Below are 70,792 nucleotides of genomic sequence, written 5' to 3' on the forward strand. Positions count from 1 at the left end.
ATGAGCCAGGAGATCCATGGCTCCCTTCTGGTCTAATAATACTGTGGAAGTTAATATCTTTTCCTAAAGCACCATATATTGTCAGCAAAGTGACCGTTCCTGAATACACTACTGTAGATATGGAAACAGACTCTGCAAAAAGAGTATCCTCATTCATGATTTTTTTTAAAAAAGGGGGTAAGCACTGGAAATGGATAGTTAGCAATTTAGATTTAAGCCTTCTCTCTTTGTCTTCCAAGACCTCCCTGTTCAGCTTTTCTGAACTAACCCATAATTGGCCTTTCTTTGTTGTGGTTTAATTTAAATTGCATTGTTCAAGACCCATTTTTGAACCTGTCCAAACAAACTATGCAAAATGTCTCCATGTGAGAACAGGTCTCCTGTTTCACTCAATGGGAGTAAGACTGTACTGTTCCCAACCAAGGTTGGAATAGGAATGGTTTCCTGCTGCTTGATTTCTAATTACATAAATGGAAGGGGAAAAAGTGGAAATTCTAAGTACCAAAAGGAATGTTAAATTTAGTATAATACGCTCATCTGGAAACTATCACATTTTTCCTTCTTCCTTAAGCCTGCTGAAATCATTTCTTCATCTAGCTGTAAGCATGATTTGGATCAGTACCAAAGACTGCAAACAAGATAGGCTTAAAACACTCAGGTGTTCCCACCCAGAACTTAAGGAGGCCTCTTAGTGGAGAAGTTACTGTGTCATCCCTAGTGTAATTTTAATAGGAAAATAGAGGGTGTGAAGTGAATAAAGAAACCACATCTCCAACTAAGAAAGTGCTATTTGCTGAATGGAACTCGTTTTGTGTGCTTAACAGCTCCCTGGGTGCCTGACCAGCCACAAATCTGCCTCTTAGCAGCTTGATTAGATGTCTGCTGAGGCTTGGAGATGGATAAACAAGTCACAGAAAAGCAGACTGCAGGAGGGGAAAATATCAAGCTGCTTTTGGATTGTTTATCTGGGTTCCTGGTGTGTTGATCAAAATATTGTAATTTATTTGTATTTCACTCATGCCTAGAAGCCCCGACCAAGATGAGCATCCCACTGTGCTTGATGCTGTACATACAAATAAAGATTAGTCCCTGCCCTGGAGAATTTGCAAATTGAATAAATGATGGTAGGAAAGCTTATCATTCTTGTTTTACAGATGGGGAACCCGAGGTGGCTGTTATAAATGATCTTGGCCAAAGTCACCCAGAGAGTATGGCAGAGATGGGAATTCAACTCTGGTCTTGAGAAGCTGAATTAATCATCCCTCCTTTCTGACTTGTTAGGCCAGGGAATCTCAAGAAAAGTATGTTTGCTTTTCATGCCCCTTCCAGGGACTCTCAGGATAGGCACTATAGCCCTTATGGCCTTCTGACATTGCCCTCCCAAGTTTGTCATAGTGAAGTTGCATACTAAATATCAGAGAGTCCTCAGGTAGTCACAATCTCAGCTTTCTACTAACAGTTGGGTGAGATGTTAGGTAAGACTCCTAACTTCTGTGTTTCCCTGGCAAGTATTTCTATTTGGTCTTCTTCACAGGAGCACTGGGAGAATGAGGTTATAAAACACCTTAAGAAAAGGAGAGGAGCAAAGTCTGGTGGAATAATCCCTACAGAATCAAGGGGGGGAGAAGTAAGGAGGGCCCTCTATGGGGCAGGCTGAAGAGACAGAAGCCAGAGGAGGTTAAGATCTCAACAAGAGGAGGATGGGGAATATGTCCAAAATCTCTGATGGTTTGAAGGTAGTGGTGCTGTGTATTGATGAGGAAGAGAGTGCTCCTTAGAAACTGCATTTGGACTGCAAGGCACATCCTGGATCAATGAGTCCAGTCCTTTGCTATCATAGGCATCGTGTCAGGAAATCCTGTTAACAAATGAATTGAAGTCTGTTTTAAAGGAAGCCATAAAGCTTGTCTCCACTGCTTTGATTGAAGGGCTCTTCTACAACCTCTCTACACTAATGGTGTAGAATCTTCTGATTGCCAGCTTACATCTATCCATGACTAGTATATACCCATTTGTTACCATGCCAGCATCATAATTCAGCTGAAATAGCTATTCTCCCATGTGTTTACACCCTAGTTGAGTTTATGGAAAGCAACCACATCCCGCTCAACGTTTAGTTTGCTAATATTGGACAGTCCCTGGGAACAGTCTTTTGACATCAGTTAAGGGTCCTAGTAGAGGCTAACCATGTCACTTCACTGGTTCTTGTTTCTGTCTGAGGGTAATAGTTGGGCAGCTGTCAGCCAGGTTTTGTAACGCCTGCCTCCTTACTGAATGTATGCTGTGCGGGGGGCATTGCAGGATCAAAGAATGAAGAGGTTGAACGCTCATCTGGAATACTGCTGCAATACAATTTTGGTCACCCGTGTGCAAGAAAGATGCATTTGAATTGGGTCAAGAGCAGTGAAGGTCTACTAAAAGAATCTCCACAGCCCCATTTCTTTAGTACCCTTCCTGATCTTCGAGAGTGGCTCTGCGAAGGTGCTACAGCACGAGGGGCAAACTGTACTTTCAGCACATTTCTCTGGGCAGCTCTTTCAAGAGCCGGACCTGTTACCTTTGTCCAAGGATATGCTACGGTAAAATGACTCTGGCCACAAGTGTGGGAATGAGTGCGGCCAGGCTGGCTATATTGCATTGTCACTACATGTAACTGTAAGATTTTCATGTGTATAGTGAGCATAATCATGTATCTCACATGACCAACTCTCAGACTTCCCATTTTTGAGTGGATTGCCAGATTACCTCATCCCCTTGTTTATTCCAGCAGATCTAACTGAGAAAGGCCCTTGCTACAGACTTCTCTGCAGAAGCTCTGGCCAGCTGGTAAGCACAGTGATACCAGGCTATTAAAACAAAGTATTATTTATCCATAGGAACGTAATAAGCGGAGAGGAAAAGGTTGAAAATAGCCAAAACAGAATGCATATTTTCTTACCCAGTTTTTAATTGTTACTTTTAAGCTATTTGAAAGTTCCTGCCTGAAGTTCCTGGTATTTCAGTCTGAGACTTTCCTCCATGTTCACAGAGATCCTGAGTTTACAGTAGCGAAAAGAAGATCAATTTTCACCTCCATGTGGGCAGCCCCAGTGGACAGTACTCACAGCCATTTTCCTTTGGGTCCCAGTGACCAAACTTAGCAATGCCATAACCACCAAACCCACAGATGTGTGGTTGTGTGTGTATATACATAATACTGTATAACATTAAGTCTAATATAGACTCCCACATTTTTCACAATGGGGAAAGAGTAATTCCTGCTGAGTCCAATCCCAGCTGTTTTTACAAGTGTGTCCCTAGCTGATGTGTTACACAGATGTGTGGCCTAGGAGAAAACCAATAGTTTTGTGAAACAATTCGTGTTTTTGTCTCTGCCAGTCCTGCATGAATTAAATGGTGGGGTTTGGTTGGTCCTCCCTCCCCAGAAGGATCTCTGTCTTCTTCCCCCGCTCCGTCTTCATGCGCTAACTAACATTTATGCACAGTCGTCCATGATTACCCAAGAATGCAAGAAGCAAAATTGGATTGAGCCCCTAGGTGTCCCTTCCTCATCACCCCACCTGCTTGAATCATCTGATGGCAGGAAATAAAAAAACTCGCCCCTCACTCCATGGGGCAAATGCTGAATTTGGCAAATGGGCCTAAAGTTCTAGTAGGCATCCGCATGTAAAGCGTATCATGTCCAAGTGCTCTGAGAGCCCAGCTGATAGGCCACCCATGGTGAAATGCATGACAGAGTGAGATCAAAACTAAATGGGAGAATAGTTTATAGAAATTCAGCTGTGGAATCCTGTTGTCTCTCTCGTGACTGCAGGCTGTCAAGTACCATTGCCAGCTATTTTCCTCGTGACAGCGAACTTTATCATCTCCAGCAAAGATGCTGGGTCAGTTGCCAATGCTTAATAAAAAGCATTCAGCCTGCAATCTGTTGACTGTTGGTTACAGAAGTCCTCGAGGGTGGGTTTGGAGTATTTGCTGCCCACAGTAAACGGTTGTGCCCAGTTTGGACTCCATTTTATAAATCTTTTGTGCTTACATGTGAGGAATGTTGCAAGCTCATTCATAAGCTATAGTGTGTGCCCGTTTTGGGTAACAACCATCACTTAAAAAGGTCAGGGAGGAGCATGAACCCTTAGGTTGGATCCAAGGTCTTGCTTTGAGCTAACAGGCAGCAATGAAATCAATTTGTAGATCGGAGCACGCCCAAGAAGACAGAACAGCTAACTTCCATTTCTTCCACAGGGTGGGGGAGTAATGTTAAGGGACAGCCATGATAGGCGAAGCAATTGGAGTCCTGTGGTGAGACTGAATTTTGCAGAATGCACAAAACCATAAACCCTCCCTAATCCTCAAGAACAATTACGTTAAAGGGTAAATGGAAGGCTTCTGCAGTCCACAGTCATTAGGGTATCAGCAGGCTCTCGAACATGAAAAATGGGAGGAGTATAACTGCGACCTCAGATTCATGGGCAAGCCCTTTTCTGCTCTTGGCCTTTCTGCTAAATCTCCAAAAGAGATGACGAGCATGGTGGTGGATTTTGTTGAGTGGGCAACTGTGCTTTGGGGAACTAGGCTGAATCTGCCAGCGTATTTCGCCAAAGTCATCAAGTAGCCATCTGATGTTAATGGTATTGTCAGTGCTGACACAAGAAAATCAGAAAACTGCGGTAAAAAAATCAGCAATTTCTGCTTTTCGTAGAAATTTTCTGTCCAGCTCTGCTGTCAACTTGGAGTTGGACAGGAACAGCTAGCTTACAGATGAACAGAGTAATACCAAAAGCCATTACCACCCCCTTGAGCCAAGTATACCCTAATGCTCATTGTTTAGCTCTAAAATCCTAGCAAGGAGCCCTAATCATAAATGAATATCTCCAGTGAGCTAGAAAGGAACGATAACGCACTGAATGATAGTGCACTGCTACCTGGAGCACAGTAATTACTCTGACAGTTTTCACACTGTATCCTAACAGCCCTGAGGATTCTGCATGGCTCCTTGCTATGGCTGTGTTCTGCTCCTCCTTTGTGGTTTGCAGCAGTGACTTCATTGCAAACCAAATGTAATACAAGCTCAAAGTTGGGTGTTGGAAAAACTAAATCCTGCTTCCAGCTCCCCCACTGACTCATTGTGTGGCTTTGGGCAAGTCACTTAATCATTCTATACCTCCACTTCGCTATCTGAAAAATGGAGATAATTATAATTTATACTGACTGAACCTCCTAGGAATGTGGGCTGCTGGGTGATGATGATCATGAAACCATGGGTTATTTTGTATCGCAAGTGTTTAAAAGTCTGCCCCTACAACGTCCATTGTAGTCAGTGGAAAAATTCCCATTGATTGCTGTGTGAGTTGGATCTTGCCCTAAGTGCTTCTGGGCTAGCCTCTGTGCCTGGCTATGACACTTGTAACCTCCAACAAGTCCCTGAGCTTTGGCATAATTCAGTGTATTCCTCAGTGAAGAGGGAACCATCATGTCTGCCCATCTTGCAAGGCCATCAAGGCCCAAGTCATTCATAGGCAAATCCACCTTTGTGCAATGGGCTGGCAGAAAATGTGTGCACCATTTAAAGCCTGTTGTGAGTATTAGCCATCTGCACGGGGTTGAATTTCACCCGAATGCTTGCAAAGATCTTTGGGCTGTCCCACTGGAAGGTGCTACAGAAGAACAAAGTATTCTATGAGTGCCACATGCACTTTTGGGCTGTATTTTGTAACTATTTTTCAACACTACATTTGACTCTGAGAGCCCCTGGATAATATAGCACTGGTGTAATAATTCATTCCCCTGCCAGCAAGAATTGGGAGATTGGGTCTCTTCTCCAATGTCATTTTTATGGCGTGCAGATACTAATGCTGCTTATTAGAATGGTGTCCATTACAAATTACACAGGAAGGCGTCTGTCACTGGGGATGGAGGAGGGCAGAGGTTTGGAGGGGGAGGGAGGTGTTTAAACAGCAGAAATGTCGTAGTTTGTGACCTGGCTGAACAGTGATAGCACCATAACTTTACAGTCAGGAATCTATGGTTTGATCTGATGCTTCCTTGGGCAGTGCAATGTAGGAGCACTCTAAAGGGAATTTGGTGTTGCCACGATCCCTGCCTTATATCTGTTCTGAAAAAGCACAGCACTGTGGAGTCTGAGATGGGCGGCAAATCTGTGTCTTCTCTAATGCTTGAATACCATCTCACATTTCCATTTGTGATCTGAAAGAAAATATAAAAATGACTGCTGATAAAACTTGGAGGAGGAGTAAACAATTCTTCCTTTCTGTATGTCTCCGCATCAATAGTTATTGCCTTTCTGGAAGATGTCTGTTAGTCAAACTCAAGCACAAGTTGTTGGGCTTACAAGCGGAGTGACTGAGTGGAACTAATGGCTTGTAATATGCAGGAAGCCAGCTTAGGAGATCTAATAGTCCCTTCTGGCACTAAACTTTACAAATCTTCTTCCAGGGCCATTAGTGTTGACTGGTTTGTTGTTGCTCCCTGTCCCATAGTTTCATCTACACATACAAGTCACTCCCTGCAGATGCCTTTGGCTCCCTTTGTGCCAATATGAATTCAGAGGCTGACTGCTTTTCCTCCCTAATGATATCTGTTCTTTCCCTTCGGGATGATTTTTTCTTTCCTAGCTTTCTTTGAGGGAATCTCTGATGGTGTTCTATCACAGGAATCAGCCCCAATTTTTGTTTAATTATTTCTAAAGACTGCATGCTATCCTGAAGAATCTGTCTAGAGGCATTTCATATTGTCAGTAAATACATTTCTGAATAATGGGGATGAAGGCCCATGGCTGGAAGACAAGAGACATTCACAGGTCAGGACTGGAGGTGCCTTGCGAGGCTGTGTGGGAAAGTTTGCATAGCTCACTCTACCACATATGGAGAAATTGGGAGTGCAATTTACTGTTGTTTTATGCAGAAGGAATAAAACCCTTAAATCCATGGGAGCGTGTTACAATAGGATAGGCTAGTGAGAGGATCCAGTTCACTATCTGCTAAAATGTGAATTTTATATCCATATTAGGTAGATTGGCAGATAGAAAGCAGGTCATTGTGACATCTCTGAGTACAGGATGAACCAATAATATTACAGAGGCTTCTTTAATCTAGCCCATGAAATAATGTGAATGTTAACTCTTGTAATACAATGTTGAATAGTGGTTCTGATGTTTGTGGAGTGGTTGTCTCTATTTTTAAACCAATATTGTATCCAGATTAGGAACTGCATTAATTCCATACTGGCAGCTCTAGAACAGAATCAGGAGTGGAAAGGGCTGCAACAGGACAACACATGACAGGAATTGGCCTCTCAAACTCTACCTTTTTAGTGATATTAGCTGATTAACCAGACTTGCTTCAGATATGCTTCAGGTGAGACAGAACCTGAAAAAGCCCGGTTCCAATCATGCATAGAGATTATATGCAGTAGGAAAATATAGCAAGTTAGTTATTGTTAATGTACCGCTTGATCTTATCCCTAGTGTAGAAACCTGTTAATACCATCTACATGTAGACAGGTGGCCATGGCCTATTCTGGGTGCACCAGCTCTTATGAGATGCACAGTGTTTCTAATTTCTCTATGCTGAGTGACTATGCTAGAGAAAAGGTCCAAGAGTACATGGGAATAACTAACTTCACTGTATCTTACCAGCACAAGGAAGCCCATCGTTGCTACTGATCCATCCTCCTTTGCAAAAATGTGTTAAGCTAAATCTCCTGGTCAAATCTTTTGGCATATTATGTTAAATTCCCAATTGATGAAACAGTAGATTTCCAGCAGGTGGTAAAGGTCGCTACTAGTCCTAATTCTATAAATCCTGCCCTCTAAAAAAAGAATAATGAGATCAACTTAAAAACCACAGAATTAATCCCCTCCTCCAAAAAACCCGCTGCTTTTAAAATAGGAGTCATATGTTTCAAAACTTTTTCCATAACCATGAGAACTATAAACATACTCTTTTATTCCTGTAATACAAAGTCTGAAATTCTCCTGTAATAACAGACTTGAGAAAGCAGGTCTGTGAGGAAAGCACCCACCATCCTAAAAGCTAATCATAAAATCATGGGAGTTATACACCATATACAGTAGCCCTGTCCTTATCTACTGTACTTTTTCTTCTTGGCCGAGTCACCAATTTCAGGCCAGTGCTAGTTGATGAAGTGGACTAGTAGTGGATGATGTGTCCCCTGCATATATGCATACTTTACTAGCTTGTACAGTCAGTTAACAGTATGAAAGCTTTTCTGTGCCAGATTTTCTTCTTACTTTATGCACATTCGGTACCTAAAATGGTGGGGTCCTGGTCTTTTCCTAGGTTGTCCAAGTGCGACTGTAACACAAATAATTAAGCTAATAAAATGTTTGTGAAGGTTTCTCAGGGGATGTCTTGCAGAAAAAAAGTAAGATTGTTATTTGAAGGGATTTAATCAGTCATAACTAAGTGAAAGGAAACAGACATTTCTGATATGGAAGACAAAGGCTTGAGCTCTAAGGAAAGAGGGCACCTGTGAGTTAATCCTAACACCCCATTCCCAGCCCCACCCCCGAGAGAAACTGTCCCCGTAGCCAAGGATTTAATAGAAAAAAAGATTCTGTGTGACCTGAGTTACTGGGAGGAAGCAGGGAGAATGGGGCCTTGGATGCCTGGGAGCAAGAACACATGGGCAAGGTGGAAAATAAAGTGATTAAACACACTTGGACTTGCTCAGAGATAGGAGGGATGCATTTTTTTTAATGCTGCCCCGGGGCCCCAAAATGTGTTGGCACTGCACCACAAAGAAACCACTAATCCTAATCACCACAGGGAGGGAAAGGGGCTTTCTCTCTCTCCCTCTCCCTCTGAGTTCTTGGACCCCTGTTGAAGGAAAGGCTGATGGGATTAGAGGAAACAGCTGGCTCGAGTCTTACCCTGCGGGAGCTCACATTCTCAGCACTCAGGAAGAAAGGAGCTCCCCACTGCTGAGTCGCATTCCAGGTCATTTGCCGAGCCCAGATGTTTTCTAATGAGTTCTATGATAAATCCTTTTACTTTACCACCAAGCTAAGTCCCTGCCAGCTGGGTCTGCCCCTATACTGCTGGCTCTGCTCCTGCCAAATTGCTCTATCCCTATGCACCAGGACATACCCCAGTGCCATGCAAGTCTGCCCATATGGTCCACATCCCACCCATTACTGCCCCCTTCAGACTAGGCTTTGCCACCTTTTGTAACCAAACAGTTTGTGCCCAGCCACCTCATTTGCCAAGTTGACTCCAATGGGTCAGGGCTTTCTACCCTGCCCAGCCAGGCCTGTCTATAAAGGGAGCTTCAATAAAAGGCTTGTATCTGTCTGTCTGACAGCTGTGAGCTGCACGATGGTGTGCAGTCCAAATGTTTCTGTTGGCTGAGTCTTCCCTGTAACTCTTCCTCACTTGAGCGCCTTCCCCTCTCACTAAACCAACCATGTTGTTCAACTTGAACTGAGCTGCGGTTCTTCTTATGGGCAGAGGACTGCTGCGAAGCTGAGTTTTGCCCCCATCCCCTCACCCATGTGGCCTGGGGCTTATCTGAACCAATATAACATAGGAGGGGAATCTGTTAATGGCATGGCCCACACCACGGAGGGTGAGAGCCCTCTAATCAGCACAAGACTCCTTCATCTCTCCTCATCCACCTGAAGTCAGGACAGGAAATGCTGCCCCGCATGACTTTTCCATCCATTGTGTAGTTTAACCACTTGGTCTTCCAGCCCAAATCTTTTTACGCCTCTAAGTTCAGGCTCTTTTGCTAATATGTTAGAAATACCTTGAGGATTGATGTGGAACCTACACGCATTGTTGGTGCAACGCCATTGATCTCAGTAAATTCCTTGAGTCACCGAGAGGGCGCTTTGGACTATTTGCTTTGTGTTGCTGGATCCTGAAGAAAGCAGGCAACCACTGGAAGATATGGCAGGTGGCATGTCGCTACTTTGTTTTGGCACAAAGGGATTTTTGCTGTTGGTGCTGTCTCATAGCTACATTGGTAAGCTGCCTTTTCCTCCAACTGGTATCTGGAAAAGCAAACCCTTGCAATTGTCAGTGAGGGCAGAGTTAACAGAGATAAATGCCAAATCTGTGTGGGAGAGAAGCCGAGACCCAATGTCATCATCTGATGCAATTTGTGAGTCTTTTATTAGAGTCATGGAATCATGCGAGTATCTCAGCTTCCACTCCTTTAAAATTCAATTTCTAGTTCTCACAGATGCAGAGGAAAGCATTAAACATGACCTAAAGCCTCAAAAGCCAGAAGAAAAATAAAAAAGAATCCCAAATGCATTTAGAAAAACACCCCCTTTTTTAACCCATTACTTTTTTGATGTGTGGTGGGAAGCTGCCTCATAATTTTGGATATTTCAGGATGGCAGTACTGGCATCACAGCTGTGTGGTGTCAGCAAGGATGTTTCTTTCAATTCAGGGTACTGGGGTGCCAAAGACTACAAATTTCTAAGGACAGGGGAAGAGGGGGCCAAAGAAAGAGTAGTGATGGAGGAGAAACTATAGAGGAGACTTGCTACCTTTGAAGACTGCATGCTGGCAGCATGTCATAATCATACTTCAGCTGAGGATTTTTTCATGGGCATTAATTAATTGGTCCTCATGGCACTCCTGGGAGATAAGTAGCTGTCTAGTCCTCTCCTTTCAATCAAAGCACAAGCCACAGTAATTTTCTGTATGAGGATCAGGGCCTTCTCCTGCTAGACACTGGGCAAACACATAAAAAGACATAATCTCTCCCCTGAGGAGCAGACAGGCTCAGAGAATTTAAGTGATTTGCCCAAGGTCACAGAACAAGTTAGTAACACATCTGGGAACAGAGCCGGGTGTTTTCATTCCTCCTCTCCTGCTTTAGGAATTAGTTGGCATTCCCCCTGCAGCTGCTGGTGGGAAAGGAAGGAGGCTGAGAATCACAGTGGGGTAAAATATGGAGTCTCGGCGCAAAGATGTAGGGAAAAATTGCACTCTGTGTTACAGCAGCATACAAAACCCTAGTTGTGTTAGTTTTTGTATATACTCATAGGGAGATTTAACATGCCCTTGCACCATGGGGCTTACATTCTTAACAGATAAAGGAAAATATACTACTAGCCCCACTTTACGGATGGGCAGCTGAGGTCAAGCAATTGAATGTCTATGGCAGAGCCGGGATTTGGATCCACATTTCCTGGGTACTTCCCCCATAAAATCATTCTTCCTTACAAACATAATTTTGTACCAGCCAAAACCATGAGCCTCTGCCTCCAGAAGGTGAGTACCCCACAGAATACGGCTGGGAGCTGGTGATCAAAGTGCAGGTTAGTGCAGGGGGCAACGGAGACTCCTGCCATGGAAGTGTCTCAGAGAAGAACAATTGCTCCCCTCCTTGCCACTCCCTGCTCCCCTGACTTGCCCTCTTTGCAGCTGTCTTTTCCTAGCAGGTGTCTTCCAGAGCCCCAGCACTGGGCAGGGAGCCTTGGAATCTAAATTAAAAAAAAAATAAAAGCAACAGTTTTATTTTTAACTTCTAATGAACCCTTTTAATGTTCCCGCCCACAGCTTGGAGTCCTGTCCTGACAAGTTGGGAGCCCCTGGCACTGCAGGTCTGAAACAACAGCAATGGGTGAGGGAGTGAAGCTTCTGGAGGGAGAAACGTGTGTTCCTCATAGGCTTCAGTTGCCCAGCTGTGGTGTGTCAGGGTGAGCTTTGCAAGGCAGTGACAGGATGTGCATGGACGTGTGAGTATTAGGTAAGCCTGTGTGCACTGTATTCCCAGCCACATTGAGGCCAGGAAACAAAACAATGGGCCTAAGGAGCACAACCTCATCTGGGGGTGTGAGAACCGGCTGTTGTGTCTTAGGGGCCTGTTTGTGTTTTGCTGCTCAGCATTAAAAATAATCGGAGCGGTTTGGCAGCAGATAATATTTTTAAAGCAGGTGACAAGCTCCTAGGGTCTGGGAGTGGGAGCTGATGAGTGAAGAGCTGCAGCAGGTAAAAAACACAACAGGGTTACTCAAGTCAGTGAGACTGATCTAATATTGATTGAAATTAGTGCAGAAACTGGCACTGAGTTTCTCCTATTGGTGTTGAGTCAGGCCCCACATGACTGTCTCCTAATTCTGGCTTCAGCACTGAATTGCCAAGGACAGGAAAAGGAAAAGTTGAACCAAGGCCTATTCTGACCTCTTAGCAATCTGGTCTTCCTGGTAGTCACGTTTTCTGCTCTACTTTCTGTTTGTTTTCAACCCGGATAACCTAACTTTGCCCTCCATGACATACTAGTTTGCTGTATGTTACCTTCTTCTCAAAAATGATAGCAATTACTTTGCAAACCAAATGACACCTCAGTGCACCTCACTAACAATAGCAATACAACATGGTTTACAAACATCATAGTCCAAAAAGAAAACACTTCCTTAAAGCAGTAAACGTTCCAAAATGCAAAGACTCAGTAACAACCACACAAACTCGGACGTGCAGAATTATTCCACACAGGGCAGAGTAAGAGTAAAGAAGTTAGGGTGTCAGTGTGGTGAGACAGGCAGATTGCTGTAGATTTATGTAGGGTAGAGATGGTGTGCACGTGTGCACGTGTGTGCGTGTGTATGTGAGAGAGAGAGGGGAACGAGTAGGGATGTGTATATAGAGGTGATGTGACTAGAGGCATGCCTTTACTTTGTCTTCCGTGGTACTGTGTTGGATATGGTTTGATTTTAGGAGTCTTCACTTGTTTTTTTTCCTTTTGAACTAGTATTAAATCACATCTTACTGCCTGCAGTTTCATTCTTGCCAGACCATTTTGGGATTTAGATCTGTTATTTTGTGTCACCCTCTAAATTTGTGACATTTGGCCAATGTTGATTTAGGGGGACCTTTTTCCAAAGCGCCTGAAAGATTGAGTGCACTCAGGGGCTTTTGAGAATATTCCCTAAAAGAATTCAACTAGACATTATTAAATAGCATGGGTCAGAGTATGGTGCCCTAATAATACTCCAGCTGCTATGGTTCTTCCATGCAGAATTCTTCCCATTCACATCTTTCCATAATTGCTTCATTAGATAATTCTACACCAGTGCTAAGACATCGTTATCAATCTGGTACCTGGCCAGCTGTGCATGTTACTTTGGCGCTGCACTAAATTTAGCCCAGATTTACTGCACTTCCTCTGGCTACTGAGTCGGTAATATTTGTTATTAGCATCTTAATGAATCTTTTCTGCTACCAACAACAGGTGAGCTGCACGACAGTTCTCAAGATTCTTCACGTTTCCTTCACAGAGAATGCCTTGCACTGTTGCAATGTCCTAGCTGGGTGCTACGGCCCTCTTTTACAAATACTGCGAACATGATGAGCAAGCAATTTTTATTCTTCACAATCCAAAAGATCAAATCAAAATCAACTCCATTCTCTTTTAGAGTCATTTGACTAATACCAATGTTCTTGGACCTTTGAATGTGATAAAGCAGCCCTCAAAAGGACTCAAAGTTCTGCTTAACAATGAGCTAAAATTACCTCCCGTACAGAGAGCCAGCATATAAATCCCACTTGAACCATCCAAATATGGCTTGAATGAGGCATCAGCCAGAGTTAAGCCTGCTGCTGGCTCTAGCACAAGACTGAATTTCACCTTTAATGATTAGTCAGCTGCTTCATTCCTGCCCTTATCTAGCTCATATTTTCCTTTCTGTCATCTACAGGATCAACATGTTACATCCAAGTCTTTGATGTCTCTTTCAGTTGTTTTCTGCCTGAGACCAGTATTTTTTCAGCAGAACTCAGTAGGTGGACCAGGCAGAAATCCAACTGTCATAAGAGAGGCTGAGTCAACGCGCACATATAAGACTCTGATCAGAATCTCACCTCTGTTCTGGAGGAAGGAAGCGACACCCTTGTTCGCAACTAGGAGAGTAGGAGTGTACGGACACTGGTAGAGTCCAGCACCTGTTGGGCTAGCGGAACTGCTACTTGGTCATTATGGAAGTAAAACAAACTGTACTTCAAGTGCTCAAGAAGTCGTAAGGGCCATGTGCCAAAAACCCACGGGGAGGATCTCATGCTGTCAGCGGATGGGGTCCCCCATCGTGATGATCCCAGAGAAGATGCACATAGGAATATCATACAGTCTATTATTCTGTCTCTGACAGCAGCTAGTGCCAGCTGGCTCCAGGAGAGGTGAAACAGGCAGGCATAGGATACCCCACCCCTAGAAGGAAGTTCCCATTTAAGCCCTATCAGGTGAGAGGGTGGGTTCTGCCCTCAAGCAGAACAGCCTATTTCCCACCCAAATTTTGACTTATGTTTTGCTCCTTGTTACTTACGTAACACCTGGATCAAGTTACCTGCTTCCCTAATACCCCTGGAGCCCTGCGTAGTGCAGTGTGCCAGTACTGCATGCCACCTGTTTTTGCTCCTGGTGGTTTTGACACACTGGGGTGAGTGGTGGTGATGGAGATGAGAACAAAAAAAAAAAAGCCTCTGGATTGCAGTCTGCAAGCAGAAAGGCCAGAGAAGAGTCTGTTCTCAGGGAGAAGCGAGGGGGCCAATGGGGGTATTCTCTGCAAATTAAAAACAACTAGTCTGAGCTCAGATGGAAGGTGACAACAACAACAATAACACACCCTCTTTGTGTTTCTTGGAGGATCCAGAAGATCCCTCTGGCCCTGCAGCTTGGCTGCAGCTGGCCCTCCTCCAGGGTAAGTTGTAGAGGAGAGGGGGAGGGAGAGAGAGAGAGAGAGAGAGAGAGAGAAGCAGAAACCTCTAAGAAATTGGGCTGAGGGCACTTTAAATCTTTCTTGTCCCTGCTTGCTCATTCCTGTCTGGTACAATATAATCAGATCCCCTCCGAGTCAAGCCTCTTTCCTCACTGAGGGCAGCCTGGGAGCAAAGGGAGTGTTTTCCCTGGGCAGCGCTGCTGTCTCCAGGCTCAGCCCAGCCAGGAGGGGACAGAGTGGAGCCGCCTTCCCTGGCTGCCTGCACTGCTGTGCGCGGGGCCGGGGGCATTTCTCGGCGGGGAGGGAGAAGATGCACTGGAGGGGCTGCATTCTTGCAGTTCCCGGCTGAGCTTCCTAATGACTTTCTCCGTGTCCTTTTCTCTCTCGTGTCCTATTTTGGGTTGGGACTGCTGCAGCCGCCTCAGCCCAGCTTGTCTCCTCCGTTCTCTTGCATTGGGGTGAACCGGGACTCCTCCGACTGTTTTGTGCCGGATGCCCTTCCTCTCCTCCTGCCTCGGCTAGCGGATCGGGGACTTGTGTCTGGAAGGCTTTGCCCCTTTGGCCTTGTGCTGGATCCCAGCCGGTCTCAGAAGCAACTGCCCTTCGTTTTGCTCCTTTTCTACCTGTTGCCTGCTGCGTTTGGACGTGTGCGCCTCTGGGTTTGGAGGCGTCTGCCCCTTCTCTCTGCTCCGGGATGCTGCTGCTGCTGGGGACGAAGATGTTGTAAACTCCTGGAGGGGCCGATCGCTTCCCCCCACCCTTGATTGCCCTATTTGGAGAGGATACAGATCTGACGTTGGAGCTCCGCTTGCTCTTGTTTTCTCCTTTCTCCGCGGAGTTGGGTTCCTTTTTCATTGCTGAGATCATTGTCAGCCTCGGTCCCTGGGAGTGATCTGCATCGATCTGCTGGCTTCCCTTGGATCTGCTGCCTAAACACCTTATGGGATTTTCCTTCCGTCTACTTCAGGGTAAGTAACTCCCCCCGCTTCTCCCCCACGCAGGACACAAAGCACTTTTCATGCACACGCAGTTGCAAAGTTCTGAGCATTGTTGTAATCTTCTTTTTTTTCTGCTGAGTTAAATAACAAAAAAAAAAAAAAAAAACCCAAACCACAAACCTGCTTTTCTTTCTTCCTGATTTATCAAGACCAGATTTTTGCTTCTCTCTTCCCACCCCTCCACCCCTTCCCCAAAGTGATTGATGGCTTGAAGGATGAGAAATTGCCACAAACAGAAATCAGTTACAGATGAGGCAGACTTCAGGGGTATGCTTTGGAGTCATTAAAACATTTCCATTGCTACCCTGCTTCCCCCACTCCCCAAAAATAAAATCACCCCACCTTTTAAAACCTGTTCAGGAGCACTTTTATTCTGTATCTCTTGCCATTTTGGATGGCTAGCAGATTTTTTGATGAATTTCCATTTTTTTCATGTGTTTGAGCCAGAAGGAAATATTTAATCAAGAGAATTAAAATGTATTGATTAAATTGGGGTATGAAGAAAAAAATGTTTTATTTCGGACAAGATAATGAACGGAAATCTTCCTGGTGGCAAAGGAAGGAGCATATTTATCAATGTAACATACATGCATTGTTCCTTTGTTCATCAGAAATATTGTTCTTCTGATAAACACGTGCATATTCTCTACGAATGTTCTGAATATTTCTTTTACTGAGATATTACTGATACATTTACAAAGGAATGTGTGTTATACATATACCCATTTCCTGCGTTACAGATTAATAATAATACTGCTAATAATGTTTCATATTTTGTAGATGCCTTCAAAACAGCCATAGTAAAATGAGTCGTGACTGACATAATTTGCACATTTTCTATGATGACACTCCTATCGCGATCTTTAAGGATATTTTGTGAGAACAAAATTTGCTGTAACTCCTTTTCATGCCAGCTGATTCAAACAGCCCCTTACACTTTAACATGTCTGCTAACATTTATCTGACAAGAATGTAATCCGCATAAAGACAGAAGGGCCCCGATTCTTGCAACCGCTTAGTCATACATGCAACTTCTGATTATCGACACTGATGGGATTATTGCTATGGGGCCACGTATGCTAACTGTTCACAGGATTGGGGCCATGTATTTTATCGTATAGATTGTGTGTGTGAAATCCTGGCCTTGTGGAAGCCAGCGGTGGAGTTCCCAGCTTTGTCAAGGGAACCTAGGTTTCGCCTTTGACTGTTAGACAAAGGACTCTACATAATATTTGGAATTTGCAACCAACTACACTGTGTGCAGGCTTTTTAAACTGCAGTTTCCCTTCTTAAATAGAGAGCTCTTCCCCAAATCGAAAATAGCTTCAGCCTGGGAAATGGAATTGAGTAAATCTCATGTGCTTGCAAACCCACCAAGGAGGGACAGAAATCAAGGCTTGACCTTCTTGTGCTGGTTCCAGTTTGGGAGTTGTGGGGGGTCCATTGCAATAGTGGAGCTATTCTTCCTGCTGGCCCAAACCTGTTTTTGTTGTGAAATCAAAGCCCCTCAGAAGCTGATGGGAATCTTGGGTTCACAAGGAATGCAGGATTGGGCCCCAAGCCATATTTCTTTTTTAAGTGGAGTTTGCTTACAGCGTAGACTGCCATGAGGATGGCTTGTGTAGACACAGCCAGGTTAGCTGTGGACTACTGAGCTTGAGATAGGACTCCAGCCACATCAGTGTCATGCTCAGCACAGAGTGCAAAACTTGCCAGAGAAGGGCTCAAACTTCTTCAAGGGGGAGCCTGCAATGAACTCTCGTGCTACCACAGCTGCAGCTCTAGAGCGTATTTATCTGATCCTGTAATCTGGGAGAATTTATCTGAACCACAATGGCAGGATCAGGCCTCAAGGCAGTTTCTGGTAAAAATTAAAAAATACTGATTGGGCAGATGCCTGCTAAATTGCCCAGGAAATCCCATAGAAGTGCTGTGGGCTTCAGCACCTCTGCCACATACTTTCATAATCAGTATTAGTGATATTTCCATTAATACTACATCATTGGTCATGATAGTGCTGCAGCTTGGTCAGAGTTGCCAACATTTCCCAGAAATGAACAGACTGGTTCACTTCTCCCAAAAGATGGAGAATGAAATCCTGATCCACTGAAGTCAATGGCAGTTTTGTCAGCAGCACCCAAAATAGTTGTGAACAGATAGGGTTACAATAAAGCTTTACTGAAAGGGTAGGCCTTCAGCCCCAGATGGTTTCTTCAGTCAACTTAAACCTGCTTCTGAGGACACCTGTTATTCTGTATTAGCTGTGGATGTTTATCTGCTCGCTGGATCATCCTTGTCCCTTTGTGTGAGGTCTGTCATCAATGAGCAATGCAGATAGGGGCACATCTGTGATTTGCCTGAGAAACAAACCCCATCTCTGACTTAAGACTGTATTTTCAATCATGAATCCCAGTGTGATCATTTGTTAAAAATGGGTGGTGTACAGTTCCAGTAAGATTTGGTTTGATGGTGGACGTGTTGTGCCTGCTGGTTTCCGATAGCAGTTACACCCATGTAAACATGCAGTAATTCACAGCAGTGTAAATGTGAGCAAAACTGGACCTTCTAGGAGTAGACAGCCTTGCTGTTTCTGTATGGAAATGTCTGATGTCCTGTTACAAATCAAACTCTAGAGTAAAAGCAATCCATCTCGGGATCGCTCCTGAAGATGGTTGGGATTTTACTGTGATCCTCTTGAAAGGTACTGCTGGTATGGCACTGGGGGGAGGGCCTGTGCCTTTGGTAAGGATGATATGAGGCAAAACACAACCACGGGATGCAACTGTATCAGCATTGCGCTGAGGCAGGTGCTTTGTAAAGATATAATAGGGGAATTAATAGATAGACTGTTAATGAACAGGCCCTGAATTAAGGAATCAAGGGGGAAAGGAAAAGACCCTTTCAGCCCTTCCAGCTGGACCAGAAGAAACTTGGTGCCTGGAATGGGCAGTGGATTCAGAGCTCTGCAGTTATTCACTTGCATGTGCAGAGAGCTTTAAGATCCTCAGATGAAGGGTGCAAACTGTTACGAGATTTGAAAAGGTTTCAGTGTCATATCCCAGTTCCCCTCTGCTGCTTTAGCAATCCCTGCCATTACTATCAACACCAGGCCAGCTTGAAACACAGTGTCAGTGTCATCCCTCCACTTTCACTTCGCTGCAATTAGTATTTTGTATGGCTGGTTGGCAGAAACGAGAACGTGAGAAGGTGTTAACTTTTGTCTGTGCTTCTAAGTATATGTGTGCATTAGGCCTCGCCATGCCGGGACGGAAATGGTGCATTTACAACTGTGTTTAAAAAGGTTGCTTATGTGCTTCCTCATATGGACAGGATTTCAGACCCAGGACTTTTTGAGCCAAAGCTTTTGGTATAGACTAAACCTCTCTGTCTAGCCTTTATAGCATACGCCCAAGTGCCTGTCCACACTGCTAGGGAATCCAAGCATTATCGAGCAGCCGCTGCCCCCAACAGCCATTCCTGCTAGTGGAGTGGTGAATGTATGGGTATGTATTTTGTGTACTCAGCTCAGATTCTCTTCTTGCTGCCATCCAAATCAATGACAACACTCCTATTCAAGTTGATTTTGTGTCACAGGCTCATAGATATTACTGATGTTGATCATGTTCAACTGAAAAGAAACTGAGAAACTAAAATGAGGTATAACTTATTTGTATTAACTGCAAACTGGATATGTCATCCCCACTGACTTGCAGGCTGTTAGCTTATTCCCTTTCCAGCATTTTTGTCTTAGGACCAGATCTAAAGACTATGGGAGTGTTCCCAATGGGTTTATGAGCTGTTTTCTGCAGATGCATTACAGTAGTTTGTCAAGTGCTTGGTATATGGAACGGATGCCAGATTTCCAAAGGAGTCAAGCACCCTAAGTACTGGGCTCTTTTGAAAACTGGGCCAACCTGCAGGTCCGGAGCCCTCGAGAAAATTCTTCCCGGACTGCACAATTTTCCTTTGTATCGGCATTATTTTTCTCAGCCTCCCAAGCATAACTGGTTGGAAATTAAGGAAGCTTGAAAGGGGACGATGTTTAACTGTCTTCTGAATTCCCAAGGATCACAAACACCCAGCCACAGTGGTTCAACCCCCATCTTAGTTCAAAAAGATTATTTTGGGGTTCATTTCTTTTTAAAGAAATTTTCCTCGTTAGTTCTTTTTAAATAGTTTTAGTATTTAACTTTCTTCCAAATTTTTTCAGCTCAGTAGAGCAAAATCAAAGCTCCCAGGTCAAATGAGCTTCCTACACTGGGTTGAGCACTTGTCTCTCTTGCTGCACCTAAGAATTATTTCAAGGCATTTCCGTGCATACATACATCACTCCCTTTCCTCTTCCCCCTCTATTTTATCACAGCATTTATCAAGTGAATTTGGGAGTTTGCAAAAACAACTGGAGGAACCAAAAGTGTTGGCTTCCTAAACAAAGCTTTGCAGTTTGCATTTTGTCTGCCAAAGTTAAAACTATAAAAAGTTTTGGTCGGAAGCAACTTTTTAAAATAAAATGGATTTTATTTATTTATTTTTTTTGCAAGTCAGTTCCACTGTTTTTCTTTCTTTCTTTCAATGTTCGGAGAGGATTAGGAAATCTTTTTAATTTGGTCTTGTTGCAATTTGGTCTTGGTCTGTGTCATGCTTCAAAAAGCATAACATTTGGTCTCAGTCTGGCAGGTGAAGTCCATCAGGATGGTTTGATTTGGCATTGGTGAAGTGTAGCTCCCTGGAACAGCCAGGACCCAGTGCAAGTTTAAAGCTCATTGCTTAAGAAGACCCACGCTCATGTTTGCTGGTCTTGATACGCCGCCGTAAGCACTTGCATTTTTCAAGCCGCTTGGCCCATCGGACGCTGAATTCTTTCGAGACGCGGGTTGTAAGCATCGCCGTCGGACGCCTGGGCATTGAGCGAGCTTGAAAATCGACACCCTAAATACAGCAATCGAAAGGGGAGCCAAATTCTTGCGAAAATCTGGTCCCAAATATGAGGATCAAGAACCTGGTGCTGGGCAATTTGGGAAGACACCCCCCCCCCACACTTCAGAGGCGAGGCTGCTTCACTTTTCCCATGTACTATACTAAAACACAGCTTGACAAAAAATCGCATAACAAAAAATCCGATGCTGCTTTTGTTGCTGATTTTCCTTGCTGATATTTAATGGGTTCATATTAAAAAAAACCCAAACATTGACAGGAAAATCCCTGGTGTCACTGGACGATGCTGGGTTCGGGGATGGGGAAAGCGGGTGTTGTTGGGTGAAGTGTTTTGCGTCTTTTAAAAGCATCCGAACAACTGAAGTACGGAATTGAATTTAAAACAATAAGCAGGGCAGGGGAGGCGTATGAGCTGCCTCCAGGCTTGGGCCTGTGAGTCTTGACTCCTGTTCACATCAGCGGAGTCCCTCATGCCCACAAAGGAGGGATCAGACTTCGGTTTACGCTGGAAACCGTCGGCCCGTGCCCGGAGCTGTGGAGCAATCGGTTCCTGAAATCAGTGGTAGCTACGGGCCCCCCCAGCGCCGTCCACGAGGAGATCCCACAGGGCCCCGCGGGTGGATTTAGGAGCTGAGCTGCCTGCATTCCCGGTCTGCTTTGTGTCGTGCTCCCGTCTCGGGCAGCTCCTCGGCCTCACAAAGCTTCACACCGCGTCCCGGTGGCCACGCTATGCTGCCCTGGGGATGGCTCCATTGAGGAGCTGCCTCCATGGCTCTGTGTGAGGGAGGCCAGGGAAAGGCCCCGTCATGGCAAAGGTGGATGGATCAGCACGGCAATGCTCAACAAGCATGAAGAAGGCTGTTGTGCGTGTCCAGCTGGCTCTCCTGAGCAGTGTCGGGGCATGCGTCCCCTCATGACTACCCCTTCCCGCACCAGTGTGTGTGTGTGAGGACAGTCCTCACGCACTGCCTGCCACCTCACGTCATCCTTGAGGCAAAATGGCGGGAACCCCAGCAGCTGCCCTTCAGGGCCAGCTCACCCTCCTCTAGATATGCTGCTGCTCAAGAGGAGCGAGAAAAGGGGCAGCCATGTTGGCCGTACCCCTCCTCATACATGCACATGTGGAGGGCGGCCATCTTAGAGGACAGTCCAGTTGTCCTCTGTTGATACAAAACCTGATGCCTTGATGTCCTCTATTTTTTCTCCTGAAGAGAAAAAAGTGTTTTTCATGAGAAAAATAGAGGACAGAAAAGCATCAGGGTTTCATATCAATAGAGGACAACCAAACTATCCTCTAAGATGGCCGCCCTCCACATATGCGTGTTTGAGGAGGGGTACGGCCAACATGGCCACCCCTCTTCTCGCTCCTCTTGAGCAGCCGCGTACCTAGAGAAGGTGAGCAGGCCCTGAAGGGCAGCTGCTGGGGTTCCTGCCATTTTGCCTCGAGGATGACATGAGGCGGCAGGCAGCGCGTGAGGAGACGAGACTCACCAGCCCTGGGTGCCAAAATTTCCAGTCAGGCTCTGCTCCTGGGTGTGGAGGAGAGCCGTCCCCTTCAGCAGGCAGAGCAGAGACCCTCATGTACCCCTCTCCCTTTAAAGACTGGCCTCCTGAGCGCCCAAACCCAGCATGGCTGGTCCTTCTGGGGCACCCTATGCCTGTGGGCTTTTTAAGCCCTAATGCTTCTGGCCCTTCCATAACCACGTGAGGTACGGTCGCCTTGTGAGCCCCGTTCTAGAGACAAGGAAACAGGTGATTTTACAGAGGCGAAGCGATTTTCCTCAAGGTTACCCAGGGATTCAGTGGCAGAGTGAGGAGCCATGTTGGTCTGTGAGGGGAAGCGTCTCACGGCCTCGTCCTCGCTCAGAAACAGCCCTCACCACTCCAGCAGTTAATCCTAGGCAGTAGCCACCATGACAGCCCTGGTTTAATCTGGGCTGGGGAGCCACGGGGTTTACATGACGCCGTGGTCCTTATCTATACAGCTTAATCCAGTGGTCTTGGTGGTTTGGTGTGGACGCACCACAGGAGCTCTGGATGAGTGCTGGCCAGAACGTCATTTTTTTGGGTGATTTTTCAGATATAACACATTTTCTTTTCTAGGTGGGGGGTAGAGGTTCCTTCCCAGCAGTCACAGCCCTCACTCGGTTGGTTAGAAATCCAGATCCCGAGTCTGCCCGATTTGGACTCTAGTGCTAGACGGGTCTCTCTCAATCTGTCCTTGCATAAAGAAGCAAATACTAGCAGGAGCAGGGATTTAGACCCGGGTCTCCCATTTGCCGTGGCCATGGATCATCTGCTTATTCGGAGGCTTTCACTTTCTCCCTGGTTTTGGTAGGTCGCTTCGTCTTTCCTTGCGTGTAAAATGGGAACAGTGCTTTTCCCGCCTGCCTCACTTATGGGCCGTGAATCTGAATGAAGACATGCTGAGAGGGTGCATCAGAAGCCCAGGACCGGGTGTACATGTGCACACGCGTGCGTACGTGTGAGTGGATGTCTGCATCCCAAACTTCGGCAGACCGCCAAACCACGACGCTTAATTCAGCCCCGTGCCTGGACGCGCGTGTGTGGCCTCATTCGCGGCTTGCCTGGTGTCTGCGCTTTTATATTTTTGGCCAAATCACAAGATCCTGAGTAAGAAAAATATATATAAATACATTCTCAATTAAGCTTCTCTGTGAAACATACCTCTGCCCACCTGCGTGATTGTCTTGTGCTTTGGTGTAGAAGTCCCTTTGGAAAAAGGGAGTAAAAAGTGATTTAGGTCCTTTTTTAAATTTTTGCACAAGTGTTTGGTTTCCAGATGGCTGAGAACAGCTGCAGGCCAGTTGGTGGGAATGCAGTCATGGAGGTAATGCACCCGCCCAACCGTCCTTCAGCTGAGGCTACGGCCCTGTTTTGTCCCCCATGGCTCCAACGGTAGAGGGGGCTCCTTAGGGCAGGGGCTCCCAGCACTCCTGGGGATCTTGCAAGGGTTTCAGGGTAGCCGCAGGGTGTAGGATGGGAAGGGAGGAACACCATGGCCTCGACTTTCTGCTCTGAAGGTACTGCTGCTTGAAGCACGAGTTAGTTTGGCTCCATGCCTTCAGGTCCTCAGCAAGAGGAATTTGGGCTTGGATGTTGCCAGTTTGACTCTTGCCTCCAGTGTAAGGATGGGTAAAAGAACAGTATGGAGGACACTTGCCAAGTATCACCCTCCCACTGCCTGTACTCACCTAGAGCTGCTGGTTGGGGTCCCCACATTGTCACAGCTGCTCTCCAGGTGCAACTTTAGGGGGTCAAGTTATCATTGCTTCCAGAAATCCCAGAGAGGCTCAGATGCACAACATTCCCTGCCCCCATGGCTCTTTTCTATGGTGTGTCTAGCTCCAGACCAACTTTGGGGAGCAGGAGATGGGTGATGGGAACTCGTCCTTCATTCTCTCACCTGTATGCCAAGCACTGAACCATGCTTAGACTGAAATGGAGAGACACAGAGGCATGGGTGGAGCTAGCATTACCAAGTTCCTCTTCTGCAGAATGTAACTTTTCCATTGTGGCACAGCTTTCCCCCCTGGGTGTGCTGGGGCTTTGTGAGTCGGATGGCCTAACCTTTACCCAACTCCTCAGCCCTCGTCTTCAACCAGACCAAGGCCCATCTACGCTATGCTGCACTACTGGACAGTGCTTTAGCTGGATGTCCGGGCAGATGTGCACTGCTTTACTGTGCCCTCTTGATGTGGATGGGTTTGTAGAGCAGACCTACATTGTATTAATCCTCTTCTTGAGGGCTCAGTTTTCAAAGCTGAGCCCTCAGATGCCACAGGAAACATCCAAGTCTTAACATGAGCCCTGAAATGCTGAACTGGGATCAGGGGCCTTAATTAGCTGCCAGCAGCCATTTCATTTAGCAGAGAAGGGACAGGCTGACAGCTAGTGCAGAAGACCGGGAGTCAGGAATTCTGGGTCCTTTTCCCAGCTTTGCCATTGTTGCAGCCCCGGGTGGCTTTGCTCAAGGCATCTAGGCCAGCTTTTCATAGGCATCCATGCAAAAGGGCATGCCCGCAGATCTCCCAGCTTGTGCGTGCACTTTCAAAATCACTGACCTTCCCAAATCTGTGACTCAGTGTCCCCATAGGTAGAGTGACTTTTCCTGGAAAGGTGTGCAGCTAAGTTCAGGTGTGTAAAGTGCATTGAGGTCATCCAGGAGAAGCTTTTGTCACACGGTTGCATATTGAGATAAAGTCCAATGCCAGTCTCTCACATACATAAGCAGCCAAAGCCAGTTTTTTCAAAAGAGGCTTTAGGTGCATCATTTTTGGGGGTCTTGGATAAGAGACCAGATTTTCAGAAGCGCTGAGCTGCATTTCCCAGCTACTCCAGCTCAGTAGTGGGTGCTGAAGAACTCTGTTAACTTGGCTCAAACTGGGCACTCAAAATCATTTCTGAAAGTTTTGGCCCATGTATTTGTTACAACATCTGTAATCAGCCGCTGCTCTGTGGTAATCATCAGGAAAATATCTTAAACCCATATTTAGGAACTTTCATTTTAAAGCATCCCTGCTTCCCACAGAGTATTCAGCTTTGCTGTCTGCACAAAAAAACAAACATCCCCTGAAATCAGATGCAAAAAAGGAAGTAAATACAGGGATGGGATGAGGTGGAAAGTTAATGGGGAAAAAAAAAATCTAACAGTGTTTGGCCCATTTCTTCAGCTCTAGCTTCCACATACATTCAGATTCAGTTGCTTATAACTGTAATTCCCCTTTTCTTTGGGTTACTGTTTTCTTAGAAGTGATTTAATGTTACCTACAGACATTGGTCAGTGCACTGAGCAATCCCAGGTCTGCAGGGAGGTGGAGGTGGAGAGCCAGAGATAAACTTTCCCCAGTTCCTGTCTGTTCTAACTGGGAATTTTGCTCCCGGCTGGAGGTAGCAGCATCCCGTTTGTTCAGACTTGTCACATGTATGGGACTAGAAGACTGCACTACCCTGCATTGAGAGGGTCAGCGAGGCCAGGCTGCAGAGAGTCTTCCCCAAATATAGTATTCCTTGTGGGACAACAGCAGCACTTCCACCCAACAAGTCCTCTCCATTGCCTGGCCATGGCTTGGGACCAGTATTCTAACAGAACCCCATCCTCTCACATGGAGGTTGCAATATGGACAAGGAGCCTTGTTCCTCCTTTTACTCTCTTCCCAGCCATCACAGTCAAGCATTAAATGACCACAGATGGGGAGGGGAGGGAGAGATGGATTCATGAGAGCACTGGCTGGAGCTAAACACCCACTGAAACAAAGAGGAGCTGTTTAAATGTTACCAGTAAAAAACTGGAGCTGGGAAGGAGTGCTTCCATAAGGTAATATCAATGCTGCTGCACTATTCACCCACAGGGATCCCCCATACTTAATCCTCAGGCTCCCTGGCTCGTCTGTCAACATGTTTCTCTTTCTTTCCTATGTCAGTGAACTCTTTTTGCACTGACTGCATGGTCACTGGAAGGTTTATCCACCTCCACTAAGTTTCTTAGGTTGGAAGAAGTGCTCAGTATATACAGCTTGAGGTCAGGCTTCACAAAGAGTGGCAATACTATTATGGGACAATCGGGAATAAAACCCATGTCCAGTCCCTTTGTTATGGTAATGCAGCTGCAATTGTGCCCAGGGGGTGCTTGAGGTTCAGGAAGTGCTGGAATCGGCCTCCACTTCATTTGATTTCCCTTTCTCCTCTCCGGGAAAGGATTAGGGAGCTGGGTTGTAATTAAGTTCTATCCGTGCAGTGTTAAACAACCCCGCCACTTGGTTTGGTTGGTGAAACTCAGTGGAGACCAAATGGACTGCCTAATGTAGCATCTCCCTATTCCAGATCACTCCCTGAATTCTTCTCCAGCATGGGCCTGCTTCGGACCTTGCTGGGCCCCACATAGCTGTGCTAACTGTAGACAGAGTTGCTCATTTGTGATCAAAGGAGCAAGATCAGTGTCTGGCTCAAAGGAGTAGAAGAGTACCAAACTGGAGGACTGTCTCGCTGAATGGGTTGCAAAGGAAGGAGAGAGTCCATGGGAAAATCTGAGCTTGTGGTGCCCTGCTGAGAGCAAGAGAGGAAGGAAAGGGGGAAACCTTCGCAGCCTGATATCTCTGCCAGAACAGACCTGAACTTTCTGCTTGAGGAAGCTTGAGTAGGGGGAAAAAATGTGCCCCTGCGTGGAGAGGAGAAAGAATCCCGTATTTGCAGGGAAGCGCTCTCTGGAAGATGAGGGCTGGGGTCAGCGCCGCTACAAACACACTTGTTCCTCTGGGGGATGAAACGTGTAATTTAGCTTGTCATGGAGGAATGTGCTCAATGTCTTTATTTAATAAGAAGGTTGTTAACCTGCTGGGGTGCCTTCTCTTCCTTTCTCTCTCCCCCTCCCAGCCCAGAGTAAGAAGGAACACGGTGCTTTTGTCTCCTACCCTATGGTTGCTGTTGGATGAATGGATTTAGTAGCAGCTCTGTTCACATGACTGGTTTGAACTGTACCAGATACCGACATGACACAACTACATACCAGGCTGGTTTTCAGCCCCAGTTCTGATCCTTAGCTCACAGAATATTTTCCTGCACACTGGAATAAGGCCTAGTCCTAATTACAACATGGGGCCTGGGGCCTCTGACGCATGCTTGATCAATTTGGACACTGTGAAAACACTTCCTGTTAAAAGGCTAAGCACTTGGTGCCATTACTATAAAATCAATGGGACTGGCAGGTACTTACACCTTACAGGATGGACACCTGGATCTGAGCAGAGAGTGGAGCCCACGTGTCAAATTTTCTGAAGAGAATTCTCCTGCTCCTTGACTACCCCTCTCCAAACAGGACAGTTCCACATGCTGCTGGAAGCTCTGATTAAGAAAGCATCTCCATTCAAGACAGGGCAGGAAATAAGCACATGTTAAAGTGTTTCCCTGAATCTAGGCCAGGGTCTATGCCTCAGGTGATCATGGACCCCATTTGTCTTGCACTCACAAGTGAGACAGAAACCCAGGTGGTGTTGAATGACCTTTAACAACTGTAGTGATGGTGTCAGCACACTAGGTTCTGATCTGCAGCAGGAATGGTATTCCAGTGAAACATTTTCCTTCACCCCTATGGAAAAAAGGCTCCAAACATTATAGGGCTTCTTACTTCAAACTAGGTTGGGTCTGGGCTCTGGATGTACAGGAGCTTGGAAAACCTACCTTGGGAAGCATCATTATCCTACTGTAAATATCTAAGTGAGCACAGACTATATTCTGCTGACATGGGGCTCTTTAGCCTGGAAAAGCACAGACTCAGGGGTGATCTGATGGCCACCTATAAGTTTATTAGTATCTGGGGGAACGTTTGTTCACCAGAGCGCCCCAAGGGATGACAAAGTCGAACGGTCATAAACTACTACACGACTGTTTCAGGCTGAACATAAGGAAGAATTTCTTTACTGTCTGAGCCCCCAAGGTCTGGAGCAGTCTGCCAGCGGAGGTGGTTCAAGCACCTACATTGAACACCTTCAATTGCAAATTGGATGCTTATCTTGCTGGGATCCTATGGCCCCAGCTGACTTCCTGCCCTTTGGGCAGGGGGCTGGACTCGATGATCTTCCGAGGTCCCTACCAGCCCTAATGTCTATGAAATCTATGACCCAGAGGAACTAGCATCCCCTGTGAGGCTGTGATCTTCTCTCTGGGTAGCCTAGTAGCTCTGAGGCTGTAATTAGATTTGAATGGACAGAAGGCTGCAGAGAGAACGTTATATTTTTTTCTGAACAAGTGTATAGCCTGAGGTTGTGTTTTTCAAAGCCAGCTAAGGGATTAGGTCACACAACTCCCATTAATTCCAATGGAAACTGCAAAGCTCATTTCGCTCAGCAGCTCAGTCTGAGCCTGCAATCTCTTACTCATGCGAGTTGTCCTGCTGAAGACAATGGGATTGATCATGTGAACAGAGGCTGCTCTGCTGGACAAGGCTGGTAGAACACAGGCCTGGATAGCTGTCGTCACATTTTTAGCATCATGTCATGTAGTGCAATGAGACGATAACAAAAATTAAAAGGAACCACAACTAGCAGAAGAATGACACAGTGTTCTACAGTCAGTTGCATTTGAAAGGCCTGATCTCCTTAGGAGCGGAGCATCTTTTCAGTGAGACTGAGAGCGCAGCATTCCAAACATGCATCTCCTGGTGCCTTCAGACGGAGACAAGAGGCTTCTCTGGATTATAGTTTCTAATCAAACCTGGGCCCTGCACAGGTTTCAGTGGTCTGTGTTCTACTGGAGGTCAGACTGTCTGATCTAGTGGTCCTTCCTGACCTTAAAATGTATGATTCTGAGTCACAGGAGCTGCTAAACAAGACATCCTTATGTAGCAGAAAATGAGGACCCTCTAACTTGGCATGTCTCTCCAGGAGGGATTAACGGAATGACTAAAGAGCAGGGAGTTGAGACTTCCTCCACCAGAGCCTCATCTGACATCGGCACTGAACAGATTAAGCAACTTCTTAATTTCTTTCTCCTACCATGTTTCCAGAAACCCTTTTAGGGCTGGATCAGCAGGAGTCTTTACATGGGCTTCAGTGTGGGCTTTGGATCAGTCGCTGGATAAACAGAAGGAAATAACAAATCACATGCTTCTAACTCGTATTTTAAATAGCCTAAATGTCTGATTCCTGCTCTGACTCTGTCCAAATCCTATGCAGGAAAATATTTCTCTATTTCCATGATGTCTACATTCGCTTTTCCCCAGTGATTAGGAGTATTAATAGCTGGCATCTTGGTCCAAACCTATATCTGGCCTAGAAGGAAAAAATATATGTAATTTCTCTAGTGGGAAGTAAAATGCTATGGCTATTGGTTTCACACAGTAAGTTTATTGCTTGTATAAAAAGAAGCCATCCTTTTGCAGACTGAGTTCCATTACCCTGGGGTAATACAAAATGCCTCACCCTGCTTACTGCTGAATGTGAAGGAGTCTCTCTCTAAAAGCAAATTATATGTTGGTAATAATTTCAAGGGGTTTCTTACATCTATGCTGAGGTTACTCAGTCTGCTTCCTTGGTGTTGCCTTGCAGTACCACCTGCTGGATAAATGTGGAAATTAATCTGGAGAAGTAAGGCTGGAGTGAAATGAAGCCATCTACTTCTGGTTGCTAAGGTCACGTTGCAGATGTCCTAAGGATTGGGTAATCTTTGGGTACCTGGCTAGTGCCTTTAATTCTTTACATTCAAACTTTCTGAACCTTGTTGAACTGCAAATGGAATAAGTCATGAGAAGGTTTGTGGCATAAGTCATGGCTGGAAAACCATGAGTGCAATTTGAATTTTTTTTCAATCAAAGAGCAGGATCTGAGGGACTCCCCTCCTCAGTTCAACACACATGTTGCAACTTGGCGACCCCTCCGGAGTAGGGATGAGGCAGACCCCACTCCTTCCACTGGAGCAGTCAGCAGCATGCTTCGTGAGTGGCAACTCATGGCTTTTCTCAGCCCACCTGCAAGGAAACTAGACTGTGCATGGAATTAGATTCAAATCATGAGAGATCATTTTGCTCATCACTGGAAAGCAGCTGCCTCTACAGCAAACATCAGCTGTCTTTTCACAGTGGATGGTAACACCCTGAGAGAAATTCCATGTGGCTGTTCTGATTTTAAAGCAATGGGTTGTTGTTGCCACCTGGATGGAGCCAGTGGGACCAGTGCTGTGTATGTAGCTTCTGGCTGTAATAAGATGCAACTGTAGTTCTGCAGGGCATGTAGGCACTGGATGTTAGCCTGCAGTTGCTCCATACCTGCTGCAGAGCTGTGCTCAGCACCAGGAATCGTAAGAGTTTCTTTTCTAATTTCTGAGCTCTCTGATTCTAATCTGTGAGGCCCCCAAATGAATAACTCCTTGGCCCTGAATATCAGACACCCTGGCACAATGCACTGTGTGCTTAACCCAGTAGAGCTGTAGCTGGGGAAGGGGTGGGGGAAGATAGCGGAGTTACGGAAAAGTGGCCTGGCTCACCCTAGAGAAAGTAGAGAGGGAAAGCCATGGAATAATTAATGTCACACAGCAGCTGATGGTGGGAAAAGGAGGTTGTTGTGAATATTAATGAGGGAGAAGGCTAAGGGAAGTTTACTTAGATCCTAGAGGCCAAGTCCTAGGCAGCAGCTCCAGCTCTTCCTGTGACCCAGTTTCTTCTTATTTTTCAGGGGCCCTGCATTCTGCCATGAAAGGATTGAGATCATTGCTGGCACAGGCAGGCTGACCACTGCCAGTCACAGGCTGTCTATGCAATGGGCTAGGCAGAAGGTTGCAAGAAAAAATGATAGATCCCCTGGCCTGAAAAATCTAATAAAGTGATAGGCTGTAATGGCCAGAATGAAAAGCCTCAGCCTGGGTGCCTTCTTCAGCCCTAAGGTGATGGCTTTGCAGGCCCAGCGAGCTCAGCTCAGTTTTACTGGAGAACTTGGAGAGTCCCACACATGCCCCAGATCAAGATACTGGTGGTGCTGCCCCCCCCCCCCCCCCATTATAATTAGGGGCCATGGTCTGAAAACTGAGTCCATTTGACTCTGGACTTAGTGGTTCATCTCTTCCTGGCCTTTCCATGTGGCAAAATGGTTACCGGGCCAGTGCCTTTTCCCATGGGAATGCATGGGGTCTGTGGGATTCCAGACAAGCCAGGTGTTAGACATGCATCTGCCCCAGGGTGAAAAGGGTCTAAATATTTGCTTTTATCACTCAGCTTGCCAGCTACTTCTGAATGTATTCTGTCCTCTTTCTCAGATACGAAGCCTGGGAACAGCCTGGGTTAGCCAAACCCTTTCTAGGCCAGCTTGTCCCTGCTCTGCACAGTGGGTGATGCCTCCCACCCTCTTATGCTTCTGAGTTGCGGTGCCCAGGAAAATAGTAATGGAAAGGGTTAAAAGGTGGGATGTGGTGAGTAGGAGAAAGAAAATAGGAAGCAGAGGGGCAAATATAGGTTCCCTGTTGATTTGATGTTCATCAGGGGAGGAGCTCTCTGGCTGGAGCTACATCTCTGTAGGTTTTGGAGCTGCAGAAATAATTGATAATCCCATGGAGAAATACACACAGGACACATCACATCCTCTGGGTTGTACTGGCAGCTCTAGAAGCACTTCATTAACCCCTGTGGTACTGAGCTCTACTGCACTGACCTGCCTTCCTCTAAGGGGTGAGGCAGAAGAGAGACAGCTGGAGGGAAGCTGGGTCTAACAGGCAATGTGGAGGTGCTAAAACTGTCATGTGAAATAAAGCAGCAGGAACTAGAAATGCATTTTAGGTCTGCATGAAATAAAGCTATGCATTAACTGTCATCAGCAGATTCAACAAAGCAAGAAGTTAGCTTGGATTCTAATGAGTACATTCAATATATTTACATAGCTCACACCCTTCATCCTTTATGGCATTGGAGCCCTTGTCTGTGGTTCTTCTGGAACCTCGGGGCAATTTGATTCCTCTCGCTCTCGCATCCCAAAATGAACAACCCAAGTATCTCCCCAGCTGTTGGCTCCACTGCCTCCTTCTAGCTGAACTTGTGAGGGACCAATGTATAGCTGGGCAGGGAGGCTCAAGCAGAGGGGAGGAAGAGGGGGCTTGTCTCTAGCTCTGCTAAACCGGGATTAGGAGCCAATGATTCTGGATTCACCTCATGCTCAGTCCAGTGTCACCCAGGCCCTGCTTTCCAGAGATGATCACAGCCACCTTGCCCAGTGGGCTCCACAAGTGCTCAGCCTCCTTGCAATTCAGGCTTAGAATCTGAAGCTACAGAGGAGCTTGGGCGAATGGGATAGTGGTGCCCTCTTCTTTCTCCCCTCCCTCTGGGGTGTGTGAAGCTTAATTCAAGCATGTTCCTGTGGTGCTTTGAGGTCCCTGAAATGGGGGTTTACTAGGAGGGAGCCAGTGAACCTCACTTTTCCCCACTAATGTTTTCTCTTTGGACTCCAGTTCTAGGGTTCTGGTGGAGCTGGCCATGATGTTATGGTTCCTGGTAGGTGCCCTTTTCCCAGCTGTGATCCTGACTGCACCACCTCCCATTAACAAACTGGCCCTCTTCCCGGACAAGAGTGCTTGGTGTGAGGCGAAGAATATCACCCAGATTGTGGGACACAGCGGCTGCGAGTCCAAGTCCATCCAGAACAGGTACAGGAAGGCCTGGGCGAAGCCCAGCCCCCAAGAGACATAAAGGCAGGCTGGGGATGGGAGTGCATTCATTTGGGGGGGTGATCGCCCTGGAAAATGCCACAACTTCTGTGTCTTCCCTGTGCACCACTGCAGGATAGCATCAGAACTGCTCCACTCTGGGTTATAAGCACTGCATCTCAACTGGTTTTCTTCCAGTGGCAAAAGCCAGGGCTTTTTGAGCAAGAACATCTGAGTTCTAGCCCCACAAACCACTGACATCTCTGGGACCGTGATGTTCAGCATGATGCCCACCTAGCAAGCCATGGACTTGTGGCAGTACAGCTTGATCTTGTGAAGCTGGCTCACCCTGTGTCCTTCATTGCCCAGGAGGTCCCAGTGTTTAAAGCAGAGGCAGGGAGGCTATTCCTTCACTTCCCTCCAAGGCTTTGGGTCCTGCCTCTGCTTCTGTGGTCCATTAGGTCCCATTCCCCCTGCAGTACGCACACAGAACTCCTGGTGGTGGGTCGGAGAAGGATACTAGGTGGAACAACTCTGGGTCCTGGCTGCTTCCCCACCATGACACTTTTCTGTCCACCTGTCTCCAGTCTACCCTGGCAGAAGACCATAACCTCGCTGTTTATTACAGCCTCTTGTGTTTCCAGACTCCTAGGTGGGAAGCATATTGAACAGGGTTGGCATCAACCCCAGTTCCTCCTAGAGCTCTGGTATCAGGGCTTTACTTTTGCCTTGTCTTTGCAGGGCCTGCTTGGGACAGTGCTTCAGCTACAGCGTCCCCAACACCTTCCCTCAGTCTACAGAGTCCCTGGTGCACTGTGACTCCTGCATGCCCGCACAGTCCATGTGGGAAATTGTAAGTAACACCTGCACTAAGGTGCTTGCAGTGGTCAAGGGTAATCGGCTTTGTGCTTCAGACCTAAGCCTTGGATGAGCTCTGCCACTAGCAAGTTTTTTTTCCTTTTTCTGCACCTCAGTTTTCCCATCTATAGCCTGGGAACATTAATTCTGACCTTCCTGGCCAGGCAATTAATGGCGGTCTCTCTAGAACCTTGCCATCTTTTGATGAAAGGCAATGTTATTGCTATGCATATTTAAAAAATACATAACTATATTAGCTGCACCATCGCCCATGGCTCCATGCATTATTCATTTCTGTTCACGCCCACGTGCCCTCTCTTCAGAACATTCCCTTTGTCTCCTTCTCCCACTCCTGGCTTTTTGTCTTCTTTTGTGCTCAGAACGGCTTCCCACATCCCATCTGCCAGTCACCCTCTGCTCTCCTGGTTGACAACAGATCTGCACCTTCTCACGCCAGAATTGCTGCAGTGAGACTGTAAATTAGTTGCGTATGAGACCTTGCCTTCCTCACTGGCTTGGCAAATACCCATGGTGCTCTGGAGACTGATGCATGCAGCTATGGAGCCCAGACTAAGTCATGGGGCTGTGTGTCAGGAGAGCTGGATTCTCTTCTCAGGTCTGCCATTAACTCAGTGATGGACCTTAGGGCAGAAGCAGCCTCTGACTGTGAGCCCCCAGCTGACCACACATAGCGTAGCATTTACAAGGGCCTTCCAAGACTATGATGGCATATTTCTGTGGTGATAATACCTGATCAGGGACCCATTGCACAAAGCATTGTACAAATGCAATAGCCACCAGTTTGGCTAACAGCAGAGACTGAGTCAGGAACTTCTGGATTTAAGACCACAAGTCTCTCCAGCTTGAGAGCACTTTGTGGTTACACAAACCCATAGGAAATGACAGTCTCTGAGCCAAAGAGTTTAAAATAAGAAAGGCATAGTGGTGTGGTTCAGAGCAGAGGCCTATAGCTGGCTGGATAGTTGGGTTGCGAGTGGGGCAGAAGAACTAGCTCTCACTCTCTTGCAATGTCCCTTTCTGATCCAGGTGACGCTGGATTGCCCAGGCAACGATGAGATTCCCAGAGTCGACAAGCTGGTGGAGAAGATCCTCCACTGCAGCTGCCAGGCCTGTGGGAAGGAGCCAAGCCATGAGGGGGCCCTGTTCAACGTCTACCTGAACGCGGAGGAGAACATGCCCGCTGAGGGCCCTGGCCCCCATCACTATCCCCACCACCAGCAAGAGGTGGAAGAGGCTCCCGTCTCCAACCACCACCACCACGAAGAGGAGGGCGAGGAGTGACCCACACCCTCTGGGACTGTCCTTACAGCCTGCAGTGTGGACAGGGGGCATGCGCGAGGGAGGGGGTGGGCTGGGGGGGAATCTTTCCTGTTTAATTACTACCCAACATGCTTTGCTCTTAGTGGTGCCCTGGGGTCAGAAAGTCCGAGGCGTGGACTGGGCTTGGGCTGAAACCTGGGGATGGAGCCATAGGGGGCTCTGAAGAAACACCACTAGCACATAATAGCAATAATATATTGCAAAAGAGGCAGGAGGCTGAACAGAGGGGCAGCAGCCGGGGGCAGGGCTGGGACTTGTCTCCTCCAGGGCTGAGTGTCAGGGCATAGGCTGGTTCTGCAGGGTCAGAAGTGGCCTTTGGAGTCTCTTTCTTCTCTTCTTTAAATGTCTCCCACAGAGGGGCTGATTCTTCCTGCTCCATGAGAGTGCGGGGTTCCCTCTCCCTTCCTCTGCCACTCTCCCAGGGTGTGGGCAGAGCTAAAGCTCCCCCTCCTGCTGCCTACTTGGGCTGTGGGATAGAGGCATCAGCTCTGAGGCCACCGCTAGGGGATAAGAAAATAATTCATTTCTCATGCCCTTGCTCTGGATTTGTGCAGCATTTACTTCAGACTTTGCCCTTGGATGTGGCTCCAGGGATGGAAGTGAGGGGATGCTCAGGGCTCGATCCATGGTGGCCTTCCTTGTGCTAGATACAGGAGGGATGGAGACGGTGTCGGCTGCCCGCTGGGAACTGGAGGAGAGCACAGGCACATTCAGCACTAGGCACTGCCAACAGGAGGGCGCAAGCACATCTATTGGGCACAATATGCTGGTGGCCTTTGGACTCTATCTCTCTCCAGTGCCCCTTCAGTCAAAGTTTCTTTGCCTTGCTGTGTTCAGTGAACAGTGTTTCTGACCCTACCCCATTTCCAGGATCCTCTCTTTTATCTCCCTGAGTTTACTGTTGAGCCCTGGTGCTCACTCCTGTCCCATGTAGCAATGATATAAGTCAAAGAAGGTGCAGCAAGGGGCTAGGAGGGACTGTTCTCCCTGACTGCTGAGACTGATTCTGCTCCATGCACCATGGCCGGCCAGCCATGAAGGAAGAGCTCCTCTGGCAGAAGGCTGGGCCTGTAGGGTTAATGTGGACAGTGGCAAGAGGACTGGGGACCAGTGGGAGGCTGTTCTCACTCAAAGGAGTGGAGAATCCAGTCGGCACCGGTGTCCCCAGTAGGCCTCCGGGCCCACAATTTTATATGTGGACCCAGGGACCTCCCTTCATCTCCCCTTCCCTGTTGCTCAACCACCTGCTCTGCCTTATTTGCCTGGTGTTGCAGGGAGCTGTTGGGTATGGAGGTCTCTGCTCAGCTTGGCACCTGTGAGAGGCTCACCTGCCCTTGCATACTTTATTTTCAGTTCATTGCCTTGGGTAGGGAAGGGCACAGTCCCCAGAAAAAAGGGAGCCAGGATGTGCTACAAGCACTGGAGATCCTTTCTCAGAACCAAGTATGACTGAGGCAGTGACAGACCAGGTACAGGCAGCATCCCCCTACCAGGGGAGCCTGGGTCAGAACTGGTGTACGTGCCATAGAGACTGTGCTCCTGCCCTGCTTTGCCCCTGCCATGGCTCCCCCGCAGCACTTTAACAGATGGTGGGTGGAGGAGGTGATGAGATTGTTCCCAGGCGCCCCTTCACACTGCAGGGGATTGGGAAGGCTCTTGGATAGACACATGTTGTGGGACCTGGCTGCTAAGCCCTCCCTCCTGCTAGCCGCCTTCACTCTGCTGTACAAAGCTAATCTCTGTCGCTTTTCTGACAAAAGCTTCCAGAGCTTGTAATCAATATAGATATATATATATTTCAGCTGGAAATATATATATTTCCTTTACACAGTTTGTTCCCCTTGAATAAATTAGTTTGAACTTCAATTTCTCATCCATTTGTGGCTTTTTTGTCTGGGACAAAATATGACCCTGGTTTGAGTGTATACTTCTCGACTGATGCCCAAGGAGCTGCATGGGTACCTGTCTGGCCCTGGGAATTTATTCCCAGCCAAGCTAGAGCCAAATCAAAGCTGGCACAGACCAGGCCAGGGCATGTGGGCCCCACACAGCATGGGATACCTCCGCTATATTTATCCTGCCGGTAGAAGTTGTCTAAAATAATAGCAATGTATGAATAACTGCAGCCGTAAGACACGATTACAGAGTGAGTCAGCTACTAGCCTGGGTGGGAATAGTTGATAACATGCTTCACTCCACCTTGAAGTTTGAATACCCAATAGTACGGGTATTCCCAAGAGAAGGACCAGCACACATAGATCCCCCGGGAAAACTGAGCTGGTTTTCCCATCTTGCCACTAGATGCCACCCTTGATCCAGTGAAAGCTTTCATGAAGGGCCAGGCCTCTTAGCTGGATGAGCACACTGTTTATTACATCTTCCCTTGAGGATAAGAGAGGTGGGATCCAAAAATCAGTGAGGAATTTGCAAACAGCACCTGTTTCTGAAGGGATAGGGCTACGGCAGGGAGGATTTAACCACAGGGGCATGGACCCTGCAAGAAATAGGGGCCTTCTCGGGGTTGCTGAATACCCTCTCTACCTCCTGCCATTAACCCCTTGAACAGCTGTGCTTTGAAAAGCCGCTGACCACACCTTCCCATCTGAGCCTCCCCCTGGAGTGAGTTGCTTATGGGGATGGGATTTTGGCCTCGTATCATGCGTGGCTGCTGTGTAACACCCCCTACATTCCTGCTGCTCTCTTTGCATCACACCCTTTCCCAGTGCTTTCCCAATGGCATTGGAGAGCACAGAGGAGGAGTTTGAGAGCGGGGAGTCTTCAGGAATAAAGGGATGAAAAGAGGAGCCACACGATGACACAGCTGCAGCCCTGCCTGCCAGGGAGAGGTGTGAAGTTATGGGATTGTTTCCCAGGGGAACTGGCAGAAGTCACTTTGGGTGAGATGTTGGAACAGAGCAGTGGAGAGTCCACAGCAGAAAGCAATCCACATGTAAGTTGGGAGTTGGACAGATCTTAATGGGCCTTTTCCAACCCTGATTTTAATGGCCCTTTAAAACTCCTTGAGTAGTTTTTATTTCATGCTTGGCTAGTCCAGACTCCAAACAGGCTTCATTCTGCGTTTAATGACCAAAAGAAGTTCACACTAAGTGTTGCTGGTAATTTCTAACCTCACCCTTACGCAATACTTAAAAAAATGAATATGGATTCCTGGCTTGCTTTGGCCAGCCTTTTAGTGTATTCAGTACCCATCCCAGACAGACAGTCTTGTTAAATATCACATGAAAGTAGGTCAGCAGGCTTTTCAAAACTGGTGGGGACATGACCCTTTAGTTGAAGGTGTTGCCGGAAGAAATTTTCTAGGCCAGCATCTCTCAAACACAGTGTCCGTCCTTAGAAATCATTGACCCCTGCTGTTACAAGGTGTTTTGTAGTTGCATACAGGTAAAAAGCCAATAGGTAAGGTGTCAGTAGATTTTTTTCTTCTGCTGAAAAGTATGTCATGGATCATATTCTTTTCTGAGCAGGTTCCCCAAGGTCACAAGGTGCTGGGCAAAAACAAGCATGTGAAATGGCAACACATGCTAAGTATTGCAGGATTTTATTAGCATCTCCAGGCAGATTTCCAGGAAAACAATGAACATGGTGACTGCGTTCAGCAATTGCCCTGTTTCCATAAACTCTGGGTAGTGCCACTCATGATGGTTTCAGCAGGATCTGAAGATGAAGCCAACTGAAAGTCAATACAGCTCCTGGAAGGACGGTCCTCTCCTCTTCTCACCCAGTATGTGATCCACTCCCTCCACCACTTGACTGAGAGAGAAAGCTGAGGTTCATAGATGCATATTGGGTCTGACTCCTCCACCAGCCAAGGAGCTTCCAACTTGCTTCAGTGACCACCTCAAGGAGGGGAAGAAGAGCTCACTGTCTGTGGCCCATCCCCACCAATAGCAATACCAACGTGGGAATGATCCATGCCAGTGGGAAGCCAACTGGGGGCACCAACCTCTTCTTACATAGGCCCAAACAGGTTCAGACTTGCAGCCCTTACTGACGTGGGTTGAGTGGCAATCAGGCGTGTCCCCATGACTAGCATGGCCCCCACTGCTGTGGTACCCGAGGAGCTCAGCATGTGTAATGCATTTATGTCCGCCCTAACCCTAGCAGAAGCAAAGTGCTGTGGATCTTTTTTTACAAGAGAGAACTGAGGGGGTGGACAAACAAATTGCAGTGAGCTAAAAGGGAAGAAGGATTTACTGCAAAGCAGCTGCTCTTCGGTAGCTGTCCACCGTACTAACTTCTTATTCCCATTTCACTCAGGGCAGTCCTATAGTGGTTTCACTTTTACTTACCACAGAGCAGGGACAGGACAGTTACTGTAGATGATCTGATATATGGCAAAACTTTGCCCCACTTTAACTTGCTTGAGACACAGAGACCTAAGTCAGTCCAACCTCTCCTCCACCCTCTCTCTCCCTCCCTTTCCTCCCCCCACAACATACTTCTCTCCAGGGCTGCTGCTTAATTGTTGTCCCTCCTTCCTCCTCCCCTTCCCAGCAGGGCACCATGATATTCCTGCATTATTGATCAGTTATGGATGAACCCATCATATTGCTCTTACACCTAATGAGCTTTGTGTCAGAATTCAAGTACTTCCAGAATAAATACAGGCAATTTCTGCACTGGAATGAGCAGGCTTTAACTGAAAATTGCTTGAGTTAAGGAGAGGGATCTCTGTCTTTTAAAGCAGAAGACATTTCATAGCAGAGTAACTAGAAAAAAAGCTCCTTAATATCATTTCCTACTTGCTATTGACTTGTCATGGACAGGTTTTTTTAAAGGAATGCAGCATCCAGCCACTCTGGTTTCAGCTGGGTTTAGGGTGTCACCATGGTTCTCAATGGGAGTTTGGGGATAACGAACCCCTTTGAGAATCTGGTCCTTTCTGACAAGTCTATAGATTTTTAATGGAATATTCTTAAACCACCAAACTGTATGGGGCTGATTCTGATGCCACTCACCCAGGTTTTCTATTGGTGTAATTTAGCTGATGTTTTTGGGAGCTTCTGAGAGCTTGGCACGTTGGAAAATCAGGTGGATGACTCGAGACCCTAATTATGGACATAAAAGTCTAACTCCAAGCTCCTGCTTGTGACATAGTTGGTCTGTCCTCAGCCAGTGATCCTGGGTCTACTTAAATGCACGTACCAGGTGCTCTGTCCTTAGTGCTGTGAGGAATACCCGCAATATCAGTTGTAACCTGTACTGCTTTTCACCTTGATATAATTCTTCACATTTCCCAAAAGGTCTCGGTGTCTTATTCATTCCCTGCTGTGGACTGCTCTCGGCAAAGTGGAGTTGTGCAGAAGAGCAGCATGTGTTTAACCATTATCAGAGGCTTGGAAGGGACTTTTTGGGTCATCTAGTCCAACCCCCTTCACAAACGCAGCATGCACTTATCCTAAACTATCCCCGGCCAATGCTTATCTGACCTTTTTTTGAAACCTGCCAGTGAAGGAGATTCCTTGACCTCTTTAGGCAATTTGTCCCATCGCCCTACTGTTTTTGCGGTTGAGGACAAAAAGGCATGACTCTAGCCCACGCTGCTGCAATAGTACAGAATATGATCATTCTTCTTCCCGTATTAATCCCAGGAAGACATTCTTTCCAGTGGCTAGATAATTAAACCCTGCCTAATTAAATTTCTTAGAAGCAGTTGAACAGGCAGGGCTTAATAACAGGAGTGATATGAAGGAACAGCTGAAAACCACCAAGGCAGAAGAGATCATATGAGCATGCCTCTGCATTTGTAAGCTAGCTGGGGTCAGTCCCTGTCTTAAAGGCTCTGTGCCTGCCTTGGTAGCAGCCAGATGGGCCCCTGCAATCAAAATGAGCCCCACTGAAATGACAGAGGCTCCATACAGTTGCTCTCTTTTGCAAATTTAAGTTTAAATAGAGCCGGAGTACAGAGTAGCAGTGACTTGGCCAGACTACCGAGCTCCCATGTGGTGAGCTCAGGAGTTGTGCTATCTGTAAGTGCAGACTTTGTTTCCTGAGGCCAGATCCTCAGCTGGTGTAAAGTGGCTTCAATGGAGCTACATGTGCTTTTACACCAGCTCATTTCTTAACCTGTGTTTATTTTCAGCACTTGAGGCCCAGAGGCATGGGGGAGGCAAGGGAAACAATAACCAAGAAATGTGAAATGATCTCTAAAAAGGGCTCAAAACCACTTTGCTCTCTATTCGAGTGCTAGCTTGCCCCTAATAACAGTACATGCCCCTCAGCCCTTGTCCCTCCCCACGTGGACACAGAGCCATGATTCAGGACTTTGGTCAATATAGCTTTTTGAGGATGCAATGAACAGGGCTCCCACCATTTTCCATGGGTCCCTGTTCCTCCAGGACCTCAGTCTTTTCCTGACGGCTTACATTCCTGGTGCTCCAGTGCCGCAGTGATGGGCACACATCCAAAGCTCACTTAAGTCAGTGAGACTCCACAATGGATCAGACCCTCAGCGTCTAGCTAGGTTGGTTCCCAGCAGGTTGACCTGGTGGCACAGCCTGGCTGGTTGGTGGTGGGAAGCCCTTTTCCCTCATGTGGCTGCCCTGAAAGCCCAGGGGCTAGCTAATCAGGCAGAGTGTTTTATTTCTCTCGACATCCTGGCTGGTTGACCAGGCCCCCAGATCCATGGGGTATGGTGACGTCCTCACTATTCATCACGGCCCTGCGTGGCGGCTTCATGCCTCAGACCTGCTGACATGCTCCCTGACGTTACCTTCACCCTCTGGCATGAGATTTCCTTCCGCAGCAGCATCGGCCGGGTAGAGAGAGAGGATGCACATGTATGTTGGGAGGGGAGAGCTAACATTTGCTGTCTCTTTAAGGATGCTCTCCTGTTGCTACTTCACAGAGTTCAGAGCAGATCGCTGTTTGCCTTAGCAAGAGTAGGGAGGAGGAGAGGCGGGGGAGGAAGAAAGGCGGGAGGATACTAAGAGGAGAGATTGGCATTTTTGCATCATTTTCTTTCAGTCACAGAGCAGCCGATAAAAAAAGTCTGGTTGGCACCATACACCCCCGCCCCCACCCCCACATGCCCTGAACGCACCTCTGTCCGAGGGGAGACACCCCCATGCTGCCTTCAAATGCACCTGCATGCTGCATCTTGCTCCCACCAGCCAGATCCCGTAGGAGCATCTCTCTCCCCTTGCATCAGGGCTATTCTGACTCTTGCTTTCTCTGAAGGCAGCAGCAGCAGCAGCAGTGATTTTAGCCATGCAGGAGCTAAGGAGGAAAACCCCAATACCTCAGGACAAAGAGCCCTACAGGTAGGCAAGCAGGGCTGCAGGGAGAGACAGAAGCAGAGCCAGGAGCCGCTGGCATCTGCTCCCACTGCTGGCCTCTCCCCACGGGAGTGACACACCATAGGGTTGCAGTGATGGGGAAACCTTTCTTCTGCTGATCCGCTCGTGAGAACGTCGCTCTGCCTTGACTGCCAGTGAGAGAGAGGGAGGAGGGAGAGGAGGAGGAGAGGGGGAGGGAGAGAAGAAAGGAGGACAGAGAGAGAGAAAGACAGACAGGGAAGGAGGGAAAAAGAAGGAGATGGCACTTTAAAAGCTGGCCCTGGCAATGATCACCAGAGCAGCCCCGAGGAACCTGCCGGTGCCCCCTCCTCAACCATCACCCAGCCAGTGAGCCTCCTCGATGGAAGAAGATTTTGGAAGCCCCAATGCCAGTGTGATTGGGGAGAGGTCTCTCCCTGGCGGGAGCAGCTGGGTGACCGCCTTCCTCTGCTTCATCATCCTGCTGACCGCCGTGGGGAACTTCCTGCTCATCCTGCTCATTTTCACGCAGCGCTCCCTGCGCAACACCTCCAACTACTTCTTGGTGTCCCTCTTCATGGCTGACCTCATGGTCGGCTTGGTGGTCATGCCGCCAGCCATGTTGAACCAGCTGTATGGCCGGTGGGTGCTGGAGGGCGAGTTCTGCTCCATCTGGTACGCCTTTGACATCATGTGCTGCAGCGCCTCCATCCTCAACCTGTGCGTCATCAGCCTGGACAGGTACCTGCTCATCATCTCCCCACTCAAGTACAAGCTGCGGATGACCTCTTGCAGGGCTGTCTGGCTCATCTTTGCGACCTGGACCTTAGCTGCCTTGGCCTCCTTCCTGCCCATCAAGATGGGGTGGCACGAGCTGGAGTTTGAGATCACACCACTCAACATCACCTCCCACATGGAAGAGGATCAGTGCAGGCTCCTGGTCAGCTTGCCTTTTGCCCTGATAGCCTCCTGCCTGACTTTCTTCCTCCCATCTGTGGCTATTTCCTTCACCTATTGCCGGATCCTCCTGGCAGCCAGGAAGCAAGCGGTGCAGGTGGCGTCCCTTACCACCACCGTGACCTCCACCTCAGACGATCCCACACAACAGGTAAAGAGGCTTGATGTGTGGGGGCATGATTTTCCTAGGTGCAGGCAGTGGAGTCTACTTGACCCACGATCCCTGCGGATCTCGGGCTCTGCCTTCCTAGGAAAGCTTGGGGCTCTTGCTATAGTATCCACAGTGGTGGGAACTGCAGGAGGTTGATGGCTTGCAGGCTCACTCAAGGGATGGACTCGCTCGGGCTAGTAGGAGCTGCACCTTGGCAGCAATGTTCCCTTGGACCGCCGGTAGTGGAGAAAGGGAAGCTGGTAGGGCGAGAGCCAGATGGTCTGGGCAGGAGAGGGACGGTCAGGACTGACCCACCTGCTGTCTGTCCTGCCGCAGCAGCCATTGCCAGTTCAGAAGCAGCGCTGAGGAGCAGAAGCCAGCAGCTGGAGCAGTTTCCTTAGCCGAGACAAGCCTGATTTCCCCCCTTAACTCTGCAAAGGCACTTATATCTCTAGAGTGGAAAGTTAGAGAGGCTGATTATGGTGCAAGCAGGAAGCTCAGGGAATAAAGAGTAACTTAAGGCTGTTGAGAGAGGAGGTGAAGGGGAAAAGCCAGGAAAATTCTCCCCTTTCCCTTTCCCTCTATCTGTTTCGGGGAAGGGGACAGGTCAATCTCCTCCTAGGAAAAATCTTTCCGCTCTACGCCTTTCCTACCCCCCTATTTCCAGGAGTTCAGCCCAGCAAGGGAAGACACCCATTGATTTGATGGCAGTTTGGGATCAGGCCCTAGCCCTTGGTCAGACCACCCCAGGCCTTTGAATAGTTGCCCTGCAGCTCTGCCTGTCCCCGGTGAATGATGCCCGGGTGCTCTGAAAGGAATCTGCAGACTGGTCAGGGGCAACCCGAGGAGAAAGCACCTCCTGAGAGTGGTGGGAAGGTGTTTGTTGCTGCTGCGGCATGGAGCGTGACTGCAGTGGTGTCAGGGGCTTCGGGGGTGCTCCCTGCCATCAGTCCTGGTGGGTGGAGGCTCCTTGCTGTCTTCTAAGTACACTGGGGTTTGTCAAGCTGAGGCAGCCTGGTCAAGGTTTCTTTCTGCAGCCCTGCCAGCCTTTGCTGTCCTCCTGACATACACACCCTTGGTGTTCGGGACTTGTGGCACCACTCGCTGCAATACTGATTTTCTGGTCATGGGAAAAGGGTAACGGAGAGGCAGGTGTCTGCTTCTGTCCCATGCTCTGCTACTGACTTGCTGAGAGACTCTGGCAAGTCACTTTCCTGCACTGCCCGTTCCCCACCCCTGTAAAATGGGGATGATGATAACCTGGTTTGCAGGGTTGTGCTGAGCCTTCACTGCTCCTGCTCTTCAGAGAGGAAGTGGTACGTAGACATAGGCTTTATTAAAGGCCACCTACTCCAGTCCAAATGCCTTTTGCGTTGTTGCTTCCCTGACATCTCTCTGCACTGCCCTGCTTTCCCAAGTGCCTGCAATAGGTCCCCATTGCCCCGTAGGGCCTGGAAGAGAAGAACTGCAAGAGCAGGTGAGGCACAGAACAGCATCTGCACCCCTGCTCACCTCTCCAGGCAGGAAAACTCAACAAAACTCCCTGGGGGAGCCTGATACTTTAGCGCCTGCACTGCAAAGTGCTGATGAGGGCTTGGTCCAGAAAGGTGCTGACTGCACTCCATTGCTTATGATGTGAGTTGGTAGGGCTCAGCGCTGCCTAGACCCAGCTGAGCACCTCACAGGATCAGACCCAAGCTGTAGTAATGAGACACTAAATGTGGGCTTTCTGCCTCCACCCTCATTAGCCTCATTACCACCAGCTGAGCACTATGTCTGGCCAAAGGACACAACCTCATTCGTTGTGCCTGAGGGCCTGGGCCCGAGAACAAGGCACCCTGGGGTAAGCAAGGTGTGAACTTATCACTGAGGAGCAGACAGGTGGTAACAGCCCAGGTGTTTTTACTCCATGGTAGGTGTGAGGCAGGTTGCCTTGCAAACCAAGTAGTGTACCTCATGCAAACTCATTCCTGTGTCCATAGCGTGAGAATTGTAACGAGGGGCAAATGACCCATATTTGACCATACGCATGTGTGTGTGTGCATCTATAATATGATGGAGCCTATGACGGTTGAGAAGACCAATGGGAATCCAGCACAAAAACGGGCAGCTCTTCCCTGCCACATCATGACTGCCCAGTGACCTGTCCCCAGTGCCCCAGGCATGACGGGATCTGGCCCAGCAGGCGATGCTGCACCTGTACCCGAAGCGGGCTCCAGAAGGAGTACGAGAAACGAAGGCCAGTGAGTCCCTCCCCAGTTCAGGGGAGGTGGGAAGAGGTGGAGGTTCCCCACACTTTGCTCTTGTCTCAAGAGCAGGGACTGCCCCTGTGCAGTGGGGCCCTTGGCTCAAATGCTTACTGTGTCTGGTCCTGAAAGACAAGGTACAGTTCATGGGGTATGGTGATGTCCTCCCTATTCATCATGGCCAAGTGAAGGATCCAAGCAGGATGGGATGTGGGTGAATCAGCCAACACTGGGTTGGGGGAACAGGGGCTAATGGACAAGGGTGAGAGAAGTTGGCCCTGATGCCATCTAGATTGAAACCACTATGGGGTGACCTGCACCTGCTCTGCTGGACCCAAACCTCCTTCACCACACTGACCAATGGCAAGCATTGGTTTGATTTTTATTAGTTGAAAGGGTCCTTAGGGAAGTAATGAAGATTTCTCTGTCCCCTTACACCAGTTTTATACTGGGGGAACTCTGTTGGATTTACTGGTGTAACTGAGCAAAAAGTCCCTCTACAGCCAGTTTGCCTCAATGTTTTTGGAAAAATGTCCTTGTCTGTGTGTATGCATGTGTAGATCCCCCTAGTTTCAGCTTCTTAGCTTCAGTGCTGGACTATTTATATCTAGGACTGAAGAAGGTACAGCTTCATTTCTAATGATTGAGACTTTAGAAATCAGGAAGAGGAAAAATGATCTGGAGGGCTTTAAAGACATTGTCCCAAGTCTCTCCCTCTCTCCTTCATGGAAACACACAGAGATTTGTACACTGGATTCATTGCAAATGTAATTGTTGCTGACTTCAGGCCTTTCCTGGCTCTCTGCTCTGGGCTGGATGTTTGGTTTCTCTCAGATATGAGTGAATTCTTTAATCTTTCTCCCCTTCATGATGATCAAAGTGTGTTGGGGTCGATGCATGGCATCCCAGGGCCTTCTAGGAATGACTGCACTCGTTAGAGAGACAAAAAAGAGAGGATAGTTTAATGGAAAATATCCATCATGAGCAGGGATCCTGATTTCCTCTGATTTAAAAAAAACCCCAATATTCAGTTAAAAAAAAAGTAACCCCACATCCACATTTTTCCATGATTAAAATGAAACACCACTATCTATATCTATATATTAACAGTGTTTCATTTAAAGCACAGAAAAATGTGGATGTGGGGTTACTCTTTCTAAACCCAAAAATTGGGGATTTTTTTTAAATCAGAGAAAACCAGGATCGCCAACCATGAACCTTGCAAATCTCTCTCCACTCTCTCTCTGGGCACCTTGAAACACCCTGCCCAGGAGGGTGTATTGCATGTCTACAGCACCTTGCACTTAAGGATCTCAAAGCACTTGATTAATTATATCTCCAAGACTCCTCAGGGATTGAGTATTCAAAATCCTCTGCTATAGATGGGGAAACAAAGGCACAGTGATTTGGTGACTACTGGGAATGGCACCCAAGGGCCCAACTGTCCTGAGATGGGGCAGTAGGGACTCTTTAGTCCTGGCCCCCCTTCTCCCAGTCCCCTGCTCGCATGGGACAGCTCCCTGAGGTTTCTGGGGCTGCAAAAGCAGGCCAGATTTCACTTGGAAACTGGGGGTGCCAAGGAGCTTTGCTGACCAGAAAGAGCCTTGCTCTCTCTCGCTCTCGCCCCCTTGCTTGTTCAGCTGTGGAGAAGGGAACAGCAGTCACAAAAATAACCGTGTGGAGGAGGAGAAGCTGTCACGCCCATTGTTAGGGAGCATGGAGCTTGATGCCGCTCTGCTTGGTGCGACTTGGTGGCAGGGAAGGGATAGGGAATGACAGCAGCCTCAAAGCACTGGAAACCACTTTCTTCCCCTTTTTAGAAAGAGCCTTCCCCGTTGCCATCTCCTGGGATCTGCGGGACATCAGCAGGCTGGAATTAGCCAGAAACAAGGTACCCGGTGCTTAAAAGCTGGATGAGGGCTAAAGGCAAGTGGGAACCACTTATCCAAAGCCCCCTGGGTTCTGCTGTGTGCCTTTAGTACATCCCACTCAGCCCTGGGCTGCAGTGGCAGGGCTGTTGCTGGGCTCTGTACTAGCACCACCCTATTTGTCTCTGTCAAGAAATCTAATTAACCTCTGAGCTGGGTTCATTAGTAGTTGCTGTGAGTAGGGACTGGATGGCCATGCATGCACCACATTTGTGACAGGTGCTGAATACTGAGATGAATAATATATCCTCAGGTCTGCCACTGAAATACAGTGTAAGAGAGATCTCCCTGCTCAGCCGCTTCCTGATGTCACAACCCTCGCTACCTTTCCTGCCTGGGGAACTTAATTCACCAACTTGTCTAAAAGGAATGCAATAGTCAAACTAGGACCTGTAACCGGGTAAGTGGAAGTAGCAAGAGGAACCCAGATGTGGCACTACATCCTCAGCAACACGTGTGTGTGAAAGGTCTCAGTGTCAAAGGAGGACTTTTGGCAGAATGAAGGTGCCAAAGTCTAGAACTGCAGCTGTGAACATCCGCCCTTAGCTGCTGCCCACCCCTGCGGGTGCCTGAACTCCAGCGGTCACAAGCTCCTGAAAGACTATTTCAAGCTGGACATAAGGAAAAGCTTCTTTACTGTCTGAACCCCCAAGGCCTGGAACAGATTCCCCCCAGTGGTGGTGAAGCACCTACTCTGGACACTTTCAAGAAACATCTGGATGCTTATCTTGCTGGGATCCTTTGACCCTAGCTGACTTGGGCGGGGGGGCTGGACTTGATGATCTTGTGAGGTTCCTTCCAGTCCTAATGTCTATGAAATCTATGAAACTCTACAGGTGCCTCCTGTTTGATAGGCATGTTCCCCAGGTGTCTTTTCACATGCCCAGATCTGCCCCACTCTTGAAGTGCCTGGGCAGCTCAGTGCCCCATGCAGGCCTAATCCAGAATCAAGGCAATCTTCTTTTCAGGATCCCTTAGTTCAGTAGGTGTCATCAGAGCTGGCTTACCACAGTACTGGGAGCAGGCTCCATACATGATGCAATGAGGGGCACTACTTGGTTTTAAAATGGGACAAGAGAAGAAGCTGCCTTCTCCCTTTATGCAGTAGCCTCGGGCCAGACTCCAAGAGAGGCCTACTTGAGGGGATTTGGAGTGTTGTCCAGCTTAAAATTTAGATGGGAACTGAAATGAAGAACACCTGGGTTAGACACTGAAGGGTCTCTTGGTCTAAGAGATGGTGATTCCTCACAAAGAGCATGCTGAGCAGGGAACGCTTTGGCCAGTGGGAAGTGTACTTGAGGTTATCATTCTCTCTCCCTGAGAGAGACACTATCCTGAAGTGTCTAGATGTTGGACTTCAAACATGCCACTGAGGCCTGGATGTTGACCACATGCCCGCTTAGCTCACCGCAATATAGTTTTGCTGAAAAGTGAAATATTCTTATCAGGCTTCCTCCCTCCTGCTGCAATGGCAGCTGTTCTGGTACATTCAGAGATCTGGGAAATTCGTAGCCTGAACAGACCTGGAGATGAATTGATGGGTAGATGGAATTGGTCAGCAGTGCAAAAATGGATGAGATTTATCACACAAATGGTGCCATCCCACACAATAGCTAGTCCTGTCCGTCTTCCTAATCACAAGCCTTTCTAATTGTGTGTGTGCACGCGTGCATGTGTGTGATATACTTCACACAGATGGGAAGAAAGCATGTGGAATGGAAGAGAATTTGAAATGCTAGAACATGACCCTGTTCGGAAATCTTATTCTGCCTCCAATATTTTGTCAGTTGCTTGCAATTACAGGCTGAATACCTCTTTTCTCCAAGTGAGTGGTTGAACCCCTGCATGTATTTTTATAACCAAAATGTGGCTGAATTTGGGTTCATTTATAATCAGTTTCTGCAGGCAAAAGTAATTGCTGCTAAGTCAAACAGATTTAATTCCTCAGTAATAGTCTCTATTGACCCTGGATCCCACAGGGAAAAGACAAACTTAATTGCCTTTAAATACCTTGACTTAATTTGTTGTTCCCTCCCTCTCTCTCACATAAAGAGCTGGGACTTGCTGACCCAGCCAACACACTTGTGGGAGGCGAGAAGTCATGTAGTTTAGGAAGACGAATGAGGAACAGGAACTAATATCAATGCTGGTGATTTTTCTGAGGCATCAAACTCCACCAGCAATCAGATTTAAAGGGCGAGATCAGCAGTTCCCAAATGGGGGTCTGCAACCCCAAATGGGGCTGCAACATCAGCAGATGGGGTTGCGGAGGTGGGTTGGGAGTGAGGGGCCATGCTGAGGAAATGGGGGTCATGCTAAGGAAAAGTTTGGGAAGCACATGGCTAGATCCTCCCTTTGCATAAATCACACAGCTAAAGAGCTGGCCCAGAATGGTTGTTGGAGCATGATCAGCAATTGCATGGACTGAACTTGGCCCGAAAAGCAGCTGGGGGTAGGGGTGGGCAGGAAGGAACAATCTTCAGCACCACGGAGAGCAGGGAGGCCACAGACTGGACCGGGGCATGTGACAGTTTGAAACCAAGGAGCCTGAAGCAGGTGCTTGGGGTTAGACTGTGTTCAAACTGCCTCACTGAGTGAAGGCCTGTTGCAACCCACCATCCTACTCCCAGTTAAACCAGTGGCACTAAAATGGGGCTTTCAGATGGGCCTGGCTGAGGGATGGGAGCTGGTCTCTTGCAGAAAGAATCGTGTCTTTGGTGCAGTGGAGCCGTCATTTGCATCCAGCCTCAACTCAACTGGAATAAAACGGCAGGCCAAAAAAAATGAGATGCAAAGCAGAAAGCCACCGGGGTGTTCCATTGATAATGGGAATATGTTTGTGGAAGGGAGGGCTGATCAGCAAGCTGTGGCTTATTTCATTAAGCCAGGATGCTGGCAAAATGATTAGTGACTGCTGAGCTAGACGGAAGCCACAGCCAGTCCTGGTGTTTGTGAACTGAAATATGTAGGACCCTGTTTTTAAAAAATGCAATGATGTGGCTGCACTGTGAGGCTAAGCTGCTTCTCGGTCAATTCTTCCAGAGAACAATTGATTTCCTTGGATTTCCACAGTAACAAGAGGTGCCCAATACCGAAGCCATTCTTTAGTGGGTAGAATTTTTCCTTTTCTCGGCGCTTCTAGTTTTAATCACAGCCTTCCCTGCCAGGCCAGTCTGGGGGGTCCTCCCTTCCTTCCCATGTACTCGTAACAGGGTACTTAGCAGGATCTGCAGATTCATTGGAATGACAGGCCGTTGCGGTGAGCGCGTCTGCTGTAGTGTTGAACTTGCAACCGCTGGGATGTCCACCCTACGTTGTAGCACCCTTGCCACCTCACCCCAATTTGGAGGGGAGGCGGGGAGGGTTCAGACAGCACATGCCACCTGCCCATTCTTTCATGTGTACTGGGATATCACGAGGCAGCTACATGCCTGGCACTTCTGGGTGGATGTGAATCCAAATCCTACCACTGCGTAACTGTGTGGGCTTGGGAAATTCCTGCCCCTGCTCCATGCCTCAGTTTCCCTGACAAGAAAAGGAGAGGGTCTAAGGGAAGTTCGGGGTACTGCACTGATGTCTGATTTGCCATTCAAGGCCTCTGTAGTATCTCTAGTGTTGGACAACATGCACCCACTGGCCCTGTGTTGGACAGCTTCATTCTGCCCAGTGCAAATCCCATTCAAGTGGTTGGCAGCTGTGGGCACTCAGCGTTTTTCAAACCTGGGGTCCTGCAAGGGAGGCACGAAACCCATGCTGTAGCACAGGGAACCATGCCTGCCTGCAGCCAGGACACCATGTTCCCTCTGTGTTGTGGCCTCCCTTCCAGGGGCCAATCAGGCTTGTGCTGACAGTCCGGCTGGGAGCTGCATTCTGCGGAGGCACCTTGTACTGTGTTGCTCACCATGGGAGTTGAGTCTGAGCCACGTCCCAGTGTATCCTCATCTCCCTGGGTAATTACCGAGGACAAGGCAGCAACGCTTGCTGGGGACTTCATTACATGGGTCCCTCCTGCTGTTGAGGCTTCCTTCTCACGCCGCTCCTCCTCCTCCTCCGCAGGTCTCCAGAGCCCAGAGCCAATCGGCGGCCACGAGCGAGAGCAGGAAATTTGCCAATAAGCACAGCAAGAAAGCCTTGAAGGCCAGCCTGACCCTGGGCATCCTGCTGGGCATGTTCTTCGTGGCCTGGCTCCCCTTCTTCGTGGCTAACATGGCACAAGTAAGTCCGGGCAGATTGTTTTCTAACCCTATCCATCACATGCGTCCCCCCCTTGAGCAAAGCCCCCGAGGAGCAGTGTGGATAAACACAAGTGCAATGTCTGTGGCTCCCGTATAACATCACTGGCCTCTCTGCCCTTCTCCTGAGCCCTTTCCCATCCCTGCCCACATGACATCTGGCTGGAAGGGCCCGTTTTTAAAAGGTGCTTTGAAGGCAGAGGGGAGTGAGACGCCTACACACAGAGCTCTCAGCTCCCCAGGGCAAAGACTGTCCTTTCTGCGAGGATGTCTGGGGCCATGCCTGGTGGAAGCCATGGCTGCTTGGCCAGGAGCTAGAACCAGGCAAAGCAGGACACACAACTGCTGCTCGTGGGCCTTCCTGAAGGCCATTTTAGCTTCTTGTACTGGCTCAATCCCACCCTCCCAGTGCAAGTCCTGCCTCTGTGCTGGGAACCTGCAGTGAGGTGAACATGCTGAGCCCCTCTCAAAGCCAAGCTCATTCCCCCTGCTGGGAGGGGGAAGAAGCACTGTTGCTCCCCGGGCATGGGGCTGATGGCTTTGCCAGTGCACTCCCACTTTTGTAGCTGCACCCAGTGAGGCAGCCCCTTCTGGAAAGGGAGCTTGGCCTCCCCTGGGCTCCTTGTCCTGTACTGATTCTCCCTGCAAGAAGCTGAGGAGTCCTGGATGCTTCCCCCACCCCTGCTGTGACGAACCCTGCCCCAGGCTGCTGCCTGCGTTTGCTTTTCCGTGGTCCCCCACAGGGACTTCCCTCCTTGGAGCACATGGAAAGGCCCAGAACTCCCTCCGCAAAGGCCAGAGTTGGGATGTGACTGTCCCAGGGGCAGCACAACCAAGCCCCAGAGCACAGAAAGCTTGGGGAAAGGTTGAGGCAGCCACAGGACTGTAAATGGCCTCAGTGACTTGGTCTAACCTCCGCTCTCTCCCCCCCACCCCCGCAGGCAGTATGTGACTGCGTCCCTGCCGGCTTCTTTGACGTGCTCACCTGGCTTGGTTACTGCAACAGCACCATGAACCCCATCATCTACCCGCTCTTCATGAGGGACTTCAAGAGAGCCATGGCTAAGTACCTGCCCTGCTGCCGGCGCTCATGGGAACGCAGGCCCAGTGCCATCTCCCTGTCCATGAGGAACTCCAACAGCGGGCAGCGGTTGGGGATGTCCCTCAAGAATGTCCTCACTTTGCAGGGCGAGACTGACTCTGTGGACTCGGTCATCCAAGTGAATGAGCACATCTTTCTGCCCACTTGCAAAGACCATCACTTGGAGTCCATCCCAGTCACGGGGGCCGATTCAGTCAACCTATTTGACTTGGACCACACAGACCAGGAGCTGCAGATCAATCAACTAAACACTCCCATGGATTGACCGAGGTGCTTGGATAGGAACAGAAGACGGCTGGGGAGAGCTTGTTATGGGGTCTCCCAATTGACAAACTAGCCATACGCTGCCTAACGGTACCTGCTGCCATAAGGTGGGGCCCCTGAGGACAAAGGCAGAGATGGAGGAGTAGGTGGTGCTGTGTGTGCGTGTGCATGTATGTGTATAGGTACAGGGACCTCTTGAACTAAAACGGGCTGTACGGACATCCCGCAGCATTGATTTACCATGATATATAGCCCCCTGCCACCCTGCAAACAAATCACTGGGTTCTTTGACAGCTTAGCTGCAGGAAGGGAAATGTATCTCCTCTTTGTGTGGAAGTCGCTAACCATTTCTTCATCTGTTACAGTTTGGGCTTGTTTAAAAAAGTGAAGCCACATTTTATTGCTGAATTGCTGGTCTCTCTGTACTCGCTTTCTCACTGGTGCTACTCCCTGCTCCTTATCTGTGAACCACAAAGCAGCCCAAGTGCTCTTAGAGGCTGAACTAGGCATGAAGTGCCTGGATATGATGCTTTTAGTATCTCTGAGTTAAAACAGTGGTGATATTTTCCCTTCTCTTGATCAGAATGTAGAATTTGAAATCAGCCCACAGCAAAAATGAAGAGGATGAGAAAAATGCTGAACTGGATCTAGCAGGCAAAGGAATCCAAGAAGAGCCCAGTGCTGCCTCCTGGCAGAGAGCAATCTCTGCTCCATGCCAGTCCTTTCATACTGGTACACAAGGTTTGAAGGATGTCTGGGAAACTCTGGGATGCTGGATTCTCTTGTTCTGTTCTGAAAGCCCAAGTAAAGGGGGCACTTTGAGGGTGAGCCTTTAAAGGGCAAAAGCCAGGCTGCTACTCTGACTCTGCAAGCCCCAGCTGCCAGATTAGTGCTGTGGCACTAGTACTAGTACCCTGCCTAGAAACATGCATTTTCACTTGCCAATTGCTGGTGAAGTCTGTGGGAGCTGCAAGGGGGCACATTTCTGCCTGGAGCAGAGGCCTAGACTAGATGATCCTGAGGTCCCTTCCAGCCCTCGTTTTCTGTGTTTCTATACTAAATACCTCAGTTTGCCCATCTGAAGGCAGGGACCACAGTGCTCACCTGCTTTCACAAAGCGCCTTGACATCCTTGGACTAACAGTGGGCAACTGTCTGCACAGTCTAACTGCTGTCATTGTGGAGGTTATTGTGATGAAGGGGGGTGCAGTTACAAATTCACGGGAAACAATTCAAAACATAATCTCAGTGTTTGTGCTCCCAGGTATGGGTGGACGGCACCGCTGTGTTCGGTGACATATCCTGGGAGAGGCATTTGCTCATCCTGTGACCACAGTCCGATTTCGGCAGCTGCATTCTGCTGATCTAAACTCCACCTGCAGTTTGAATCCAGGTGCAGAGATCCACTCTGCTGAGCTGGCTTTTGCCACACGAAACAGCTCCAGTGCTCCAACCACGGCAGACCTGCATTTGAGGTAGGGGTAGGGGACCATGACCTCCACAGAGAAGCTTAGGACTGTTGTTGGAACGGATGTCATGCTCAGCAGCACAGCAGGTCAAGTGCAGGGGGTGGGGAGAGCATCACACACGGCACAGAGGACAGCACACGCACATCTTCTGCCCAGTCTGAGAGTGCACAAACCAACATATGGTCGTATTAGCAAGCCTGGGGTGGGCGGTGTTTTGGAAAGAGAAAATACAGATTCATTTTGTTCCTCTTATTAAGGTCAAGTTAAAAGCCTTGGAGGGAAAGGGGATTTCTCGAAGGGAAATGCGAAGGACAGAAAAGAAAAGGACGGGTGCTTTGAGGCCTATTAAGTCACTGAAAAAACTTTGCCTTGTATGACAATTGTGAGACTTGGCCCTGGCTTCCCTACTTTTTATCCAAGGATCTCAACACACTTTGCAAAAGGCAACGAAGCTTCAAACCTGCCAGGGAACTGCTCAGTGTTATTCTCTCCATTGTACATACAATGCAGTCTGGAGAGTGTCTTAATTAAACCCTTACAGCCATGCATTGTCAGAGGATGAATCTGGGTATCCTCATCCCTGTCTCCCTATGACTCACCTTGGTGAATTGATGTGCACTGTGCATGTAGATCCAGCATTTAAAAAACCTGACAATGATACAAAACAAATTCACCCCTTTAATTCCCAAGTGACAAGCTGTTCTTCAAAGTTCCTGGTCCCCAAGATACTCTAATAATGCTGCCACAATCACTTGGTTTCCCCAAGTTTCACAACATGAAGCAGCATTTTCTTACCATGATCATGGCAGTAACCTCCGAGGACCTCAGCTAGTGCCAATCAGGACAACTCCATGATTTCTGTGGCTCTTGGCTGATCTACAGCAGCCGAGAACCTGACTCTGTCAGGTGAGAAGACAGTCACAGCAGCTCCGACAGCTTTGTCCCAGTGACACTCCACTTCTATGCTCCAGTTTCTATAACATCTTCTAAGCTGCAGTCAGTGTCCATCCTGCTCCACCTTCTGCAGTCCAGTGTAGAGAGACAGCACCTGGCCCAAGTGTTTTTGTCACTGTTAACACTAAGGTCAGTCTATTCCTGTCTGCCTGTCTTGCCAACATCTGCACAAAGAACAGATGGAAGAAGAAAACAAGGGGGTGGCACAGCAATGCCACCGTGGTCCCATAACCCTGAGCTAGCCCTAAGGCAGAAGAAGTTAATGCCAGAGTGCAACAACTCACATCCGAATCCCACTGGACTACTAATTCATGCAGGGGAGTAAGTAAACCAGATCTGAAGTGCTGAAGGAATAGATGTCAGCTTTCACGGGGGTTTTTCTCAGGTACGTTAGAGCAGTTTGGCTGTATTGCAGCAATGGCGCCAGCTGGGCTTTTCCATTCCAGCCTCTGAGCACTGTTGATGGTGCTTTCTACCCTGTAGTGTAAGGAGATGTGGCATAAGGAAGGTGAGAAGAAGCAATTCCAAAATGAAGAGCAGACCGGTGCTGCTGGACATGCTGGTGTTCCAGCCCAGCCGCTGGGAGTCTCCTGGTGTTGTAGGAGGCTGAGAGACACTGTGATCCTGCCAGAACATCCTCCCACTCTAACGCTCTCAAAAAGATCTCCAAATGGTTTCCACTGAAAACCAGTATTGCCCAGGGTTATTCAACGGTTCTAATGGCTCTTTAACCCAACAGCGCCAGACCTAAGGAAGTTACTAGCTGTGCCAGCAACCAGCTGCTCATGTTTTCTAGTAACTGCATTTAGTGCTCAGCCCAGGTGTGCACTGAAGACCCAGGTAGGTCAGGGCTGTCTTGCACCAAAGCACTAGGCAGGTGGTCACTGCGTCATGACCAGCAGACACAAAGGAAGGAGCAAGGGATTGTTCAGTGTTGATCTCTCAGATTCAGTCTAGACTTTGGTCTGCTGCCTGCCTCTTGATGTCATTATTGTTTGAATAGTCTGGGCTGTGGCAGGAGATTTCTCCCAGGACATGACTAGAAGAACCAGGGGAGCACAGGGAGCTGGCTGATAAAGGTTTGTCGCTTGGGCTTTGGTCTCTGCTGGTATCTGATGAGACTGGCGATTCGGAAGCCTTGGGGTGTGTAAGGGGAGAGTTTCTGCCACTCGGGCACAGTCCATCACTAGCTATGGGCTCCCAGGACCAGTGGTCAGACTTGATGGCACCATCTTCTACCACTCTGCTGTTCTCTCCCTGGGTCTCATTGTCTGTTGGCTCCTGTCTTTTCTTGCCCTGGCTGTAGAAGAGGCTGGTGCTCCCCATCTCCTCCAGGCGACACTCCTTGGTTTTAATGCCCACAGCCTTCAGGATAGTGTTCATTTGCTTCATGTAGTCCAGGTGCCCGCTGACCTGCAAAGAACAACCACGGCCTGTTAGTATGAAAAACCCAAGTGGAATGCAGTTAAGCCCCGTGCATGGAGAGCAGAGGCAGCCGGGAGGACCTGCCTCAGCCCTAGAAAGCAGGGAGAACTCGATCTGAAAACACTGAAATGACTGAGGTGCAGAGATGGGAGTCAGGAGGGCTGGGTTGCTGTCTGACCCAGGGTAAGACATCCCTTCTCTGTGCCTCAGTTTCCTCAGCTGTACAATGCAGACAGCTGTTTCTATGAGAAGGACTGTTGAGGGACTCAATTCCTGCTTATGAGGGCTTGTAGCTGGAAGCTGTTCCCTGGCACCAGTGAGATACTGCTTTAAGAGTGAACTGAGCCTGCAGATGCAGAATACATCTGGCAGGGCTATCAAATTTGTGATGCTACCTGTTAACGAGCTACGCTCCTCTGATTGGCATATCAGACCCCCCCCTCAAATACATACAAGAGAGGAAAACAACCAGACTATTTAAACAGCTCTTTCCAATCACTTTTAAGAAGGCCAAGGGAACTCCAGCCCTCAGGTCAGATGGAACCAGCTGCCTTTTCAGGCCAAGCTGCAGCAGCTGCTGAATGAGACTTTTCAAGCAGCTATGCTCCTCCAAATATCCTTTCCTATTCTACTTGCAGCTGTGTGTAAGGATGCACCTGTGAACACAAAACATGTACAACAGACCCACCAGCAGGCTTCTCTTGGCAGGAGAGTGCCGTTAAACTCAAAGCTAATTCTGCGGCCCATGCTTCAGCAAGCACAGAGGATGTTAGCAAAGATTAAAGGGCATGATTCTGCACCCTAAGGCTATCTGGTGTCTCCACTGTCCAAGAGTTTGCTCACAGCACACACTGACCTCAGCTGGGAATCCCTGAAGCATGAGGGTTGACATGCATATGGCGAACAGTGGTTTGAGATCTGCTGAGAGGTTTGTCTCGCTAGTATTGTCAGGCAGGGAGTCTCCTGACTAACTCTGTGCCAAAGGGGAGTACGCCGGGGACACCCAGCTGTCACAGCATTGTGTTTCTCCACCCTGGACTCAGGTAACTGCTGCCACCTCCACATTTCTCACCCAGAGATCTCATGCTGTCCCCCTTGCTCTGTTCCCTTGTGCTGTCTGAAATGTCTGGTGCCTGCTGCAGTAGGAGGCAGGCACTCTTCAAAGGCCATTGCAGCAAAACTCCCTCACCATGGCTCAGCTTCAGACTTGTTTATTAGCAATTAGTGTGTTGCCTACAGTTAAAAGCCAGGGAAAGGTCTTAGTCACTGTTCAGCTAGAGATCCCCCCTATGCTCCGGTAAGCACAAAAAAGTCTTGCTGCAGATCCCAGTCTAGACTCCCCTCTCCAAAGCTGCTAGGTCCTGTATTCTCCAGCTTGGTCTCTGCTTCTGAGACCCCCTCCTTCCCTGGCAGAGCAGTATCTGCTTTTTTGAGTATCCTTTCCTAGGCTTATTCAGCAACATTGTGAACAACTGCTAGCAGTAAAACTCATTTTCCTCTTCTAACGGTCCTTGCCGAACTGCTGGCATTTGAATGAACAAATCATGATGGCTCCTAGCAACCAGAAGGGCCTTGACAGAGCTCTCAGACGGTAAATCACACTCACGTCCAACCATGAACATGCAAACCATGAACTCACCACATTACCTAACATCCTCCCCTCCCTGCAAGGGGGAACTCCTTCTAGAATAGCTTTAAGTCCCTCCAAAGGGGATGAAGTTTGGGCTAAAGATCTGGCAAGATGACTAATCCCCAAGGCACAAAAGCAGTTCAGAGTTCCTTCATGTAAAGGCAAAATTCAAGCCCACTGGCCATTTGCATAAAGCAGCTTTTGAGTGGTAACATTTGGATGCACTTAGAACTTGGAGCAAAGTGAAGCATTTAATCAGCACATTAGTAACGCGATATTCAGCTTTAATCAGCCCAGATGGCTCAACAGCCTTTTTATATTTTGAACAGATCAGTACTTTAATTAAAATAACCATCAAAGGCCTAATGGACTGATGATTCTGATGTTTACATTGTTCTCAAGAGAAGCATGAATCCTTCCTTAGTCAGTATGGGGCTCTTAGGAGGCAGTGGAGAGAAACTTGGTAGAGAGCTGGGTTAAGTGGATGGGAACAGGTCAGTAATGGACCTAATGACAAAAAAAAAAGGTGCATGAAGTTTGCTGTTCTGCTCTAGCTTCTTCCGGAGAAGCTCTCTCTTTAATAATAGCTGTGATTCCCCCAACCCAAGATGTGCACGAGCGATCCATAAAACAAGTCCCGAAACCGCTCTGACTGCAGAGCTGACTCCGTCGGGCCCGTGAACTCTTCCTGCTGCCCACCTAGGCCACGGCTCCAGCCACACCACAGGGAGGTTCCCAGAGGAATGGGCTGAAACCTGGAACGTGATTTGATATTTTCACGTTCATATTCCAAATGGGAATAAAACCAAATATTTCCACCCCGTCGCACGTGGTGTGGGATTTCCAGATAGTTTGGTTTTTTTCAAAACGTGGTCAGCTCAGAAATTGGGTTTTCGACCTGTTGTTTGTACATGAGGTCAGCAGGAGTTGCCAAGCCATACTGTGTCATGTGTTACCGCCACCAATGTGTCATACCATGGCATCATGCTCAAAATGCCCTTTTATATTATTTAATTTTTGGATCATTTCACGGAGCTGGTACTTGGTAGAGACTATAACAGCTCATTCTCGTTTCTAGAGCAAAAGCATCTAGTGCGTATGTTGTAAGAGATCAGCCTGACACTTTAACCAAGAAAAGAAGACAAACATTCTGTTTAATAATTAGAGGAGCATCTGTTCTCCATAGTCTTGGGTTAGCCGGGAATCATTTTTCTTGGCTCTGGCAAACAGTTGCTTCTTCACTGAGTACACAAGATGTTTTATCTGTACTAACCAGCAGTTGCTTTTGATTTTTTTAAAAATAATAAAGTATTACTAGAATATTTTGAAAATTCAGACATGGCTTGACATATGACAGGTCACATTTTTCATTGCTGTTATCACGAGGCAATGCACAACTCTGAAAAAGTAAAAGCCCACAGCAGCTTTAAACAAAAACTTCATCTTGAAATAATTTTTGTGGGCTTTTCCCAAAACAAAATCTACATGAATTTGGGGGTTTACCATTTCAGAAATGTTTGCAGGCTATTTCATCAAAATGAATACAACTGCATGAAAAAGAAAATGTTTAGGTAAAATGCCTTTTTCTAAAAAAGTAACGGTTTCAGTTACAACACTCCTGCTTCAGATGCCTTCAGCAGTGACCCAGAGGCAAAGACTAAGGGCTGAGACACCCCGGTGACAAGGACGCCGTTCATATCATTCCCGGAATAGTCTTAAAAGCTTTATAAAAAAATCAAACAAATAAACTGGGGATAAACCTCCCCCCCAAACCAAATCAACCAACTACAAACTCTCCGGTGATATGCTGAGATCTCACCTACTCATCTCTTAATGCAACTCAGACAGAGGTCTAAGGGGACACCAATCCAGACTGGAATATGGTTCTTAACACCAGTATTAATGAACCGCCCTATCTCCACAACCCCATGTGACATACGTGATTATTACCACGCTCATTTTACCTGTTGAGAACCGGGGCACAGAAAGATCCAAACGAGAAATTCTAAAAGCACGCTAAGGAAGTGTTACAGATTAATGTATAGCAACCACTCCAAAACTGTCCTATGGAGACTTTCACTCTAATCTACCTGTGGGCTGTTCTGCTTACAGTATTTTTAAGGAGCTTCTCATTGTGTTATCCAGCTACTAGTTAGAAAGAAGCTCCTTTCAAAAGTGGCCTTAAAAGGGCCAGATTTTCGTAAGTCCTCAACACTCAAAAGTTCTCAGCGAGTGTGATGGAGAAAGTCTCTTTTCCCAGCACTACCATCTATAGGAGCCTCCACTCCTCCAAAAGTTCCTGCCCAGGCATATGCATCGAAAGTCTGGGTGGCCCTCATGCACGCACCATGATCCAGGAGGATCGACAGTTGCCACGATCGATCGGAGATGTTAGGCACTGAGCTCTTTTGAAATTTGCCTTCTTCAGTTAGTTGCCTAAATGGGAGTTGAGTTCTTCCCCACCGTCCAGCTCTCCTAAGTACCATCAAAAATACTCTTTCATTCTTGCCCAAGGCAACTCACTTCCCCTACTCCAAAGGGGAAAAAAAACAAGAGAGAGAACTTTGAGGACACATCAGACTCCCTTCAAAATGAATCAGGAGATGGATTTCAATTCAATTCAAACTCATTATGAAGATACACTTGAATTCATTCCAGTGGGGTAATCTAGAAAGCCACATGGCAGCATACCCTGAACATCAAATGTAGATGATGGCAGGACTGTCTGTACAGATCACACTCAGTATGTCCTGGCACCTTTCTAAAAGCTTTCTGAAACTGTTCCAGAATATGGCTGGTACAGCACTGAAGCCCCAGTCAAAGGCTAAAACTCCAGATTTAATCAAAAACCTTAAATCACTAATGGAGATGCCCTCAAAATGTACCAAGTCCTCTCCATAACATCTTCATCCACCCACGAGTCCAAGAACAAATGAATGCAAGTGCTCTGCAGTTTGCTAGGACAAGCAAGTCTGACAGACTTTGACTGAGAGACCAAAGAGATAATCAGGAGGAAACATGAGGCATTTCCAGTCTGTATCTTATTTCCGTCCTTCTTCGGTAGTGTTAATGGTACCAGAGTTCAAACTGCAGCGCAGGAGAACGGATGAGAAATGAACCTGTCAAGTAAAGTCCAATAAAAGTAAATATACCAACTGATGTGTCTCCACAATATATTAGATACAAAACCATTTTTCCAGTGTATCTTTTCACATCTGCAAGTTATTGCATGTCGCTTTGCTTCTGAGCTAACGAAGTGGATTCGTTCCTGGGGTAACTCCACTGAAGCTAAAATAATGTTTAAGTTGGGGATGAATTTGTCCCAGTATATTTCTGTGGAACTAACATCAATAATAAAAGGGAAGCAGACAGAGGGAAATGGATTCTATCCCTCGTATATTCATTTATGGTGCCATTACAGAAAGATGGGGATTGATTTTATTTGGGCAACGTCCAACTTCTGCCAGTGTCATCAAGGGATTAAACAGCCCTGTTAAATCTGCGGGTGAACCTTTGAATGAAAAACCTTCCAGTCCTTATTTCCAGGTCCAACTGCTGCCTCTGTATTTCCTGGCCCTCTTATGGAACCAAAAATGTGAATGTGCTATTAAAGATCAGATTGGGGGTCCTGACTCATGCAGCTCCCACTGGCTTTGGTAAGAACAGAGCAAAAGGAGTGAATAATCATTAAGCACCAGATTGCGACACGAATAATCCTCCCAGCGCATCCCGGCATGCAGTGGGAACAAACCTTCTCTGCCACCTGCTAGAAGGATACAGAACACACAACCCACTGTAGCCATTGCCAGCTCAGCCTACGCCTACTTCTTTTCAGGGGTTGGTGCAAAACTTGCTCTGTGTTTGGCCCATTTGTATAGTAAACCATAAGGCTTTGTGACTTTAGCAACAAGGGCCTCATTCAAAAACCCAATGACTCTGGATAAGGCCCCTGGAGAAAAAGATCGTCTTGAAGGCTACGTGCCTCTGTGAAGTCTGATTTGAAACTGGAGAAGGCTGTCAAGGGTTTTGCAAAGCTGACAAATATCAGATCGTGCAGAGCTCACTAGGAGGCAGGACTCTTTTCCTGAACCACCAGGCGATGCCATGAAGTTGAGTGCAGAGCTGCCGGTCAAACTGCCAGCAAAAAAGCAGTGGGGACTGCTTGAAAGAAACAATGATTTGAGGCAAATCTCTCTGCCATCATAGTAGTAAAATGTAGCTGGTTCCAGGTCCTGATGGCCTGTTCTTTTCGCAATTCGATCAATCAAGTTAAATTCTTGACAGTTTCTCCTCATCTTTGGCACAACGAGCACTTTTAAACTGGCTGAAACATCTACACTCACAAGGAGGCCTTTTCTGGGTGTTTAAAGAAACTGGAATAAGCCGAAATAAAAACATCCACTTAACTGTTTGTCACAGGAGAGCACAGAAGCACTGCAGGAGAAATGATGGCATAAACATGGGCTTTGCTGTATTTTTCTTGTGGCAAGAAAAGAAAACTAAATGGACCAGATTCACCAGCCTGCTTGGGTGATTCTGGCCTGTTAAAGCAGGTTTTACAGTTATTCCACACTGTGCAGTGGCACAAAGCAGCTGGTTCTTCCATTGACTCTGCCCTGCTATCCCATAACAAGCAGCAGAAAGATCTCCGCAGGACTGTAACTGTAGAGCAAAGTTTGGGTAGCTACCTACCTCCCCTGTGCACCACAGGACAATTTAAAAGGAGCAATTTTGGTACGCTTTTCCAATCAATTCCTCCAAGCATGTCCAAAATGTCCTTGAAAAGACCCAGCCATGCCTATTAAATTCAGATTGAGCTCTTTGTGTTTCAGTTCAATAAATGTTTCTGGTTATGGTCATAAAAACACAAGTTTAATTTGCAGGACCTTTTCAAACAATCCCAAACGCTGTCCCAAGGTCTGAAATCAACCACACTGTGGGGGGATCTGTGTAAAGACAAGATGGGCCATATGTCCTGGATGCTGCTGCCTGGCTGAATGGCAGCTGTTCCAGGTGGAGGTGAGTAGAGGATACCGATTCGTGCGTCTGAAAAGTGATGATAACAGAATCAGTCTGCAGTTATACGGCTTTCTGCATTAGTTGCAGACTGGGCCTGTTCTTACAGCTCCACTCAACTGACTTTACATGGAGGTTTTTTTTTCCCCACCCAGCTCTGGGAAGAGACAAATAAAACACTAATGTGTGCACAAGACAGGATCCTTGAGCAGAGATCAGCCTTTCACACCAAAGAAAGATACAGATACAGCTTTCCTTAAAGGTTTTGAGCTATAGGAATGCAAAGCATGTCTTTCGATTGCCTGCAGGCTCAGGTAGACGCTTGAGAGGGTGTATGATGGAGGTAGGGAAATGAGCTAAGAGGAAGGAGACCTTGGTTTAATTTGTGAGTGTGAAAGGGCCATACAGGATTTCTTCCAGCTGAGGGTCTAGTTGGGGAAGGGGTGAATCTCCATGAGAAGAGGAGAAGGGAGCTGGGGTTTTTTTAGCCCAATACTGCCTGGTGAAGGAGGAGTATCTGATGCTGTAGGACTCTGCTCATCTCAGATTTTCTTACAATCAAGTAAAAGCTGCCTGGGCACTAGCTGAAGTGTAAACGCTCTGCTCCTGATCAGCTGACTTCAACAGGAGCTGCACCAAGGACACTGGTAGGTGCAGGTTCAAGCTCTAACAGACCAGAAACCCAGCACATGGGACTGGCACAGGTGTTTTCTTTGCTGATCAGTGTAATTTGAAAGCACTCAGACAGAAGGTCCCTTGGTCTCCCAGCTAAGTGCACACAGAGAGAAGAAAGGGCAGAGCAGCTGGGTTGTGATCAGTTCCTCCTGCTTTGGTTGATGAGGGATCTGCTGGATCTGGTGAGGATTACAGCGCGGTAGCAGAAGTGCACAGCTCTGGCAACGACGCTGCAGGCACTCTCTGCAGTTTGCAGGACACCAGGTCACTTGTATGATTGAAAATGTCATCTCTTTGATTTTCTTCCTGCTTGTAACACCCAGGGAGCAACTTCATCATGCAGGAAAAAAATACCCCAGGAGCTAAAATTACAGGCCAGGGCTGCCTTGCTTTGGCAGGTGGCAAGTCACTGTCTTGGAGGAGTTGCAATTACGTGCTTGGCTTTGTTTCTTTCAAACAAACACCGTCTATGACAATTAAGAACAATGACTTTGTGTGGGGATGGGAGGAGTTAATTAGGGGAATTGCAGCTTTTGGAGTCGGAGAATCTGTGCATCTTATTAGAAAGCTGCTTTCATTTCACAGGTGCTCCAAATACTGTGCACACAAAGACAATGCTAATATGCAAGCATCTCAAGAGTTCGGACACCGAGATAAGCCCCTTTTCTCATTGCTGGCCCATCTATTTAGGTTACACTTAGTTATAAAAGCATCAGTGAAATTTTTTGTTCATGAAAACAGCTGAATTAGCAACTCTGGAGTCTGAGGCCAGTCTGCCAGGTTTCTGTGGATAGCAACAAATGACAAGAGAAAGCACAAAGGTATTCCCAACATCTCTCTTCTAAATTCCTCCAGCCAGTCATCATCAGTGCCATCTCAGGACACATGCAATTCTGCTCTTCCAAGAGGCAGTGCGTGGCTGGCTGTAGGCTTTCAAAGTGATGCCAGCTTGTCTGTCACTAAAAAGAATTAGTCTCTGTTAAATTGGCAAGGCTACTCTGGCCATGAAGTTGTTTCTGCCTGCTGCCTGAGGGTGTTAAGTACCCCGGGCAAAGCGGGAACACAACAACCTTTTTGGACTCAAGGCATCCTGTGTTAGCTTCGAGGAACCCCTTGGAAAATGCCAGATCTTAGTTTTCACTTTCTTTTTCATTTAAAAAAAATATATATCTAGTGCAAGTCTGCTGTTGCAAAGAACTCAGAAACAGCACAGCAGGTCAGAATGGTTTTAATATAATGGATTCGTACTTGAAATCTGTGTTCATCTTCTGAGCTATGTTAGCACACCTAACAATACTAAAATGACATGGTTTGCATGCTCTTCTTGTTGAGAATCACTGGAAGAGAGGCTATTTAGTCTTTTCCAGGACATGGTCAGGCCCTGGGCTTTGGACCTTCACATCCAAAAGACCCAGGACGGGATTAGGAAGAGCAATACAAGGATGCACTTGAGATGAATTAGTGGAGCTGCAGTAGTGGAAAATTCAAAGTTAGGGGAGTCGGGACTGAAGCGCACTGGCAGAGCATTCTGTTAAATACTGAGGAGTTTCTATCAGTGACTTCATCGTTGTGGTTGACTTCACTAAGAGTTAAAATCCTTTTTTTGGCATGAAAGCAAGTACTGATCACATGAATGACACGTTCTTAGGACGCGGGGAAAAACAGAAAGGCAATCTGTTCAAGACATCAGGAGCTGGAGTGAGTTTTAAATGGACCAAAACGTGGCAACAGAGATACACTCTTAAATTTCTACAGTTCAGAAGTTTAAGAAGAATTTATAAAAACTCTCACCTGTGGGGGGTTTATGGGGTTAGTGTTTTAAAAGCATATATATTTGCAAAGCTAATAGCAGTATTTCTTGCTAATATTTCTATTCCTGCTACAAAATCTGACAGAATAAAGATTAAGGGACTGCATTCATCCATAGCATACTTTCAGGTAAAGCCAACTGAGCTACGTTTCTGACTGAAGCCCTCACACAGATATAAATTCCTAGGAGTGAAATAAATCATTCAGTCTGTATCCCCCCCCTCTCCTTCCCCATTTAAAAACGGACTGAATTTAGGTTAAAAAAAACCCTCTTTTAATTACAGTGCAATCATCTTTCAACCAAGGCTTGCTGAGTAAATCATTCTTACCATGGAGGTGCTAATTGAAGGGCATTAGTTCCAGACCCACCTCAGGTGCAATTCAAAGCATTACGCCATAAAGACTGTTAGAAAGGACACAGCACGGTCCAGGTACCAGAGGCTTTTAACTCTCCCATGTTTGGCTGGGATGAGCAACAGGCTGGATGTCCCTTGGCAAATATCATGTACCTTTGCATGTTTAGGTCTGCAGTGTGAAAGGGAGGCACTCATTGCCCTCCAAAAGAAAGACTAGATCTTTAAAAAAAAAAAAGGGGGGGGTTCCCCTTTGTGTTTCAACAATAGAATTACCTATCCCACCTACCCACTGATTCTGTCCTGCAAGCAGGTAAACCTGACTTCCTTTTGTCCCAGGTTTCTAATTTGTGCGAGCCTTGATTTAACAGATTCAAGTAGACTAAGTGAGAGGTGAATCTAGCCCAGGGATAACTGGCTTTAATGCTTGCTATCTGCCAGTGCCTCGCAGCAGGATTACTAGCAAAAGGCTGGAAAAGGAAGAGACCTATGTAAATCTCTGCATATATTTGTGGAGTGCTTGAAATTTAAGGGGAGAACAGAGAGGAAAGAGAATACAGGTATAAAAAAATATGAGAGGGATAAAGAGAAAAACAGAAAGATCAGGAAGCATACAACATGGACAATTGTGCTAAGAGAGTTTGGGACAGACTTCTGAAGAGGGAAGGTGTTTTCACGTGTGCCCTTACTGCTGTTGGTTTGGGCAGTCCATGAACCAGACCAGTCGGCTATGGGAAACGGCTGCCCCCACCAAAATGCCAAGTGTATGCAGAGTTGTTGCTTCTCAGTCAGTAGCTGATGCCAGGTGCTGAAGCAGGATCATTTCTTTAGCCATAAAATGGGTATCTGAGCACTCCAAGTCCCTCCACTTACAGCCAGGTCACACCAAATGCCACTGAGCTCTAAGATTGCTGTAATCAAACCCATGACTCAGAGTGCTAGTCCAAATCTGAATTATTTAAATAAGGCAGTGCAAAGTGTGCTTCAAAAGACTTGGCAAATGACCATGCACAAAATCTGAACAGGCTTTTCTGCAGTTGTGAGGGAAAGGAGGACCCTGAGTGTGAAATTCAGCAAACATCTTTGCTAGCTGTACTTGGACAACACCATGCAGAGCTCCTGAACAGATCAAATGGGTCCACTTGCTGTGAATCAAAATGCTGAGGGGGTGGTGTAAAAAGTGCTAAACTGCCCTAATTACACTCACCTGAAGTGGGCTAGGTCAGAGGAGGCCTCCTTTTCACCTGCCATGGGAGGCACCTTCTGAGCCCTTTCCTGACCCAGCAACAAACAGGACCTGGCAGGGTTTCAAGGCTCTCCAAGTTGCACAATCTCAGCTGGTGTAAAACACCTGGTGAAGCTGAGGCCTCATGTTGAAGAGAGTACATGGGGGGGCCTCATATTGTGATCCCAAACAATCCTCCCCTGCCCCACCTTCCCTAAGCAAGTTCTGCCTCTAGCTCTGGAGTCAGGGGATGGTTTGTTGCCTGACACCACACTTAGTTTTCATTAAATCAAACAGTCACTTGCATATGAAGACCCTGGGAAGGAAAAGGGAACTGGCTACTTCAGGCCCATGGGCCTGATGGTGCCCTCCTCTGTCCCTTCAGCTGCAGCTGTACCATAAGGACCTGCTTCCCAGCTCACAGGCACTGACACACCATGTCCTGCATCCCAGATGCTCTTCTAGAGGCGATTCATCAGTTCTGCTGACACATCCGCCTGTACTTAACTCCTTTGCAAGGGTTCTGGATTGCATTGCCTCTTGACTCTCAGTGTGGCAGAGAAAATTAAACAAGAGATGTGATTGCAGATAGTGATAAGAGGGAATCATATGGTGGCTGCCGGTGTGATGATGGCTCTCAGAGCGAATGAATGGAGTGGCAGAAGGCACCTCTCCTCCTCACAGAGCCCGGTGCGAACACCTACTTCCGAACCAGCAGGCACTCAGAAACCAAACCACCCACTCAATGTTATCAAGTACTCCATGGGGAAGCTCTTATTTCAGCAGCTTTTTCTTGACACCAGAATTATAATAGCACAAGCAGCAAGTATGTGACCTTGATTTAAAGGGGGGTAGTAGCTCATCTGGGCTTCAAGTTGCTAAATCTGCAGCTATTATGCTGCTGACTTTGGTTGAAGACACATATGTGCATTTAGTTGATTTGATTCATAGTTTAAATGTGTGGACGCCTCACTGTTACATGTCAGCATCTGAGTAACCCTTTCTTCCTATTACCTCTGGGTGTCCAGGGGGCTGTCTCATCCTAGAGGACAAATGACTTGGCCTTGATGCTTTCATCCCCTACTAGCTTGACTATGGCAATCCAGTACACTAGAGTACAAAGTCATCAGCAGTTAGGAAATTCCAGCTAGTACAGAAGGCTGCAGCATATCTGATCAGTAACTAAGGCTACCAGCAATGCATCAGATCCATTTTCTGCTCTCTACACTGGCTTTCTGGAGAATTTTAAATTTAGTGCTTTTCTTCAAGCTTATTTTGTTACATCCTGAGCCCAACCTGTGGAAAAGAACCCCTAACACCCCTGGAATGAAGGTTATCATCAGTGACTTTGCTCCCCTCCACAGTAAGGCTGAAGGAGACAACACTCTCTTGGGGACTGATCTGAGACGACAACTCAAGGAATTAAGGACCTTTGACTACATCACCATCAGGCCAGAAGCCAGATGCACTTTGAAAGGAGCCACGTGCCTAATATAAATATGCAAGGCCACAAAAAATCCTTTATCAAGGACACTTCACCGATTGCACTTCTGGGGAAACGGAGAGAACAAACACATGGCAGCAGATATTGGCCATTTGTGCAGTGCTCTCCTGGAAGGTGCTCAGACTCTACCACGAGGAGTTCAGAATTAAGGATCAAACAGAGCACACGCCAATTACCAGAGTATTCCTATAAAGCAGCTCAAATCGATCCAGATCTGCAAGTCAAAGACCAGCCTGAAGGGACTTAAAAAAAAAAAAAAAAAAAGGAAGAAGAATCATTATGTACTGCATCTGGCTTAATGTTATGCCTGAAATGTTGCTGTTTTAGTGCTTTCTGTGAATTGCTGCTTTTTGCACTGGTGTATAGCTGTGCTGCTGCAATTATCAGATAATGAGCCTGCACTGCTCCAGACCTTATCCTCCCAGCATTTCCCTGAACAGATTACAAGTCTGACAGGCTGATACACTTTTTGTGCCTTTTACCCCTCCAGCTATCCAGACATCTCTGAGGTGGAAAGCCGCAGCTGTTAATCAGCACGTAGCATTTGTGACTGCAGATGCAGAATCCACTCAGTTGAGGCTAAAATGGCTATTATTTTTGTTTCCCAGCCCTTCTACCTACTTTTTTTGTCTGCCTGCTATTTAATGCCTTTCAGGGTATAAGTCCTTAGGATCAGGGATTGCTGTTTAATTGATGCGTGTACACTGCCTGACATAATGGGGTCCCACTCAGGTGTATCACAATGTAAGTGATAAGCAACAGTGTCACCATCGCACAGTGGCCTCTGGGAAAGGAGTTGAGGGATACTATGTGCACTTAACATCACCAAGGGAATTTCCTTAAGGCATCAGAACATAATTATGCATGGTGGACTTGGATCAGGAGGCTATAAGGATCAGGCCCTCCATTTCTAGCATTCCTGGTTTTTTGCCTCCTTTCTCTTGCAGATCACTCTGGGGCATCAACGATGACTCAGAGGGAACAGTATCACCTACCATGCCACTAACATCACGACCCACAGCACAAACAATTTCCGATGTCTTCCATCCTGACCTGGTTTGCACCTGCTTAGCTTGGAAACTGTGATGAGCTCACAGGTGGAGGAGGCACGAATGCAGAGGCTAGCTGGCAGTGGTAACTGTTCATGACATTTGATCTACAATTACGAATGGCAGTAGCACATTAGGGTAACACTAAAAACTCATCAACATTGCTGAGATGGTGTTATGGGCAGCAAAAAACTCATCTATGCACTGTGTCACTGGAATCACTTTTTCTGTTTCATTAACATTTTTAATTGCCCTTAACAGCTGAATTTTTTTGTCATGTTGGCTTAAGGAAATAGAGAAGAAATTAAAACCAAACGCAGCAATGGTATTAAAATATTGTATATGTTTCAGTGGAAGTGAGCAATATCCAGGAAATGAAAAGCTTTGTTCTCTCTCCCTCCCTCTTGGAGTGTGCTCCTGAAATCCTTATTCAGAGAAAATGCCCACCAATTTCACTGGCAGCTTTGCCCGAGTAAGGACTGTGTGATTTGCACAAGTGTTTATAAGGTCAACATCCAGATACCTATATTTCGTATCACACACACTTCA

General features: G+C 47.4%; 3 protein-coding genes across 4 annotated transcripts in view; 2 read left to right on the forward strand and 1 right to left on the reverse strand.

Moving 5' to 3' along the window:
• The first annotated feature begins 14,840 nt into the window (after positions 1-14,840).
• Positions 14,841-36,844, forward strand: LOC109314362 (neuroblastoma suppressor of tumorigenicity 1). The gene is made up of 4 exons (XM_019541499.1): positions 14,841-15,676; positions 32,585-32,779; positions 33,521-33,632; positions 34,685-36,844. Exons 2-4 carry the CDS (start codon positions 32,610-32,612, stop codon positions 34,937-34,939), a joined length of 537 nt encoding a protein of 178 aa, XP_019397044.1. The 5' UTR covers positions 14,841-15,676; positions 32,585-32,609; the 3' UTR covers positions 34,940-36,844.
• A 5,657-nt stretch (positions 36,845-42,501) lies between these two features.
• Positions 42,502-54,026, forward strand: HTR6 (5-hydroxytryptamine receptor 6). Its single transcript, XM_019541502.1, has 3 exons — positions 42,502-43,363; positions 51,594-51,752; positions 52,711-54,026. The coding sequence occupies exons 1-3, from the start codon at positions 42,638-42,640 to the stop codon at positions 53,134-53,136; spliced, it is 1,311 nt and encodes a 436-aa protein (XP_019397047.1). The 5' UTR covers positions 42,502-42,637; the 3' UTR covers positions 53,137-54,026.
• Positions 54,027-55,261: 1,235 nt separating this feature from the next.
• The window catches only part of TMCO4 (transmembrane and coiled-coil domains 4), a 67,658-nt gene continuing 52,127 nt past the window's right edge, over positions 55,262-70,792 (reverse strand). For both annotated transcript variants that reach the window (XM_019541501.1, XM_019541500.1), the window contains exon 14: positions 55,262-56,970. In XM_019541501.1, coding sequence (XP_019397046.1) covers positions 56,506-56,970 — 465 coding nt within the window. In that variant the 3' untranslated portion in view covers positions 55,262-56,505. The remainder of the gene's footprint in view (positions 56,971-70,792) is intronic.

Source organism: Crocodylus porosus, unplaced genomic scaffold, assembly GCF_001723895.1.
Source record: "Crocodylus porosus isolate Cpor-Errol unplaced genomic scaffold, CroPor_comp1, whole genome shotgun sequence".
NCBI classification, from domain to species: domain Eukaryota; kingdom Metazoa; phylum Chordata; order Crocodylia; family Crocodylidae; genus Crocodylus; species Crocodylus porosus.

Bases quoted from the DNA above. Each gene is read 5' to 3' on its own strand.
- HTR6 (XM_019541502.1), top strand. From the start codon at position 42,638: ATGGAAGAAGATTTTGGAAGCCCCAATGCCAGTGTGATTGGGGAGAGG. The intron at 43,364-51,593 runs GTAAAGAGGCTT...CCTCCTCCGCAG, and splicing joins CAGACGATCCCACACAACAG to GTCTCCAGAGCCCAGAGCCA. The intron at 51,753-52,710 runs GTAAGTCCGGGC...CCACCCCCGCAG, and splicing joins TCGTGGCTAACATGGCACAA to GCAGTATGTGACTGCGTCCC.
- LOC109314362 (XM_019541499.1), top strand. From the start codon at position 32,610: ATGATGTTATGGTTCCTGGTAGGTGCCCTTTTCCCAGCTGTGATCCTG. The intron at 32,780-33,520 runs GTACAGGAAGGC...TTGTCTTTGCAG, and splicing joins TCCAAGTCCATCCAGAACAG to GGCCTGCTTGGGACAGTGCT. The intron at 33,633-34,684 runs GTAAGTAACACC...TTTCTGATCCAG, and splicing joins CACAGTCCATGTGGGAAATT to GTGACGCTGGATTGCCCAGG.